The 72,089-nt window shown below is 45.7% G+C and overlaps 1 long non-coding RNA gene across 1 annotated transcript; it reads right to left on the bottom strand.

Moving 5' to 3' along the window:
• Nucleotides 1-25,517: 25,517 nt before the first annotated feature.
• LOC130361338 (uncharacterized) lies at nt 25,518-54,438 on the bottom strand. Its single transcript, XR_008890967.1, has 5 exons — nt 53,940-54,438; nt 47,592-47,667; nt 47,072-47,225; nt 26,382-26,558; nt 25,518-26,157 (listed from the first exon to the last, which is right to left on the bottom strand). It is a non-coding gene; the product is annotated as an uncharacterized LOC130361338 (long non-coding RNA).
• Nucleotides 54,439-72,089: the final 17,651 nt, after the last annotated feature.

Genomic DNA, 72,089 nt, shown 5'->3' with positions numbered 1-72,089 from the left:
AAATGATGACAGCGACGATCCAGGGCAGCGGTGACGGTCTGGAGCAGCGAGGACACCCCGGGGACATGATGACAGCGACGATCCAGGGTAGCGGTGACAGTCCTGAGCGGCGGGGACACCCCGGGGACATGTGAGTATTACTTTCTATACTGTACTTTATTACTATTGCACGGATCCCTCAACATACGATGGATTCAAGTAACGATGGTTCATTTGGAACGAATTACCATCGTATGTTGAGGGACCACTGTATAAATAATTTTGGTAATCCTAATTGACATAAAAAGGGTAAGGTTTATTCTAATTTCATGTCAGACATTGAGGAAAGCATTCATTATGTGTCTTTCTATAAAGCATATGTAAACTTCTGATTTCAACTGTAAGTCCAGATTCACACTGCTGCCATTTAGGTCATTAGACTCGCAGTCCATATGCGTCCATATTGTACTTATCTGATACTGGCCTGAGGCTGAAAATAGACACAGCGTTTTTGTAAGAAAAAAATTTAAAATAATACCCACATAAAGCCATACTTGCCACATGGCCTTTTTCCTGGACTACAAACGCTGCAGCCAGATGTTAGCTGGGAGCCAATAGGGAAATATAAAACACTATGCCCACGTAGTGTTTACCGTATTTTTCGTCATATAAGACGCTCCGGCATATAAGACGCAGCTAATTTTATAGGATAAAAATCTAGAAAATAAAGATTCTGAACCAAATACAATGTAAAGTATAGGACAGTGATCTTCAACCTGCGGACCTTAAGATGTAGCAAAACTACAACTCGCAGCATGGGAGTTGTAGTTTTGCAACATCTGGAGGTCCGCAGGTTGAAGACCACTGATATAGGAGGTAGTACTCACGTGTCCCCGCCGCTCCGGACCGTCACCGCTGCCCTGGATGTCGCCCTCCATTGCTGTCGCCGTGTCCCCGTAGCTCCGGAACGTCTCCTCGCTCTCCGTCGCCGCCATCACGTTGCTACGCACGCCGACGCACGTGCGCGACGACGTGATGACGAAGGCAATGCAGGGGATCCCGGCACGGAGCAGACACCGAGGAGGCAGGTAAGGTCCCTCCCGGTGTCCTGTAAGCTGTTCGGGACGCCGCAATTTCACCGCGGCGGTCCCGAACAGCCCGACTGAACAGCCGGGTTAGTGTTATTTTCGCTTCAGACGTGGCGGTCAGCTTTGATCGCCGCGTCTGAAGGGTTAATACAGGGCATCACCGCGATCGGTGATGTCCTGTATTAGCCGCAGGTCCCGGCTGTTGATAGCCGCAGGGACCGTCGCAATAGGACAGGTATTTGCCGTATAAGACGCACCAACTTCCCCCCTTATATGGCGAAAAATACGGTAGTTTTTTTCCCCTATTTAGTAGTTTCTTTAGTCTCAGTGCCAGTTATTCAAAATCAGAGCATGCTCTGGGTATTGCATTTTTTATTGTTATTATTCTTTTCTGGCAGTTTTCCACCTCCTTCTATAGGTGGGAAAAAACTGCAGAAAAAAAAGACGTGTGCATGTATGTTGGCATTTTTTTTTTACCCAATTTTCATTAGAAATCTTGATCGCATGATGAAAGAATCACATGACTGAAATAAATGCAAGACTAAGGCTAGGTTCACACTGTGGAATTTCTGGGCAGAATTTCTGCCGGAGACCAAGCCGGAGGCTCTAGGACCGCACAGACTGCATTGCCATCACCATAGATGTCAATAAATGTCTGAGCAGATCTCTCAAAAGATCCACCCAGGAATGCATTGCCTGCTATGGGGACAGCAATGCAGTCTGTGCGGTCCTAGTGCCGCTGGCTAAATCTCTGGCAGAAATTCCGCCCAGAGATTTTGCAGTGTGAACCTAGCCTAAAAGCCACTATTTTTTATTTGAATATCACAGAGGAGAAAAATGATAGGTGCAGTTTTAGTGACTTTTATTTTCAGGTCAAAAAACATCAAACAAAGGCTGTGTCTGTATCCCTAGGGTATGTTTAATCAGCAGATTTTTTACAGAACATCCACCGGAAAATGTGCAGTGTCCATTGCAAACACCCGGTGCAGGCAGAACATGCCAGCGATAGGACCTCTTGGAATTGTTCCATCTCCATTGATGGCAATGCATTTCTAAGCGGATTATTTTTTTTAACTAATGACAGGTACAATTTACATCTAGACCATTTACAAAATTGAATCTTAATTTAGGTGCATTAGGGCCATAAAAGCATTTTTTGGCAGTATAAGTGGATGTGGCCTTTAACACCACACTGACCTTTGATGTATATGACTTAAAAAGTGATCAAAAAGTCATTTAAACTCCCCCCATAGAAAACAAGCCCTCACACGATTCCATAGTGGAAAAATAAAAAAAGTTATTATTTGTTTTTAGGTTTGCAAAATTTAACAAAAGAAATAAAATATAACAAAAACTATTTAAATTTGGTACCGTTGTAGCTGTTTTGACCCACAGAATAAAGTCAACGTTTACTTCAGAGTAAGCGGAATAATTATGAAACCCAAAAAGGCAGATGGCAGAATTATTTTTTTTGTGATACATTTGCAGCAACATTTTGTTCCTAAACATCAAAGAACTAAAAGGGGAAAAAAAGTAAAAGAAAATTAATTTTGTTTTTAATTTATTCTACAAAGATACATAATGAAGCTCCTTTTGATCTAGAAAGAACCTGTAATGCTTCCAATGACATGCTTGTTTGGCCAAATATCCCTGAGTTTCTATAGAGGCAGGAGCTGGTGAACAGGTGTCAGACCCCTCCGATGCCTCTTATTTTGGGTGATAAATGAATAGAATTGGATAGGAAAATTCCAACCAGTCCAATTTCATTTTCCCTGAGAACTGGCAGCCAAGGAAGTCTGATAGCTTGCTCAAAATTCGACTGAAAATAATAAACCCTGAGCATGTTATATAACAAGGAATTCGGCTCCTCGCTGTTTTTAAAGCTTACAGGTTAAAAATCTTACATAACGTTATTCTTATATAAAATGGGATTGACCAATTTTTATGGAAAATAAAGCAAAGCACAACTCATTAGCTTATTTTTTTTTAAACTTTTTCTCATTATTTCAAAAAAGTATTTTAAAATGCACAGATATATAAGCACTTTTTGAATAAATGTTTCTATCCATATACTGCCATTGAATGCCAAACAATAATACTATACAAAACCGATAATTCTGTGGTCAATGTCATGAAGATGTCACGTAGGGTAGGGAAGAGTAAGCCCTGAGCTTATCCCAGAACCCCTTTCCCTCCCTACTTGCATAGCCACCTTAATAGGGACTCTACAACTAGGCACCAGTCCATATGCTGACTAAAGTCCTGGGCATCATGGTCATAATAGCAAAATGGAACTGTACGAGGTCGGGGACACAAGTCAGGATACATAATAACGGCATGAATACAAAGTAAGTCCAAACAGATATCAGGGAAACATGGCAGCAGGTATATAGCATATCGACAACAGCCTTAGAACATAAGCAAGATAAACAGCAAGATACAGGACTGAAAACAGGACAAGACTAAGGTTCACATAACATATACAAGCAGGACAGGCTAAAATCTACCAAGAACACACAGAATACCTAAGAACAGAGCAAGCTCAAAATCAAACAGGACAGAAAGCCATGGCTACCACGAAGTGTACACAAACACAGACAGAAGTGATATAGAGTCAAATCAGCAGCCAAGCTGTAAAGGCTAGGATCTGTAACTCTTAGCTGACCAGCGTGAAACATGCACAAACTGGCCAGATGCGGATATGTGACGATCCGTCTTGGGGATTAGCTCTGGGATCGTCCTGGAACACGCCACAAGATGCGTTTCTTCTCAATAAACCAGCAAACAAATGCTCATAATGCAAATCTGGCACCTTGCCAGTTTTATTAGACAGGTTGCAGGGAAAGAAATAAACAAAAAGCAGGAACAACCAAAATCCTAGACCGTCTGGTCACTGACTAAACAGATCAGCTTGTCCTGACTAACAACCGCTGAGCTTCCCTCAGTCGGTTAAACTTATGTCCCCTGCAACCTTCTACTCACAATTCATGGCAGTCTCTTTGAGCCCCTCATAGCTCGGGCTGTGTACTCCTCAGCAGGCTCTGTCTCTTCCCTACAGCCCACATGCTGTCTCCTAGGAAGAGCCTCAACTATTCTGTTCCTTTAGTTTTAAACACACACTTTCCCTTCCTGATACCTCAGTAATCAGGCCACAGGTGGAGCATTCTGCAGAGATAGCAAGGGAAATACACCCTTTCCTTGCCACACTGCCACAGGATATTACAGCCAAATTATATTGTCATACAATGGCAAATATAAATTTCCATGTAGTATTCAAATAAAACTGCTACCATACAGCTGTCAGCCATATCAGGCAGCTTCATCCGTTCAACCTTGAGCAAAAGTTCCCAGTTCACAAGTGTTTCACTAAAAGTGCAAGATATCCATTACCGTGTTTGACCCTGACGTCTTCTCTGCCTACTGTGGGGATTCTGCTGTATACTCATGGCCACTGACTACCAATCCTGTGCTGCCCGCCCTGACCTGTTGTCTGACCTGTGACAACAACCTCTGCCTGATGTGATGTTGGCCTCCACCGTACATGTTACTCCCTGAACCCTCAATGCTCTGCACTGGTGTCTCTGGGCCCGCAATACCAGCTGCCATCTACACTGGGACCACATCTAGAGGTAGTGACCTTGTGGCCACTTGTGAAATCTAGATCACTGTACAGGGGTTAAAAAGGGGAAATCAGGGGACTACTTACACAATGCCCTAAAGAGGCCCTAAATCAAACCTGTTAGGTGGCAAAGTAGCTCTTCAACCACTGATCCTTGTAAGTAGGGGGAAAAAAGGGAGGGGGTGCACCACAGCAGCACAGGGAAATCCAACGGGATGCCAGCATTTCATTATTGTTGGTCTTGAGGAAGGTGCTTGTGGGCTCCAAAACGCATTGTCCATTTCCCTTTTTTCTCAAATAAATCTATACGTCCTGTGCAACTGTGGTGGCCTAGCATTTGTGTGTACCCAGCAGCAGTACTCGTCCCGGACCCTAATTTTCCCTACTATAACTCTAAGTAGGGAAAAAAGGGACTGTGATTGCAGGACTACACAGGGTTTGCTTGTAGTCTGTTACTATGGAAAACATGTCAGCATAGGTGCTGTAGACATAATAGAATTTTTTGCTTCATTTTTCCTTAAGATAAAAAAGGAACAGTACAAATGGGTATGAAGGTGGGCACAGCTTTTAACCCTCAAAGAGATGAAAAAGCAGGAGCAGCTGTAGGAAAAAACACGTCTCAGCAATAAACCAGAAGAGTTCTCCGCACGGATACGTTTTCCTCACTCTATTACGGGCATGATGACTTTTGCTAATCAATTTGAGATACGGGCGCATTAATTCGCCTCCATTCACTCCTGTCAGTCACATTTGGTGGCTTTCATTACACATACACGCTCAGCTTAATTAACAGCCTAAATTTTCCCATTGACCCGCTGCACAAATTGAATCATATTCATTTCATGATGACACGGTGTCACTTTCCTATCATAGCAGAGCTCACTTTTAAAGAAAGAAATTACTTTGTTTTGATTCCTGCATTGAAACTCTTACAGCGAAACAAGATGAAACCTAATTGTCAATTTATGTGAAAAGTGTTTGTTACACACAATGTGACATAAAAAGTGGAGTCTATTATAACTAAGAAACACTTGCTTCCAAATCGTAAAATAAGTACAAAATCCAATCTCAACCTCATTCAGCGTAGAACATATCTGCAGTGGATAAATTATGTCACAAGAACTTTCTTTGCAGGAAGGGTTTGGGGCAATGCGAAGAAGACATGAACTCTTGATACAGATTAAGCTGAGGGCCAGCTGGGACTTGTAGTTCCAAACTTGGGTCAAGTAGGTGGATTGGGACTTCTTGCCCTGTGCACATTCCTAATGCACATACACAAACCTATGTTAATTAGGAGGGGGGGGGGGGCATATTAATTAGGAGGTTGACTTAGCATAGGAAAGTTACTGCACTCATGAATAAAGAACTGAAGTGTCCTATGGCAGGATGAAGTTCTAGTGACTTTTTAGCCACTAGTCGAGTCCAGGTCAAGGCCTGTTCTAGGAACCAGACAAGCAAAGAGGCATTTGTAAAGACTTCTTCCCTCTGATTAGACTCACTCCATCTTTCAGTTGTAAAATGTAGATCACTTCTCGGATGCAGAAAGACAGACTACTCTTTTCCCTCAGCAAGGACTGGATTAGTTTCTGGGGGAGTTAAAGGGGTACTCTGTTTTTTTTGGCTGTTTTTCTTTTATAAAGATGCTCAAACTGTCTGCTATACAAAAACAAACCTTTACTTACCTCCTGCGCACTACAGGTGCCTCTGGTATTACTGCTCCAGTCCCTGATGCAATCCCTTTCCTGGTGCCAGCGGTCGATGCGTCACAGTGCACCTCAGAAAACAGCTGGCCGCAACCATGTCCATGTGATGTTTTGGGCCCTGGGACCAGGAAGAAGACCAGGACCAGGACTCAATATGTCACCATAGTGCTCAGCCAAGCAGTCCTGAACTTTCTGCCTTTGAGATAGTACATAGCAGACTGACACACCGCAACTGGGAATTGTTGTACCAAATGTTTTATGCCAGGAAATTGAGAATACTGTGAGCCAAACAGATTCATTCCTGTGATAGAGAAACAGTACAAGAAAGGCTAGTGCTATTGAGAGACAGGGCCAATACAACTACAATTTATACCAACTAGGAAAGCCCTGAAGCTAAACCCTGTCTGGACCCTTGTAAAATACCTCTATCTTGGAAGTGTTACCACCTTTGCTAGAAAAGAAACTGTGAGTTATTTAGTGTCTTGGTTATTCCTAGTATGTAATTTATTTTAGCCATGTTTTATATTCAAACTTTCTCTATCTCCATCCCAGTTCTTCCAAGTGTAATGAAAACGTCATTTTGGCACAAAGCTTCATCCGAGTCTTTCACCAAAATAATTATCCAAGAGGAAATTAAATTGAGAATTCTGAATTTGTATCCAGTCATCACAGGATCCTCGCAATGTTCTGTATACAGGGCCACAGACAATTATAGACACAGCAAGAGAAAATTTAAAAGCTTTTTCAATTACACGGTTTGTGAAAATGACTTTTATTCATGAATGGTTGGTGCTGGATTCAATTTGTCAAACTACAGGAGGAAATATATAAAAACAGCAATGATAAGAGGGAAGGTCCACTCAGAAGGTCCACAGTAGACCGTAGGTATTGTTAGAGAATACAGACTCTGCTCCATGCAGACTTTTTGGGTGTTATGCAGGGATAGGCTACAGCTGAATGGGGGCGCCACAGTATGAGCCAAGGAGGATGCTTACTGGAAGCGCTGCACAAGGCATCATCCATCATAGGGATAGATTTGACTCCATGTAATGTTACTGTAGGAATTGCCTTCTTTAAAAAGTAATTTTAACTTCCATACAATTATCAGTGCAGTGGAAGATGCAGCTAAGAGAGAGAGGAAGACTAATAGCCTAGGAAAAAAGACAATGCTGGAAGCCTATCTAGCAAGAGGTTATTTTCTGATAGTCCAAATAAAGAGTATACAATCCACTGCATTCACCAACAGCATGCATCCTTATTAAAGGGGTACTCCACTGGCCAGAATTCTGAACATTTAGTTCCAAAATCTGTGTGCGCACTGCGGGGGTCGTGCCACGCCCCCTCAATGCAAGTCTATGGGAGGGAGTGTGGTGCCCGCTATGCCCTCTCCCATAGACTTGCTTTGAGGGGGCGTGGTCGACCCCCGCAGTGCGCGCAAACAGCGTTCGGAACAAAATGTTCCGAACGCTGGCCAATGGAGTACCCCTTTAATGCTTCATAGCAGGATACATGATGGAACAGGAAACGACAAGACACTGACCTACGCCGTGTCACATCATCAGATGCTTCCATCAACCACTTGTCTCTGCAGTACTGCAATTCCCTTCACTGGGGTGCGATACTAAATACCCCTCACTTCTTTTCAGTCCACTCACAGATTAGGACAATAAAGAAAAATGCCTTGAATGGAATATCTTAGCAGGAACAAGCACTATGTACAGCCCAGATAGTGTGATAACCCTGGGGCCAGTGGATGTGGCAGTATGCTGAGAATTGTTGTGTATGCTGTCACCCAGTCTATTATTACAATGGCAGGAATAGGACCTCTGGCCCTTGTACACTTTCTCGATTAACACAATAGTGAAGAAAAAGGGGTGCACATATTCTCTCCTTTGGCCTTGTGCTCATGTAGGAAAAACAGTCCTAAAATGCTCCTCTAAAGAGATATTCACTGGTTTGGTCCCAGTGAGTGAATTTTGTAGGAATGAATGGGGAAATTTATCAAAACCTGTGTGGAGGAAAAGATGACTAGTTGCCCATGGCAATCAGATTGCTTCTTTTACTTTTCAGAGGCCTTTTTAAAAAGGTAGGAAGCACAGGATTTGATAAATCTCCCTAAATATATTCACAATACTAAAGTAGCCAGCAAAGCAGACATTTTGAGGCATTCACCTATGCCCAGCATATAAAAGTTTACATAGGTAATAAAAGTGCAAGATAAATGTAAGGAAACATATTAACAGCACTGCAACCATACTACAACCAATATATTTTGGAAGGAGGATCTGTACCGGGATACTTCATAAGCATTAACCCATAGGTGGCTTAAAGGGGTATTCCGTAGAAAAACTTTTTTTTTTTTTTTTTTGTAAAATCAACTGGTGCCAGAAAGTTAAACAGATTTGTAAATTACTTCTTTAAAAAAAATCTTAATCCTTCCTGTACTTATTAGCTGCTGAATACTACAGCGGAAATTATTTTCTTTTTGAAACACAGAGCTGTCTGCTGGCATCACGAGCACAGTGCTCTCTGCTTACATCTCTGTCCATTTTATGAACTGTCCAGAATAGCATATGTTTGCTATGGGGATTTCCTTTTACTCTGGACAGTTCCTAAAATGGACAGAGATGTCAGCAGAGAGCACTGTGCTCATGATGTCAGCAGACAGCTCTGTGTTTCAAACGGAAAATAATTTCTACTGTAGTATTCAGCAGCTAATAAGTACAGGAAGGATTAAGATTTTTTAATAGAAGTAATTTACAAATCTGTTTAACTTTCTGGCACCAGTTGATTTAAAAAGAAAAAAGTTTTTCACCGGAGTACCCCTTTAAGTTTAAGTTTCTTAGCAAGAAATTTTACTTTTTGTTTTGCCCAACTGCACCTCTGAAGTCCTCCTCGGTCTGCCATGGCTCCAACGCCACTCTCCTACCCTTGACTGGACCACCGGGGAGATCAAGAGCTGGGGTGCTTCTTGCCACAAAAAATGCCTCACGTCTGCTCCCAGTCCCATCAGTCAAACCTCAGTGTCTCCTCCTCATAGCCCCCGTCCTGGTAACACTCTGCCCCGTGCCAAGCTTCACCCTCTGCCCCCCCCCCCCTCCATTCCCACTCCTTCTGAACTGCCTGCCGTTGATGAGTATACCCAGGACTTCTCTGTCTTCCAGAAGGAGACTCTACAATCGCTCCCAATGTCCTCGTCCCATGTGGAGCGACAACCGGACAAAAAGAGGGGGAGACCTAAGGGGGGGGGGGTACTGTTACGCCGAGGCATTCCTCTCTCTGCAGCGCCCCGGTCAGACCCACTGACCGGGAGCACTGCACTGACACTGCCGGCGGGGATGCGATTCGCATAGCGGGACGCGCCCGCTCGCGAATCGCATCCCAAGTCACTCACCTGTCCCGGTCCCCGGCTGTCACGTCCTGGCGCGCGCGGCTCCGCTCCTTAGGGCGCGCGGGTGCCAGTTCTCTAAGATTTAAAGGGCCAGTGCACCAATGATTGGTGCCTGGCCCAATCAGTCTGATTAGCGTCCACCTGTGCACCTGCCTATATAACTTCACTTCCCCTTCCCTTCCTTGCCGGATCTTGTTGCCCTTGTGCCTTGTGAAAGCGTTTACAGTGTTTGCCTTACCAGTGTTCCTGACCTCTTGCTATCTCCATTGACTACGAACCTTGCCACCTGCCCCGACCTTCTGCTACGTCTGACCTTGCCTCTGTCTAGTCCTTCTGTCCCACGCCTTCTCAGCAGTCAGCGAGGTTGAGCCGTTGCCGGTGGATATGACCTGGTTGCTACCGCTGCAGCAAGACAACCACGCTTTGCGGCGGGCTCTTGTGAATACCAGTAGCAACCTAGAACCGGTCCACGCCAATCCCTCGCTGACACAGAGGATCCACATCCAGCCTGCCGAATACTAACATTAGTCCAGAACTCGTTGGATTCTGAGTCGCTGGCAGCAGTGGTGGAGAGACTGGTGACAGGGTACTCACTCTAGAGACAGGGGTATAAGCTGGAGCCAACGGTCACAAGACTGGGAATGTAAGATCTTTGACGGGGACAACAACCCATTTAGAGTAGTGATCCACCATGGTGAGACCATAGGTGTACCTGGACCGGGTAGGAGACAATTTGACATGGTCTAGCGCGACCAATTGGTTAGGCCTTTCACCCTGGATGGAATGGAGGGGTGCTCTTGCATTCTTGCGCACGTTCTTGGTGACATTACAGACAGCACATTCACCGCACCATTTCCACAGACATTTCAGCTCGTAGTCACAATGGGCCCGACATAGATGGTTTGGTACCTTTTTCGCCAGAAGGTAGTCCAACAGATCCCCCATGATTCGACTTTCATCCTGAAGAGTCTTCCAGGAGTGTATGTCTTCTTTAACCTGGGTTCACTGTCCATGAGGGAGGTCACAACATTCTGGTTCACGAACTGTTGATAGAATGGGGGCATCTCCACGTCTTCCCACATGTCTTTGACAGTGGGTTCTTCGCCAGGGGTCATCCTAGACCGTACATCGGCATTGACATTCAACTTGCCGCTTCTGTCCTTGATGGTGAAACTGTAATTGGCAAGTCTTGAAGCCCAACACTGCTCGATGGCACCCAACTTGGCAGTGTTCAGGTGGGCCAACGGGTTATTATCCATGTAGACAGTAAATGGCGTGGCAGTCAAACAGTCTTTGAATTTTTCGGTCACGGCCCACACCAGGGCGAAAAGTTACAACTTGAATGAGCTGTAATTCACATCGTTCTTCTCTGCTCCTCGCAGGTTACGACTGGTATAGGCACTTTACTCGCTCTTGCCCTTCCTGGATTTGGGACAAGTCAGCTCCGAGACCTTCAAAACTGGCATAAGTATACAGCCGGAATGGCTGACTTAAGCTTGGATATGCCAAGATGGGTGGTTCTGTCAGCAGACTTTTGAGAGCTCGAAACGTGGTCTCATGCTCTTCGGCCCATTCAACAGGTAGTCTTCCATTGTAGTTCTCCTTAGCCGTACCCCGTAAGAGAGCTGTGAGGGGTTCTGCAATCTGGGCGACGTAATGAAACAACGGTAGTAGCCGGCAAATCCCAGTAAGCTTCTGACATCTTCCACCGTGCGCAGGGTTGGCCAGTTCTTGACAACTTCCACCTTTTCAGGATTTGGCTGGACTCCCTAGCTGACAGCATAACCCAAGTAGTGGACCTGAGGTTTGAGCAAGTGACACTTTGATGGTTTGATCTTCAGTCCATGCTTGAACAGGACTTGGAAGACATCTGACATGTGTCTAAGGTGTTCCTGGTAGGACTTGGAATACACAACAACATCGTTCAAGTACAATAGTACTTTGAAAATTCAGATGGCCCAGGTACCTTTCCATCAGATGCTGGAATGTAGCAGGGGCATTGCACAGCCCAAACGGCATACTTTTAAACTCGAACAGTCCCATGGGTGTCACGAAAGCGGTCTTCTCCCGATCCTCCATGGCCATGGGCACTTGCCAATATCCACTGGTTAAGTCCTGGGTGGAGAAGTAAGCAGCCGACCCGAGGGCGGCGAGTGACTCCTCGATCCTTGGCAATGGATAAGCGTCCTTATGTGTGACATTGTTCAATTTCCTGTAGTCAAGACAGAAGCGGATGTTTCAGTCCTTTTTCTTGACTAGGACAAGTGGCGCCGACCAGGGGCTCTGACTTTCCTGGATTGCGTCTGCCTCTTTCATGTCGGCCAGCATCTTCTTGACAGTCTCATATATGCCGGGCAAGACCGGACAGTTTCTTTCCTTGATATGTAGGCTGTCACCTGTGAGGATTCGGTGCTGACTCATTGAAGTCTGCCCGAAGTCTGTGGGTACTTGCTGAAAGCCTCATGGTACCTTTTGGCAACATTGATGATTCCATTGACTTGGTCCCTAGGGATAGTGTCATCTCCACCCTGGAGTTGCGCCCACCAGGGTTCTGGAGGGCTCACACTGGATCATTTGGCCACTTGAGCTGCACGTTGTCGGGCCACAAGATGTTCTGTCACAACGTCTTTCGACTCTAGGAGGTACAGCTGACCTACAGGAGTTTATTAGGGCAAGACAGTAGCAGAATCAGACAGGTTTACTAACCGCACCGGGACTCTCCCGTTGGTGACAGTGACAAGGCTTCTCGCAGCTCGAACAAAGGGGTTGATCTTCCAATTGCATAGGTCCAAGTAGGGCTTGATAGTCCCTATTCTTGACTCCGGGACGTGCACAACACCAGATGATGGTCTACGTGTTGGGTTGTAAGGTCACCGACCTGATGTCTTGAATTCGTACTCTGCAGGTTTCACCTTGCTTGTTGGCAAACTTTTGCTCTGCCTTTCAAGTGGTGCTCTGCAGCCCACTGTCCTGAATGGGATATATGGGAAAGAGAGGCATGCAAGGCATCTAACACTTCAGTGAAACAATTTAAGACCCCTTATCTGTCATATTAGTTACAATCACTCCCTACTCAGTAAGTACATGCTTTCCCAACTGATTGGTTGGCTCCCAGTATCCATGTCTGTGGACTGGTTGCCCATTACCCGCAACTTCTCGGAAGTTAACATCATCAAGCTCACACAATAAACTAGCATCCCAATGCTGATAGAAAACACTTTTAGGTATAGTAGACACTTGTGACCCTGTATCTATCAATGCCTCTAATGGTACACCTTCTACAATATCTTTTACATAGGGGCAGGAGGTGACATAAAGTGAGAGTCCTGACTTAGGTCCTTCAGGGATTGGACCTGATGACGGTTTTCCTGAGGGCTGGTCCGCGACCTCAGGGGAAATCCGTTTAAATCCCAGCATTGCATTTTCCAATGTCCTGATTTGTTACAGTAAGTGCAAAAGGGTCTTTGAGTCCCTGAGGGTCTATTGGACGGAGGATTTCGGTAATTGAAATTGCGGGGAGCAGGGGCAGGTTTTCTAGGCAAGGGTGGTTCACAGTCAGGTGGGGCGGCCCGGGTGGCCAGCTCCTTCACAACCTTAGTCAGTTGTTCAATGTCCTGCCTAACACTCTGTAAATCTGAGGCTGCAGTGACTGGCAAAGTAGAGGATACTGGGGCGGGGGCTGGTGACGGAGGTGGTATAGATCTGGCTACCGCTCCTAGTGGCTCTGGAACAGGTGTAATGGGTGCATAAGCTTCCTCTAACTCAGTCTCGGACTAAATCACTTGGATAGCCAGTCTTTTAAAAGCGGGGAAGGACAAGTTGGGGTTTTGGACCTCTAACATTCTGACCTGGGCTTTGTCCCACTTATTATGAGCCCCATCAATAAATTTGTCCAGTAACACCTTATTGCCCTGCTCGGGAGTTATACCATCTAGTTTTTGGACAGTCTCTAGGGCATTCTGTAGGGCTACGGCATATGCTCTCAAGGTCTCTCCTGGCTTTTTTCGCCTTTCATACAGCCAGAGATGTACCTCTGATGGAGAATGTGACTCAAATACCTGATACAGTCCTTCAAAGATCTGCTCTACAGTCACCTTCTCGGAGGCTGGCCAGGTGCGGACTTCCTCTAGTGCTGGTCCCTGGAGTTATCCTGTGAGCAATTGCACCTGTTGGTTAGGAGGGAAAGAATAAAAGACAAACAAACTCTGGATTCTCTATTTGAAATCCCTCAGGGTGAAGGGGTCTCCATTGTAGGTAGGGAGGACAGGGTTCCCCATGAATACCGGTGCAGACACTGGAACATTAAGACTGTTGATGCTGACTGAAGGTAGAGCTGGCAAGATCCTGGCTGCTGGGGCTTGTATGACCTCGCTGCTGGAGGTGAAGGTGGGTTGTCGCCTGGTTGATGTGGAGAGCTGGGTTCTGACATCTTGTTTAGTTATGAGTGTGCTGTTGCTTTAAGAAGAATAAAGTAAAGTGCTTTCTCCTTTAAGATGATTGCTTAAGTGCTGCAGCAGCTTGGACTTGACTGATGGAGGTACTGTAATGGATGCTCCCCCTCTATATTGCAGGCACCCGGTTGTAATACGTCTTGCGACCAGACTTGCAGGTACTAATGGGTTAATGCTAGCAGCTACTGATACCGGAGACTCTATACTGAAAATCGTTTATGTTTGCAGAGTCTGCACTGCAGCGGGTACTTATCGGATAGCGGCAGAGCCAGACGCAGCAGCCGGAACCTCCAATATGGCTGCGCCTGTTTTGGTCCGGTCGGTAAAATCTTCCCCTGTGCAGCACAGTGCGACTCTTTGGTTCCTCCTCGCTTGAATGAAGAGGCATCACTGCTGGGGACTGACGGGGCAGAGCTGCGACAGCTCATGCGTGCGAGAAACACCGGACCAACATAACCCTTTCAGGTACTACCTCTGTACAGTTCACAGTAGCAGATAACAGTCTTTTCTTCACCTCCCCATCTATTTCACAAGCGCCACAAGTAAACCACTTTTCATTTGCAAAGTCCCATACACTTTCTGGTGCAGACTTAAATCGCATCGACATGTGGTTTTTGAAGACAATATTGGACACAGTTCAGACTAGGGGAGGACTTGTGCCATAAGGCACATCCTGTTCGTGATGCCAAAAGTTGTGGTAGCGGGGTGTGAGGAGGGCATATGTTGTTACCCTAGGGGCAGATGGCATTAACCCCTTTTATTCGTGACGTCAGGGCGTGGTTTAGCCTAAAAGCACCCGAAGGTATACCGCTGGATCCTGGGCTAGGCACAGGGTCAATAAAGACAACAACGGTTACAGACAACGGTAGCTTTACTGAGGGTAGACAGTTGGTAAAATCTATACGATTCAGCCAGGGCCCAAGGAGGAGACCAGTGATGCAGAGACCTTAAGGGCTTGCTGAAACTTGTAATAGGACTGGACAATTGAATGTAGACAACACTGACTTGACAGATGACAGGGACTGACTTGACTTGACTCATAAAGCTGTGACTTTAGCTTACTTGAATTGATGGTGGCTGCAGGACTGGACTTTGAGGTCTCCAACACTCTGGACACACACACTAGACGACTGCACTGGACCTCAGCAGGAAGAGAGAGAGAGAAGAGAGAAGCTCCACCCAGGGATTATAAGGGAGAGACTAGCAGGGAGCCCATAGGTCACTCTTGGGATCACCTGGTCACTGGTACCTCCTGGGTAACAATCACATGACTTAACTCTTAAAGATACAACATATTTTATAATACAATACACTGCAGAACATATGTACAGGGGGGGAAACAGGTGCAAAAGGCCCTGGAGACACTGAAGGAGGCTGCCTGACAGGACAGCAAGGGTACGGGGTAACATCTCCCATACTGGGCCATTACACTTTCCTTAGCTATCCTCCTCTGACAAAACCCATTACATGGTGAGAGGCTGCATCTCTTGCATCTCTTTTTCTCTTTGAAAAGAGAGACTGCTGTCTGGTTGAACAGAAAGCTTAGCTAGAGCTGCTTACTCCATACTGAATTGCTTTATACTGAACTTACTGATTAAAGTGTATATGGGAAGACTAATATAGGACATTGCACTGAAAATCATTGAATTTTTAATATGGCCCTCTGGTGTGTCATTTCTATGGAATGTCTATTATATTCATATGCGAATTATGCCGTATTAAAGATACCATAATCCTCAGTGTGATGTCCCCTATTAGCCTCTATTAGTGGGTTAGGATGCCCTAACCTGCAGACAGATTCCCTTTAAGAGATACACAGCTGTCTATACTCCACCTCCTTCTGGTAAGATCCTGCAGTGTTGTGTGTGTTAGCTTGTTGATGCTCATCATAGCCATGCCTGGTACATTACAGATTTAACCATACAAACTGTATAAAACATTTTAAAACAGTGTAAAACATAACTGATATCAAAAGCACATATTAAATAGGACATTTGCATATGACACCCAACCACAAGCCTTGCTGGGATCCCAGTTGGATACTGCACGTGTCCTAAACCCCTGAAAATAGTGACTATGCTGCTATAATAAATTGCCTATACCCTGCAGTAGAGAATGAATGAAGCCACTGATGCCTGGTGCCTTTAATCCTGCCATCCATAATCCAATTTCATTGTTACATTTAAATTCATCCTCTGTACAAGTTAGACCGGTTATAAAACAAGCAGATGTGACTGGGAAGCACTTCTGTAAATGAAAGATTATGTATTGTTGTGTTATCCATTAATTTAACACATGGTGCAGAGCCACCAAATCAAATTACATCAGAAAGCAGGAAAACAATCTAGAAATGCGCGCGCGGTCCAACTGTGTTCATTGTAAAATACCTGCTCATCCACAATGCTTGACAGCTCACGAGGTGCAGTAAAAGCTTCTCTGTCTTTGTTCTTGCAATAATGGCTTTGTTACCTATGAGAACAGCTCACTTATCATTCTGGTTACCAGTAAAGGAAGAATTGGTAGTCAGTGCCATCCAGCAGCAATAGCCAAACTAATTTTAGGGTACATAGTAAGAGAGGTAAAACATGGGATATGTTGCCTCACCATAAATCTGGTTTAAGTCTTCTTCTAGAGAATATGGGGTTCTGTTTTGGGCCTCACAGGATATAGGAAGGCTGAAGAAGACTGCATCTAACCTCCTGGCCTCCTTGTAGTGGGTACCCATCTGCCCTCCCAGGTGACACCAACAACCATTAAAGGGGTATTCCGGCTTTATACATCTTATCCCCATATCCAAAGGACAGGGGATAAGATGTATGATCGAAGGGACCCGCCGCTGGGGACCCCCGCGATCTTGGTGAAGCCACCGGTATTCTGTGCAAGGCGCTGCCTCCGAGATGGGGACGTTACGTCACGTCACGGCCATGCCCCCTAGTGGCGCGGCGCCACGCCCCTCCATTCATGTCTATGTAAGGGGGCATGACGGCCATCACACCCCCTCCCATAGACATGAATGGAGGGGGTGTGGAGTGAGCATTTAGTTAAAGGGGTACTCCGGTGAAAACCTTTTTTTTTTTTTTAAATCAACAAGTGCCAGAAAGTTAAACAGATTTGTAAATTACTTCTATTAAAAAATCTTAATCCTTCCTGTACTTATTAGCTGCTGAATACTACAGTGGAAATTCTTTTCCGTTTGAAACACAGAGCTGTCTGCTGACATCATGAGCACAGTGCTCTATGCTGACATCTCTGTCCATTTTAGGAACTGTCCAGAGTAAAAGGAAATCCCCATAGCAAACATATGCTATTCTGGACAGTTCCTAAAATGGACAGAGATGTCAGCAGAGAGCACTGTGCTCGTGATGTCAGCAGACAGCTCTGTGTTTCAAAAAGAAAAGAATTTCCGCTGTAGTATTCAGCAGCTAATAAGAACAGGAAGGACTAAGATTTTTTAATAGAGGTAATTTAAAAATCTGTTTAACTTTCTGGCACAAGTTGATTTAAAAAAAAAAAAAAGGTTTTCACCGGAGTACCCCTTTAACTAATCAAAATCCAATAAAACTGGAATACACACATTAAAGATCAAATCTCTGTACACTTAGATAAAATTAGGCAAAGCGAAATGCCAGCCGCCGTCCACATTCTACAGGCAAGTCCATCTTTACCTCCATTCCTTTTTAATCGTCCATCTCCACCACCAGCTGTGACTTACAATAAAACTACAAAAGAAACAGAAGCAGAAGACCATTGGGAAAACCATGCAACGACCATCCCGAAACCCTCACCAATAAATAGCTGAGACCCGCAGGAATTATAACCACCAGCCAAACCATAGCAAAGATAGGCATTAGTAAGGAAGCACAAAATCATGTGTGGAAAAAACATACATTTTTTTTTGTAACATACATAATTTTTAAAATATTTTTTTTATATTTCTTTTTTTTTTCTTTACAGGAAAGAAAAAAATGTAACAAGATATGCGCATACAGACAATTGGAGCAAGCTGTCCTCTCCAGGGTTGGTCAACCTAAAAGTACGAGAAAGCAGCAGGGGAGAGGAGGTTGTAATAGCAGGCTGACCCCTTGAACCTAAAACCCACTCCTCCCTGCACCGCCCCCCCACCCCAGGCTGACCCCTTGAACCTAAGACCCACTCCTCCCTGCACCCCCCCCCCATCAATCCTATGCCTACAACTCATCCACATTGGCAGGACAAGACTCACAGCTCAGACAAAAATTAAGATAACCCCTACCTCTGCCAACCCCTACCACCTCACTTCCATACAGTCTGCCTTACCCTATGTGGGTCGGTAAGGCGCAGGTTCAAAGGCTGGCTACTAAAACAGAGTACAAGGTTTCACTTACAGTCAGGCAATAAAATTGGGCTGGCTTAGCTTAAAAAAGAGACCTTAGTGGTGGTGCTAAAGTGTCATCACAAAATTACGGATAGTTTAAATGGGCACTGTGATTTTAACAAACTTTACATATATCTGTATTACAAGCGATTATAGTAAACTTTATTTTATATTTTATTATGCAAAAATGCTTCTTTATCCTGTTATTAAACTGTACCTGTCATGATCTTGATAATTGTTTTAATCCTACCAGTTTACTCCTCAATCATAATAAACAACCACCTGACTTTATTTTTAGTTTGCTACCTTGATATTGTGCTATATATTCTGCTCAGTCTTAGTCAGTGTCAGGGTCCGGACTAGCGGCTGGAGGTGGATCCTCTGTGCCAGAGAGGCGATGCCGTGGGTCGTACTGGGGAATCGGTTCTAAGCAGTTACTGGTGTTCACCAGAGCCCGCCGCAAAGCGGGATGGACTTGCTGCGGCAGTAACTACCAGGTCGTGTTCCTCAGTAGCGACTCGATCTCTCAGGCAGCTGAGACTGGCGCGGTACACAAGGACTAGACAGAGGTGAGGTCAGACGTAGCAGAAGGTCAGGGCAGGCAGCGAGGTTCGTAGTCAGGGGCAAGAGCAGAAGGTCTGGGTACACAGGCTTGAGAACACACTATAACGCTTTCTCAGGGCACAAGGCAACAAAGGGGAAGTGTGTATTTATGTGTAGGGAGGTGATTGAGCTAATTGGGCCAGGCACCAATAAGCGGGGCGCTGGCCCTTTAAAACTTAGAACATCGGCGCGCGCACGCCCTAGGGAGCGGGGCCGCGCGCGCCGGGACGAGACAGCCACAGGAGGAGGAGGAGGGTGAGTAGAACAGGGCGCTATCCGTGAACAGGTCTGACCCGCCACGCAAGAAAGGATGCAAGTTACCAAAAAATGTTACCACTATGTTAAAGTAGAATATGTCACGAAAAAACAATCTCGGAATCAGAATGATAACTAAAAGCATTCCAGAGTTATTAATGTTTAAAGTGACAGTGGTCAGATGTGCAAAAAATGGCCGGGTCCTAAGGTGTAAAATGGCTGGGTCCTTAAGGGGTTAAAAGCACCTCATCACCTGAAGGGACAACCCCCCACCTGGGTGCTCTCCCACTACCTGTCAGCCTTCCCCCTTTGGCCCTCACAGACTTGACTGTACCTACCTTGCCACCTGATTTACTGAAAGGTGACCCCACTAGGACCCTTGCATTGCCCCTCAGCGCTTCTTTTGAGCCTCAGAGGACTATCTCTTCCCTTAAACATACTGTGGGAGCCCCCAGGGCAGTGCCTTTGCAGAACCCCTCTTCCACCTCGAGGTCCTTAGGAGCTGTAACTATGCTGGATGTGGATTCTCTGACCTGTGTGGCAGATGACGCGGGCCGTATTGGGTAGCAAAGTCTAAGGTGTCACTGGTCTTCACCAGAGCCTGCCACAATGCAGGATGGGCTTGCTGTGGAAGGCGACACCCAGGTCGCTACCCCCGATACGACTCGACCACACAGTTAGCTGGGCAAAGCCGTGGTACAGAAGGATGAGGCGTAGTCGGACTTAGCAGAAGGTCAAGGCAGGCGGCAAAGATGCGTAGTCAAGTAACATAGTGGAAGGGTCAATATACACGGGTAAGGCAACAGACAGTAAGGTACGCTTAATCTCAGGCTAGGGGCACTGAATATTCGGCAGGGAAGAGTGGGAGGTGCAGGAACTTGTAGAAAAGCCTCAGGTGTAACACATTTTGGGCGTACTGCCCCTTTAAATTTCAGAGCTCCGGCACGTGCGTGCCCTAGGAGAAAGGGACACACACACTGGAGCTGAGAAGCAGTGGAGGAGGCAGCAGAGGAGCATGGTAAGTGACGGGCTGGGATTTGCATGCAGGCGCAACCTGCAGTGCGAATCCCAGTCCCGCCGGCAGCAGGGGAGAGAGGGACAATGCGCTCGCGGCCAGTGCATGCGGCCAGAGCGCAAGGTGTTACAGGAGCCCCTTGCTCTGTGGCTGAGCGACATTTCTGGGATACCGGAATGGACTTCTACACCGCTCCCTCTGGATTTAAGCCAATTGCTTTCTCAAATTCCCACCAAGGACGACTTTAAGGCCCTTATTACGGAGGTCAAAGATGCCTACCGGGCGGAAATTTCTGTGCTCCACCAGGACCTTCACACTGTCCTATATTGCTCAGCTTTAAAATACCATTGCACACAATCAGATTTTCTCAGTGATCTGCATTCCTATGTGGAAGACCTGGATAACAGGGGCAGGAGTAATAACATTAGAGTCAGTGGACTCTCCGAGGCCACGCAAGCTGAGGACTTACATGCCACGTTGGAAGCTATATTCAACATGATTTTGGGCAAACCCCCGTCTCATAGGATCAAGTTGGATCGTGCTCATAGGGCTCTACGTCCTTGCAATTGAAGGAGAGGATAATGGCTAAATCCCGCTCTCTCAGGAACTTTGACTTTGACAGGGCTCCTATCCAATTGTTCCAGGACCTTTCTTGGATCACCTGGTGTAAACTGTAGATGCTGCAGCCTCTCCTGTCTACCTTACACTCTGCCCATGTCCCCTGCAGATGGTCTTTCCCGTTTGCTTTACAGGCCCGTCGTGATGGACGCTCTGCTGTGTTGCGGTCCTTTGCTGGTCTGCAAGGGTTCTGTGCTGCTCTAGACCTGCAGGTCCCACAACTCATGGAATGGGGCCTTGCTCCTCCACCTCCACCTCTGCCCCCAGTGTGGCAACCTGTCCGGGGGAAACGTCACAGAGCTGGCTGGGTTCTGTCCTCTCTGGGCTCCCCAACCACTTGTCCTTACCCCCTTGAAGATCTCCTCTAGGACTTTTGCTATGGGTCCATTGCTGGTCTCTGGAACTTCATGATCATTACTCTTCATTGCTGTTACCTGAATGCTTAGCTTACTTACTGTTTTACATGTTTGAATATTGATACAGGGCTACCCTTTTAGCTGGCTTCTGGGCGGGACCCGTGCTTGACTTGGGTCGTCCCTTCTGGAGCGTACTTCCACTTCCCCCTCTGAGGCCATGGCAAAGGCTGAAATGTTAATATTATTTTTGATAATTTTGTTCTATTCCATGTACATGGTCTCCTCTCTGGCTTTTGAGCCATTGGTTAATTTACAGTTGTGGTCCATTTTTGTGCCCTTCCTTGTGTTCTTGTCTGTCCGTCTTCTTGTCTTTTGTTCCGCTGGTTTTCTCTTCCATTTGTCTTTCCTGCTGGTTTCCCTTTCTCTCATGTCCGGATGGCTCCCCTGGCAACTCTCTCATCCCCTGACTTCTCAAGGCACCCTCGTTGGTCGGAGTGAGTACCCTGGCACATTTGCATTTTTTCCCTTTCCTACCCCCTCATGGCTGTGTCTCCTTGAATGTAAAGGGCCTTAACTCTCCAACTAAGCGGCATCTGCTGCAGAGAGAGTTGGTTGTCCTGAAGGCTGATATTGTTTATCTCCAGGAGACGCACTTTGACGGGCACTTTCCACTTTCTTCACCACCTCTACCCCCAAGTATTTTCAGCCTCTATAGATAGGAAAGTAGCAGGGGTGACTATCTTAATTTCTAGATCCTGTCCTCTACAAATCTTTTCTTCCTATGCAGATCCGCTGGGACGGTTTGTTATTGTTGAAGGCTCCTTAGGGGGGTAAGCAGTTACTTCTTTGCAATGTGTATGCTCCCAATACCTCTCAGGTCCCCTTTTTGCGTTGGGTCTTGTCTTGCTTACACAAGTACCTCTCCTCTGAGTGGCTCTTGGGAGGTGATTTTTAACTTAGTCTTCTCCCCCTCTGTAGATCGCCACTCTAGGGTTGGTACACTGCCGTCCCCTTCCCAGCTGCGCTTGTCCATGCTTTTCCGGTGGTTGATATGATCAGCAGCGCTTTATGACCTCTGGCACATTAACCACCCCTCTGATCGTTCCTTTACCTTTTACTCTCATCCTCACAAACTCCATACCCGTAAAGACTATTTTTTTTTTATGGTCCGTATGCTCTCCTCTGCATCTCTGGAACCCTGGATCTCCTGGTCTGATCATAGCCCTGTCCTCCGTTCTTTTTCCTCTTCCTTACGCCGCTGTCATTGGCACCTCAATGATTCTATGCATAAATTCCCCCCTTTCTGGGACTCAATTGATGCAAGCATAGTTGAGTATTTCGCCGGCAATGAAGGCTCTGTGTCTTCTCCGGCGTTGTTATGGGATGCCCATAAAGCGATGGTTAGAGGTATCGTATAATTTACACGCGAGGAAGATAAAGTGATAAACGTAATCTCTCAAAAATAAAAAATATGAGGACTGCGGATAATAAATACCTCTATTATTTGTTAATATTTGGAAGATAGGAATATCGTTGCACAAATAAGACCTCAACAATAAAATATGCAAAAATAGATATATAATTTATTAATTAAAATATTGAAATATAAAATACGATAAAATATTCAGATCAATATGATGTCATTATACCATACTAAGTCACAGTAATACCTAAATTTGCCCACTAGATGGGAGTATACTGCCCTAGTTCACAATGGTATTCAAAATTGACCACAAGATGGCAGCATTGATATCAATGGTATATAGCATTATAGCATATATGCAGTTGGTATACATAAGAAATAAGTATATTAAATACAAGATATGTTAATACATGCAACAGTGATTTTCCAGCTTAGAGATATTATGAATGAAACTTTGTCTTAATAAATGATAACATATAAATTATTGATGGCTATGCAGAGGGGAATTTCCCTTACTAATTCTATAATTTGGGACTATTTCTTTTTGAAATTATGAATCATTCTGTCCAGATAGATGGCAGTGTCTGCAGATTCAATAAAGTTTTACCCAGACAGAAATCTATACATTCATCCACAAGTTATGGGTAGGAAGATATAAATTACCTTAAGTACAAACTCTCCCTGCTATAGAAAAGCCAACAATAATCAAAAGATATTAAAGTTCTTTTATAGTTACCACAAAGTAGAAATGCCAGTGGGTCAAGCAAATTTGATGGGTTCAGCCTGTTCACTTAGCAGTCACAGAAAGATAAAACCGGGATGCTCTCCAAATAAGGAACAAAGGATCATGATTCCCCTCACCACTACAGTTTAAAACCTTATCTTGATCAGATAAGAAATTAACCAATCACGTCTCTAGAACAAAACGTGCTAGGCCTTTGTCTCGCCCAGATTTAACTATTTCACTGACCAGAGAGGGCACTCTTGTCCATGAGTTGCTAAAATATTTTCTTAAAAATTAGCAGCCATTACCTAAGATATAGATATATCATGTCAAGGTATCTCTCCAACTAATGGCCAATAAATATAGTTAGCTGGATTAGATTTCGACACCTAGTATACACACACAGCAGACATCTCTGGGTTTTCCCAAGTCTTCAATCTGAATCTGACATTAATGGTCCCTCCCAAGTTTAACTAATGAATAGATTCTCAGTTCTGTCTATTCTTACAGTTATAAATCTATCAGATAAGGCATAACTGTAGACTCTATTCATGGGGACGAAATCAGACCACCAGATTACATACATACATACTAACTTATAGATGCAGGAAATCTAAATTGGTTATAACATCAGAAAAGCATTTGAAAAACACCATCCCAATATTTTGTCCATGTGGAAACCGTGGGACAGATTCTCCGATAGGCAGCCTCCGTGATGTTCTTCCCTCTTACCCCATTTCCTTCTGGGCCTCTTGTCTTCTCTTTTCTACCTCTCTCTTCCCCTTTTCTGATGTTTCTTCCCTGTTGTCTCCTTTCTTGATTTTGTTGGTCTGCCCTTTTGTTTCCTTTCCCCCTCACGCCCCCTCCCCTCTCTTTGTGGTCTCCTTCCTAGATGTACATTCGATTGGAAGTACTCTTAGGCTAGGTTTCCACTTGTTTTTTTTCTTAACACCTAAAAAAACTGCCACAGCTTTTTCCTGCATTTTGGCAGTTTTTCTGGTGTTTTTTCTGGCGTTTTTCCTGGTGTGTGGAAACAGCCAAATTTGTACCCTGTGGCAGGGTCTTCAGGGTACCACTCTGTGGGTCAGATGCTGAGTGCCCGGTCCACAGAGTGTAAGGAGATGAGGAGTGATGTATAGCATCACTGCTCACATGTATACAGGGGTGCATAGTGTACCAGTGTATACGATACAGGGTCCGGGAATCCCATCACCAGACTGACAAGACTCCCTGCTCCTATAACCTGTTTGGGCAGCATACAGTATATGCAGCTATCTATAGATAGCTGTATATAGTGTATACAGTAGCCATCGTCCACTTACCTCCCTTGCTCCTGTCCTGGCTGGGTCCGTGTAGCTCCGGCCCCTAGTTATGACATCATTAGGGGCGGAGCTACAGATGGGAGCCAGGCTGGTAAGGGTGTGAGGCTCTGTTCACATTGTCCGTTTTGTATAATGTGAACAGACCCTTCTGGCAGTGTCCTCCCAGAGAGGGAGACTCCAGCTATTGCTAAACTACCACTCCGAGCATGCCAAGACATCCATAGGCTGTCTGGACATGCTGGGAGTTGTACTTTTGCAACAATTGTAGGCTCTCTGTTTGGGAAGACATTGCATTGTGAGCGCTCTCCCCAGCGGACAGCACCAAAAATTTCCTAAATTATTTTTTGTTTCTTTTTTCTTCTAATTTCAGATCTGATGTGAACCCACTGATGTGTACCCACGGATGTGAACCCACTGATGTGAACCCACTGATGTGTACCCACTGATGTGTATTCACTAATGTGTACCCACAGATGTGAACCCACTAATGTGTACCCACTGATGTGAACCCACTGATGTGAACCCACTGATGTGAACCCACTGATGTGAACCCACTGATGTGTACCCACTAATGTAAACACACTGATGTGAACCCACTGATGTGAACCCACTGATGTGTACCCACTGATGTGTACCCACTAATGTGTACCCACGGATGTGAATCCACTGATGTGTATCCACTAATGTGTACCCACAGATGTGAACCCACTAATGTGTACCCACTGATGTAAACCCACTGATGTGAACCCACTGATGTGAACCCACTGATGTGTACCCACTAATGTAAACCCACTGATGTGAACCCACTGATGTGTACCCACTGATGTGAATCCACTGATGTGAATCCACTGATGTGTGCCCACTGATATAAGTGAGGTTGTGTCTGGTAAAACGAGTACGTTTTTGTGACCAATGAGGTTCCTTGTTGTCAAGCAAGCACCAGCCAATGTGTCATCTTACACAATCACAACAATTTACTCCTGTTTGTCATGTTTAGATGCAGTTTTGTGAGCATTGATGGACATTTTAGTAGATTGTAAGATACAAATACACAATGAGGATGTTCAGAAAAACAAGTTGAGAGTTAATAATTTGCCTGCATGATGCTTGGAGAAGCAGTCTACGTAAAATGACATCCTTGAGTTGGAGTTCCATGCTTTTTTAGAATGTGTATGTGATGCCATGAAGTTCCTATGGCATGCTTCTACCCTAAGAAGAACACATTGGTACTGACAATCATTTTCCTTTTTCACAACCTGGGAAGAATTGCCAGAGGGCAACCATCAGTTAAAGCGTACCTGTCACATCACAGAAAAAAATAATGCTTCTATATGTTCTTTGCTATGTTATGCAGATTCTTTACATGTGTTTTATATGTTTCTAGCTTCGGTATTTGGCTCACAAATCCCTCTATTCTGCCTGACATCCACTGCTCAGGAAGGGGTGTGCCCAAGACAAGCAATGAGCCTCCCTCACTCACCATACATTCACTTCCTCCCTGACTCTGCTGTGCTGGGTCTCTTCATCCAATCACTGCAGGCTGCTCTGTATTCCCCTTCTTTTTGTTTTCATACTGCAGTCTGATAGACAGTCCAAGGAAAAAGGGCAGATATCCGGCTCCCAGTGCAGCATAAAATCCAAACTTTAATGAAAAATTCTAAAAAAAAACATGCAGGTTAGGAGTATAGCAAAAACAAACAAAAAGTAAAAGCGCAAAATGAAATGCCAACCCGTTTTGACTTGTTAACAAGTCTTACTCATGGCACATTACTGGGATACAACATCAGATTTATATGTGATAGCATCAAGCACGTGACCAACTGTCAGAAAATAGACGCCCCTTAAACGTCACACCTTGGGCGGAGATACACCTTGGGCGGAGATCCAACCTAACTTAAAGGGGTACTCCGCCCCTAGACATCTTATCCCCTATCCAAAGGAAAGGGGATAAGATGTCAGATCGCCGGGGTCCTGCTGCTGGGGACCCCGGGGATCGCTGCTGCAGCACCCCGCTATCATTACTGTGCAGAGCGAGATCGCTCTGCATGTAATGACGGGCAATACAGGGGCCGGAGCATCGTTACGTCATGGCTCCGCCCCTCGTGACATCACGGCTCGCCCCCGTCAATACAAGTCTATGGGAGGGGGCGTGGCGGTCGTCACGCCCCCTGCCATAGACTTGCATTAAGGGGACGGGCCGTGATGTCATGAGGGGCGGAGCCATGATGTCACGCTGCTCCGGCCCCTGTATCGCTCGTCATTACGCACAGAGCGAACTCGGTCTGTGCAGTAATGATGGCGGGGTGCCGCAGCGGCGATCCCCGGGGTCCCCAGCAGCGGGACCGCGGCGATCTAACATCTTATCTCCTTTGGATAGGGAATAAGATGCCAGGGCCGGAGTACCCCTTTAATGGATCTGGCATAGGAGATATACAGGTATACCATTGCTGATAGTAAATAATATTGAGGATATATAATACACAGAGAATGAACCACAATATCGGGTAACATTTTTAGGCTCAAGGGCACTAGGAGCTGACTAATATATATAAGATAGATCATTTCTATAATTTAGGCCAGGTCTGAACACTTGTTTGATCCAATCACCTCCTCTATGGGGAGGGCGTACCCTTTCTATGCTGGACACACTGCATCTTGCAATAGAGCCGGAGTGTGGTTCTATGACATGTTTCCTAAATCCTGACAATGATCTTGTGGTGCCTCTGTTAATGTCAGGTATGTGCATGTGTTCCTGTATACTCGGTTTTCATTTCCTAGTTGTGCAGCCTATGTATTGTAAGTTGCAGTCCTCACAAACAATAGTGTATATATATGAGAAGACTGGCAATTGATAAATGTCTTGATGTTATACTGTTGTCCTGTTTATAGTTCTTCATATATTTACATGTCCCACATCTTGGGCGACCACATTTATAATTACTTCTACTTGTCAACCAAGTGTCTTTATTACTTTCACTGTGAAATTCACTTGGTGACAATTGGTTCTGTAAAGATCGTGCTCTACGGGGAATAAAATCGTGCTCTACGGGGAATAATTCTAATGCCCCATCTAAAATCTGGTAAATGTTTATGAATTATGCTACGAATGTTATTAAACAGTTTTGAATATGGTGTGGAGAATGTGGGTATGTATCGTTTATTATTGTCCCTGTTTTGTTTATGTTGGAGATAGTATCCCTTAGGTTTGGAATTAACGATCCCCTCTGCTCTTGCCACCAAATGGGAGTTGTAGCCCCTCTTATATAATCTGTTTCCAATTTCTCTACATGTGTTATGATAAACGGCCTCATCGGAGCATGCTCTTCTGGCACAAACAAACTCACCAATAGGTAAATTCTGAACCACATGGTTCGGGTGGCAACTTTCAGCATGGAGCAAACTATTCCCCGCACAGGGTTTTCGATAGATTTTAGTAATCACATTTTCACTGTCAACACATCCGATTAAAGTAACATCCCAAAAAATCAATGATGCTATTACTTAAAGTCATGGTAAAAGATAAAGAAAAATCTATATTATTCAAAAACAAAACAAATTCCTGTGCCTGAATTTGGGTACCTTTCCACACCAGGAGGAGGTCGTCTGTGTAACGCCCATACCAGCCAATCAGTTGGAAAAATGGATTGGCTGGCGAACACAAGACGACCTCCTCCCAGTATGCCATATACAAGTTTGCTAACAACGGGGAAAATTTAGACCCCATGGGGCAACCAGTTGTCTGCAAATAATATTCATTATCAAAAGAAAAAAATGTATTCTGTAACAAAAAAAATATAACACTTGCAGTATGTAACCTTTCAAATCTGCACCATATACACTGTATGTGTCCAGATGGTGAGCAATGGCTGTGATAGCATGATTATGTATAAATGTATAAAGAGCGATCGAAAAGTCCCATCAAAACAAAAATGGTACCAATAAAAACTTTACGGCGCAAAAAAAAATTGGCTCTCATATCACCTCATATACAGAAAAATAAAAAAGTTAAAGGGGTCAGAAGAAAATAAAATAAAACCTATATTATTGGGTATCCTTGTAACCGTATGGATCTATATAATAAAGATATGGTGTCATTTTTACAGAAAAGTGCACTGCATAGAATCGGAAGCCCCCAAAGTTTACAAAATAGCATTTTTTTACAATTTTACCCTACAAATATTTTTTCTATGGTTTCGCCGTAAATTTTGTAATGAAATGATTGATGTAATTACAGAGTAAAATTGGTGGCGCAAAAAAACAAGCCCACATATGGGTCTGTAGGTACAAAATTGAAAACCTGTGGTCCTTAAGGGGTTAATCATTGCATGCACTTTAGTAATACTCTCTCGCTACAGGACTTGTACACTCACTTTATTTTTCTTTCAGATGTATGGGAGCGATAGAAAACTGTGTTTCAAGGAGATGGTAGCCATTAAGGTACACTGACCCAGTAAAGTTGTTAATATTATATCTTAACCATTATAAATTAGACATAATTCTTGCTGTTTCTTTCATTGTGGATTTGAGAATTTCAGGTTAGTGTCTATCCAACCATATGAGTTGTGTTGTTAATCGGATTAGTGTTCTCCATGAGTATATACAATGCATTGCCTTTCAGTTTCGCACCTTGTAATTCTCTTTTCGCACATGGCTGGTCTAGTGCAGCAGAATGACAGCAGAAAGCCCCTGTGTATTGTCACCGTGACACAGGTCAAGGGCAATCTATTAATATCTCTGCTGCATTTGTCAAAGTGCATCATGTGACTTTACCCCAACTGGCTGCCCGATTGTCAGAATCCTTATGACTCGCCGGCATTGTATACAGTATTACAGAATCATGTGATAGAGAGCACAAATGTGGTAGAGGGTGTTGTAAGGGCAGATGTTGTTACCCTTTAGGACAGATGGTATTAACCCTTAGAGTTTGTGATGTCAGGGCGTGGTTATCCTCTACACCACCTGGGGTATGGCCGCTGGTTCCTGGGCCAGGCACGGGGCAAATAATCACTCCGATTCAAGGTTATGGAACAATGGCAGCTTTACTGAGGCAGGCAGGTGTTAAAGTCTTTACAGCTCAGTTTAAGCCCAAGGAGATGACCAGTGAACTTCAGGAGGCTTGTTGGCTTGCTGGGACTTGTAGTGGACTTGGACTCAACTATGCAACCCACACTGACTTTAGACTTGATAGACTGGACTATGCTGACTAGACTTCTCCCCTGTATTTGTGCTTACCAGGCTTTGACTTTCACCTGCAGGGGTTACTGACGGTGGCTGCGTGGCTGCGTGGGCTTGGTCTTCCTCAGAACACCAGACAACTCTCAAGTCTTCACTTGACTGTACCTCAGCTAAGACTAGACTAGACTAGCTCCTCCCTGCTATATAAGGGAGCAATTTGGAGGGGTCCCATTGGTCACCAACGAGTCAACTGGTCATTTACACCTTTATTGGTTACATAGGGCTTAACAACAGGATTTAAAGATACATTAACACATAATGCAATACATTAACTCTATAGGGTCAATGAGAGTTCTGAGAAGTCTGAGTCCACCTGATAGGACCAACAGTGTACAGAAGGGCCACTTCTGTACAGATATACTGTGCCGGAATTGGGAAAAGGATGACTTTTCATGTGTCAGTGCGCACATGCTGTAACTTTAAATACCTGATAATTCACAGTACGCATAGGTCAACCATTGATAGCTGCTTTATATAGAATCTTCATGTACAGAAGACCTTTAGTCAATTAAAAGAAAACATTCATATAAGTTGTACATGTTGTAACTTTGCAGCCCTGGTGCCCTGATTCCGATGCTGTTTTTATTTTTCTGTTACACCCATCTGTAGGGATTTCTGCTACAACCCTCTTATGGGAATTTAATTTTTTGGTTAACTATGTGAACTTTTTATTCATTTATTTTTTTACTGAAAAGCTATTTGTATTTTTATAATGGGGAGAGTTTTTATATTTTCAAAAACTTTATTTTTACTTTTTCCCACACTTTATTAGACATCGCTTATCTAGATTTTAGTAAGGCTTTTGACACTGTCCTACATAGAAGACTTATCAATAAACTGCAATCTTTGAGCTTGGACTCCAATATTGTAGAATGGATTAGGCAGCGGCTGAGGAACAGACAACAGAGGGTTGTAGTCAATGGAGAATATTCAGAGCAAGGTCTTGTTACCAGTGGGGACCTTAGGGATCTGTACTGGGACCAATTTTGCTTAACCTCTTCAGGATGCAGGGTGTATGCATACACCCTGCATCCTGTGTCCTTAACCCCTTAACAACCAAGGACGTATATTTACATCCTTGGTCGGCTCCCGCGATATAACGCGGGGTCACGCGGTGTCCTATCGGGTTCTAACCGGGGCTAATAGCGCGCGGCAGCAATCGCGGTGCCGCGCGCTGTCAACCCTTTAGACGCGGCGTTCAAAGTTGAACGCCGCATCTAAAACGAAAGTGAAAGCTGTCCGGCTGCTCAGTGGGGCTGATCGGGACCACCGCAGTGAAAATGTGGTGTCCCGATCAGCTGGGACACGAGCGGAGGTCCTCTTACCTGCCTCCGGCGTGTCCCTTCGGCAATTGATTGCTCCAAGCCTGAGATGCAGGCTTGAGCAATCGACCGCCGATAACGCTGATCACTGCAAAGCTATGGCTTTGCAGTGAACAGGGTATAAGATCAGTGTGTGCAGTGTTATAGGTCCCTATGGGAGCTATAACCCTGCAAAAAAAAGTGTAAAAAAAAGTTAATAAATGTGATTTAACCCTTTCCTTAATAAAAGTTCAAATTACCCCCCTTTTCCCATAAAAAAAACACCATGTAAATAAAAATAAATATAAGCATATGTGGTATCGCCGCGTGCGTAAATGTCCGAACTATAAAAATATATCATTAATTAAACCGTGCGGTCAATGGCGTACATCAGTGGGTGTCCGGGGGTCCGTAGCACCTTTAGCTGCATGACCTCGGCCCTTCTGGGTCGCTGCGGTCTGTCGCCAGCATTTTTTTTTTTTGCGGCGTGCCTCACCGCTGTCAGTGATTTATCACTGATCAGCGTTTTTTTTGTGGTAAAGGCACTTTTTTCGGTTAACACGTTTTTTTTTTTTGCACCCATAGGTGGTCCGTGCCACCAGTAGCAGGCGTGTACTGTGTGGACGGACTGTACCTGTGTGTGCAGCCTGTCCCACCGCTGTCAGTGATTTATCACTGATCAGCGTTTTTCTGGGGTTCAGGTGGGTGCATTTTTTCGGGGTAAAGCGTTTTTTTATTTTATTTTTCGTTTTTTTTTTGTGTTGGGGTCTGTGTACAAGCCACCAGCCACTGTTCTGGGCTGAGTGGCCGGACCCCCCACTGACTTCTGCGCCCCCTGCCGCCACAAGCTTTAATCAGTGCGCACACCACTGATTAGATAAACGCTTTTTTTTGGCGCAGGGCTTTTTTGGCGCTAGAAGTCCCCTTTTTAAAAAAAAAAAAAAGTCCCCTTTTTATTTTATATTTTTTTCTGTTAGGGCGGGTTAGTTTAGTTAGGTTAGGTTAGGGCGGGTTAGGGAGGTAGTCTCGCACCACACCACACACAGCACATACACAAATAAAATCCCCCCCCCCACACACACACACCCGTATCCCCATTAGAGTAGAGAAATGGCCCGCAGAGCGTTTTCGGCAGAGGAGCATATGCCATAATTGCCTCCGACACCGAGAACGGCTCAGAGGACGATGAAGACCCCACCTTCCTTATTTCATGGTCCTCCTCATCATCTAGTTCTGATGATGAGCCACCAAGGCGGCACAGAAGCCGCTGTGCGGCGCCGCAAACCTCCTCTGTCCTTGACCCTGTTACGCCGAGCGCTCCGGGTCCTTGCTCCTCCCCGGAGTGCTCGTGGCGTTCTCCTCTCTGCAGCGCCCCGGTCAGACCCGCTGACCGGGAGCGCTGCACTGACACTGCCGACGGGGATGCGATTCGCATAGCGGGACGCGCCCGCTCTCGAATCGCATCCCAAGCTACTTGCCTGTCCCGGTCCCCGGCTGTCACGTTCTGGCACGCGCGGCTCCGCTCTGTAGGGCGCGCGCGCACCAGCTCTCTAATATTTAAAGGGCCAGTGCACCAATGATTGGTGCCTGGCCCAATCAATCTGTAATTAGCTCCCACCTGCTCCACGCCTATATAACCTCACTTCCCCTTCCCAGTATTGCCGGATCTTGTTGCCTTGTGCCAGAGAAAGCGTTTTGTGTATGTTCCAAGTCTGTGTTCTAGACCTTCTGCTGTTGCCCCTGACTACGACCCTTGCTGCCTGCCCTGACCTTCTGCTACGTCGGACCTTGCTCTTGCCTTGTCCTTCTGTACCGCGCCTGTCTCAGCAGTCAGAGAGGTTGAGCCATTACCGGTGGATACGACCTGGTTGCTACCGCCGCTGCAAGACTATCCCACTTTGCGGCGGGCTCTGGTGAATACCAGTAGCAACTTAGAACCGGTCCACCGGTACGGTCCACGCCAATCCCTCTCTGACACAGAGGATCCACCTCCAGCCTGCCGAATCATAACAGACCCTGTGCACCATGCTAGTATGAATCCCCCTGGTGCCCCCCAGCCAAGATCACTGGTACATCGTACCGGAGAACTTGTCTGGACTCAGCCAACGGACCACGAGCCCGTGATTTCTGAGTTTGTTGGCGACTCAGGAATCAAAATTAACATCGCCGGGTTCACTGAAAAGGACTTTTTCGGTCATTTTTTCAGTGACGACTTTGTTAATTTTATGGTTACACAGACGAATCTGTATGCCCAACAGTTCGTCGCTGCTAACCCGGGCTCACTTTTAGCTAGACCCGGCGGCTGGACTCCAGTCGATGCAGCCGAAATGAGGACCTTTTGGGGCCTCGTGCTGCATATGGGTATAGTTAAAAAACCCAGTGTCAGGCAATATTGGAGTGGGGACATCTTTTACCAGGCACCCCTCTACAGTATGGCAATGGCACGTTCCCGGTTCGAGGCCTTTCGGAGATGTTTGCATTATGCTGATAATGTGGCATGTCCCCCCCGAACTGATCCTTCGTATGACTGCCTGTATAAAATCAGGCCGGTCATCAATCACTTTGGGGCCAGATTTTGGGAGGCCTATGTCCCGGGGCAGGAGGTCTCTATTAATGAGTCTCTCATCAGCTTTAAGGGGAGACTCAGCTTACGGCAATACATCCCTACCAAGCGAGCGCGGTATGGCGTGAAGATGTATAAACTTTGTGAGAGTACCTCCGGGTACACTTGAAAGTTTATAGTGTATGAGGGACGAGATTCCCGTTTTGAACCCCCAGAATGTCCCCCCACTCTGGGTGTTAGCAGGAAAATGGTTTGGGGCCTTTTGCACCCATTGATAGATAAAGGTTACCACCTTTACGTGGATAACTTTTATACTAGTATCCCTCTCTTCACATCCCTCGCCGCCAGATCCACGGTCGCTTGTGGGACAGTCCGGAAGAATCAAAGAGGCCTTCCGCCCCATCCCCTACATGCTCCTATCCCCCGGGGTGAGTCCCGTGCCTTTTCCCATGAGAACCTGTTGTTGGTCCGGTATAAGGACAAGAGGGATGTCCTTATGCTCACCACAATTCATGGGAACTGCAGCACCCCTGTCCCTGTGTGAGGTACCGCGGGACCGGTCCTCAAGCCCGATTGTATTCTGGACTACAATCGGTATATGGGGGGAGTTGATCTTTCTGATCAAGTCCTGAAACTATATAATGCCATGCGGAAAACACGCGTATGGTATAAAAAGTTTGCGGTCTACATGGTACAGGTTGCCATGTACAACTTTTTTATACTGTACAAGAACGCTGGCAACACAGGGACATTCCTGGAGTTTCAATAGGTAGTTCTAAAGGCCCTCATCTATGGTGACCGCCAAAGAGCGGGTCAGAGCACCTCTGGAACTTCAGGTCCCCGGATCGTCCCCAGCCAACACTTTCCAGGTGTGATCCCCAACACTGGAAGGACGGGACGAACCCAGAAGAAATGCAGAGTGTGTCACAGAAAGGGGAGACAGAAGGACACCACGTACCAATGTGACACTTGCCCCGATCATCCGGGCCTCTGCATAGGCTGCTTCAGGGAGTATAACACTTCCATGGAGTACTAAATTTTACATCCTTTGCCCTAATTTTCATTCCCCAGAATTCGGCTCCAATGTACCAGTCCAGGGTACATTGACTTCCAAATTTTAAACCAAACCCCCCCGCCCCCCCCCCCAAAAAAAAAACCAAAACCTTTTTACCAATACCCCAATATCTTTTTTTTTCTTCCCCCTAAAAAATGGGTCATGGGACACAGAGTTAACAGCATTGGAGGTTTGCGGTTGCCTCAAAGGCGCAGCGCTCTCTCTCTCCACCTGAGCGGGTTGCGCATTTGAGGTAACAGAATAGGGTCGGCCCCACACATCCCCTTCCCAGAATGATGATTCAGAGTATGGGGTTTGGGGCAGGCATCATTTTTACTTTTGGCTGTACTCTGGGTCATCATTCTGGGAAAATAATTGGCATATCAGTACTAACATTGCAATTTTCTTCCCCCCCCCATAGTACACTTCATCCATTCCTGGAAAATAAATGAAGGGAACACCCGTCTGTTCCAAATCTCCACTTCACCCTATACACCTTCCCTAGGGGGTGTACTGTTTGTAATAATCTCACATGTGGGTGTTCCTTTCTTGTATTTTCCTCTGAATGTATGTAACTGTTAGGTCCATAACAAACATCCACCGCAAATGCGAAGAGTTCTCGCTGAGCTCTGTCGTATTTCACATGTTAGTTGTTCCCAGAAAAATGAAGCAGAGCATAGGTTGAAAATTGCAATTTTCAAAAAGCTACCCTTTATCCATTCCTGGAAAATACATTTAGGAAACACCTGTGTGTTCAAAATATCCTATTTACCCCTATACCCATTCCTCAGGGTGGGTACTTTCTGTAATGGTGTCACATGTGGGTGTTTCATTTTTGTATTTTCCTCAGAATGTATGTAACCGTCAGCTACTGCTATGCCATAGGCCACAAATACAAACTGACCTCTATGACTTCTGAGCCTTGTTGTGCTCCCGTCCAGCATGTTACCCCATATGTGGATGTATTTTCATAGTCAGGGGAAAAAGCCCTCTAAAATTTGTAACCCAATTCCTCATATAACCCCATGTGAAAATGTTAAAAATTGGGTAACCCCAGCATTTTAGTGTAAAAAAATCTAAATTTTCAATTTATGGCCCACTTTTCAAAAAACCTGTGAGGTGTTATTTCCCACTGTACCCCTTGTTACGTTCATTGAGGGGTGTAGTTTCTAAAATGGTGTCACATGTGTTGTTTTTTTTTTTTTGCTGTTGGGGGCTTTATAAATGCACATGAACCCCGACTTCAATTTCAACAAAATCTCCTTCCATTCTGAGCATTGCAGTGCGTCCACATAGCAATTTACATCCACATATGGGGTATTTTTTTTTCTCAGACAAAATTGTTCTACAAATTTTGGGGGCCTTTTGCGCTATTACCCAATGTGAAAATGAAACATTTGGGGTAACACTATCAATATAGTGCAAAAAAAATAAAATTTTTCACTTTTACGTCCCACTGTTCAAAAAACCTGTGAGGTGTAAGTACTCACTGTAACACTGTTACGTTCCTGGAGGGGTCTAGATTCCAAAATGTAATGCCATGTGGGTTTTTATTTGCTGTCCTGGCACCATAGGGGCTTCCTAAATGTGGCATGCCCCAAGAGCAAAATTTGATTCCAAACAGCCAAAATGTGACTCCTTCTCTTCTGAGACCTGTAGTGCGCCAGCAGAGCACTTTTCACCCCCATATGGGATGTTTTCTGAATCGGGAGAAATTGGGATTCAAATTTTGGGGGGTAATTTCTGCTTTAACCCTTTGTAAAAATGTAAAATTTTTGGGAAACCAAGCATTTTAGGTAAATTTTTTTTTTTTTTTACATATGCAAAAGTCATGAAACCCCTGTGGGGTGTTAAGGTTCACTTTACCCCTTGTTACATTCCACAAGGGGTCTAGTTTCCAAAATGGTATGTCATGTGGGTTTTTTTTTTTTTGCTGTCCTGGCACCATAGGGGCTTCCTAAATGCGACATGCCCCCAGAGCAATATTTGCTTCCAAAAAGCCAAATGTGACTACTCCTCTTCTGAGACCTGTGGTGCGCCAGCAGAGCACTTTTGACCCCCATATGGGGTGTTTTCTAAATCGGGAGAAATTGGGCTTCAAATTTTTTTTTTCTGCTTTAACCCTTTGTAAAAATGTAAAATTTTTGGGAAACCAAGCATTTTAGGTAAAATGCATCATTTTTTTTTTACATATGCCAAAGTCGTGAAACCCCTATGGGGTATTAAGGTTCACTTTACCCCTTGTTACGTTCCCCAAAGGGTCTAGTTTCCAAAATATAATGCCATGTGTTTTTTTTTTGCTGTCCTAGCACCATAGGGGCTTCCTAAATGCGGCATGCCCCCAGAGCAAAATTAGCTTAAAAAAAGCCAAGTGTGACTCCTTCTCTTCTGAGACCTGTAGTGCGCCAGCAGAGCACTTTTCACCCCCATATGGGGTGTTTTCTGAATAGGGAGAAATTGGGCTTCAAATTTTGGGGGGTATTTTCTGCTATTACCCTTTTTAAAAATGTAACATTTTTGGGAAAACAAGCATTTTAGGTGAAAAAAAAAATTCTCTACATTTGCAAAAGTCATGAAACACCTGTGGGGTATTAAGGCTCACTTAATTCCTTGTTACGTTCCTCAAGGGGTCTAGTTTCCAAAATGGTATGCCATGTGTTTTTTTTTTTTTTTGCTGTTTTGGCGCCCTAGGGTCTTCCTAAAGGTGACATGCCGCCCAAAAACCATTTCAGAAAAATGTTCTCTCCAAAATCCCCTTGTCGCTCCTTCGCTTCTGAGCCCTCTACTGCGTCCGCCGAACACTTTAAATAGACATATGAGGTATGTGCTCACTCGAGAGAAATTGGGCTACAAATACAAGTAAAAATTTTCTCCTGTTACCCCTTGCAAAAATTCAAAAATTGGGTCTACAAGAACATGCGAGTGTAAAAAATTAAGATTTAGAATTTTCTCCTTCACTTTGCTGCTATTCCTGTGAAACACCTAAAGGGTGAACACACTTACTGAATGTCATTTTGAATACTATGGGGGGTGTAGTTTTTATAATGGGGTCATTTATGGGGTATTTCTAATATGAAGACCCTTCAAATCCACTTCAAAACTGAACTGGTCCCTGAAAAAGTTTTGAAAAGTTAGAAAATGTTGTGAAAATTTGGAAAATTGCTGCTGAACTTTGAAGCCCTCTGGTGTCTTCCAAAAGTAAAAACACGTCAATTTTATGATGCAAACATAAAGTAGACATATTGTATATGTGAACCAAAAAAATGTATTTTGAATATCCATTTTCCTTACAGGCTGAGAGCTTCAAAGTTAGAAAAATCAAATCAAATTTTGGGATTTTTCACCAAGAAAGGATGCAAGTTACCATAAAATTTTACAAGTTTGTTAAAGTAGAATATGTCACGAGAAAACAATCTCGGAATCAGAATGATAACTAAAAGCATCCCAGAGTTATTAATGTTTAAAGTGACAGTGGTCAGATGTTCAAAAAATGCTCTGGTCCTTAAGGTGTAAAATGGCCTGGTCCTTAAGGGGTTAAGCATGCATGGGATAAGCATAAGGCTATCCTTCATATAAGATAGGGATAGGTATAAGGCTATGCTTCATATAAGATAGAGATAGGTATAAGACTATCCTTCATATAAGATAGAGATAGGTATAAGACTATCCTTCATATAAGATAGAGACAGGTATAAGGCTATCCTTCATATAAGATATAGATAGGTATAAGGTTATCCTTCATATAAGATAGAGATAGGTATAAGGCTATCTTTCATATAAGATAGAGATAGGTATAAGGCTATCTTTCATATAAGATAGAGATAGGTATAAGGCTATCCTTCATAAAAGATAGAGATAGGCATAAGGCTATCCTTCATATAAGATAGGGATAGGTATAAGGCTATCCTTCATATAAGATAGAGATACGTATAAGGCTATCCTTCATATAAGATAGTGATAGGTATAAGGCTATCCTCCATATAAGATAGAGATAGGTATAAGGTTATCCTTCATATAAGATAGGGATAGGTATAAGGTTATCCTTCATACAAGATAGAGATAGGTATAAGACTATCCTCCATATAAGATAGAGATAGGTATAAGGCTATCCTTGATATAAGATAGGGATAGGTATAAGGCTATCCTTCATATAAGATAGAGATAGGTATAAGGTTATCCTTCATATAAGATAGGGATAGGTATAAGGTTATCCTTTATATAAGATAGAGATAGGTATAAGGCTATCCTTCATATAAAATAGAGATAGGTATAAGGCTATCCTTCATATAAGATAGAGATAGGCATAAGGCTATCCTTCATATAAGATAGGGATAGGTATAAGGCTATCCTTCATATAAGATATGGACAAGGACTATTGATAGTATTCAGAATATTGGGAAGACTACATGTCAAAACATTTTTTGTGACCATAAGTACACTTTATTTATTCATAACTTTTCAGGAAGAATGACAGAGGAACAGCACAGTACAGATCTGTAATAAAAGATTCTCCAGAATTGATATTTTATGGGGAAAATAAGTGCATACTAATAGCCTTTCAAGATAAAATACCCTCTCGTGAATATGGTACCGTGTTTACCCCCAAGACAGAAGTGACGGGTGTTTCCAAGACCCTTGGGCCAGACAAAAGAGTTCTTTGGGAGGAGAGCACAGGACTAGTAGTAAAGAGGATCAGACCATGAAGGACTGGGCCTGCTCCTGCCAAAGACACCATAACAGGCACATAGCCGGCCTCTATGATAAAAGCTCCTGATAGAAGCAGAAAACAATGGCACTGTATGAGCTTGGTGAATTATAATAAGATTCTAGTGGAATAGAACTCCTATGAATTCAAAACAGATTATGGGCCGGTTCACACTACATTTGTAGTGAACGGGAACCGGATATGGCTGGGGGGTGGGGGGGGCGGGGTCAAAAATCGGGCACTCTCGTATCCCAGCCAGATCCAGCCCATATGTAATGCATTTCAAAGAGCTGATCGGAGTCAAACTCTGACTCCGGTTGGCTCATTTTTGCCCCGTATACGGTTCTTTAACCGGGCCTAAAACCGAGGTATAGCACAGTTTTAGGTCTGGTCAGAAAACCGTATACGGGGCAAAAATGAGCCGACCAGAGTCAGTGTTTGACTCCGATCAGCTCATTGAAATAAATAGGGAAAGGCTGGATCCGGCTGGGATATCCGGTTCCCGTACACTACAAACGCAGTGTGAACCCACCCTAAGACATGAAGAGGTAGAGGCAGAGGAAAATAACCCATTGAATGGCGCTGCTGTTCCAATAAGAAGTGATGTCCAGACCAGAAATATTTTCAAACTACTTGAATGGTTTATTGAAGTAAAAAAATAAAACATCATCTTTTATTGTACATTGTTTTTTTTTAATTTTTTTTACTTCAATAAACCACTCCAGTAGTTTGAAAATATTTCTGGTCTGGACATCACTTCTTATTGGAACAGCAGCGCCATTCAAAGGGTTATTTTCCCCTGCCTCTACGTACTCTCTTCAGGATTGGATCATGCTTCTCCTGCAACCCTGGGCACAGCAGCAGTTCCTGGCTGTCACGATTCGGCTGGCAGGAGGTGGATCCTCTGTGCCAGAGAGGGATTGGCGTGGACCGTGCTAGTGGACCGGTTCTAAGCTGCTACTGGTTTTCACCAGAGCCCGCCGCAAAGCGGGATGGTCTTGCAGCGGCGGTAGCAACCAGGTCGTATCCACTAGCAACGGCTCAACCTCTCTGACTGCTGAAGATAGGCGCGGTACAAGGGAGTAGACAAGAGCAAGGTCGGACGTAGCAGAAGGTCGGGGCAGGCAGCAAGGATCGTAGTCAGGGGCAACGGCAGGAGGTCTGGAACACAGGCTAGGAACACACTGGGAAACGCTTTCACTGGCACAATGGCAACAAGATCCGGCAAGGAAGAGAAGGGGAAGTGAGGTTATATAGGGAAGTGCACAGGTGAATACACTAATTAAGCCAACTGCGCCAATCAGTGGCGCAGTGGCCCTTTAAATCGTAGAGACCCGGCGCGCGCGCGCCCTAAGGAGCGGGGCCACGCGCGCCGGGACAGGACCGACGGAGAGCGAGTCAGGTACGGGAGCCGGGGTGCGCATCGCGAGCGGGCGCCACCCGCATCGCGAATCGCATCCCGGCTGGGAGAGGTATCGCAGCGCACCCGGTCAGCAGGTCTGACCGGGGCGCTGCGATTGCGAGGATGTTGCGAGCGCTCCAGGGAGGAGCGGGGACCCGGAGCGCTCGGCGTAACACTGGCTTCTCCAGTTACCCACTTGGTTGGGTTATATGCAAATTTTATATTCGCTCCAGGAGCGCTCGGCGTAACAGTACCCCCCCCTTGGGTCTCCCCCTCTTCTTGGAGCCTGAGAACCTGAGGACCAGACTTTTGTCTAGGATGTTGTCCTCAGGTTCCCAGGATCACTCTTCAGGACCACAGCCCTCCCAATCTACCAAAAAAAATCTTTTTCCTCTGACCGTCTTGGAGGCCAGTATCTCCTTTACGGAGAAGATGTCAGAAGAACCGGAAACAGGAGTGGGAGAAACAAGTTTGGGAGAGAAACGGTTGATGATGAGTGGTTTAAGGAGAGAGACATGGAAGGCATTGGGAATACGAAGAGAAGGAGGAAGAAGGAGTTTGTAAGAGACAGGATTAATCTGGCACAAGACTTTGAAAGGACCAAGATAGCGTGGTCCCAGTTTGTAACTGGGGACACGAAAGCGGACATATTTAGCGGAGAGCCATACCTTGTCTCCGGGAGCAAAAATGGGGGGGGTTCTTCTTTTCCTATCGGCAAACCTTTTCATGCGGGATGAAGCCTGTAAAAGAGAATTTTGGGTCTCTTTCCATATGGTGGAAAGATCACGAGTCACTTCATCCACAGCGGGCAAACCAGAGGGCAAGGGAGTAGGGAGGGGGGGAAGAGGGTGACGGCCGTACACCACGAAAAATGGGGACTTAGCAGAAGATTCAGAGACTCTGAAGTTGTATGAGAATTCGGCCCATGGTAGAAGATCTGCCCAGTCATCCTGGTGGGAGGAAACAAAATGCCGTAAATAGTCACCCAGGACCTGGTTAATTCTTTCTACTTGGCCATTGGATTGGGGATGATAAGAAGAAGAGAAGTTTAATTTAATCTTGAGCTGTTTACAGAGGGCCCTCCAGAATTTAGAGACGAATTGGACGCCTCTATCCGAGACGATCTGCGTGGGCAAACCGTGAAGACGAAAAATGTGTACAAAAAATTGTTTTGCCAACTGAGGCGCTGAAGGAAGACCAGGAAGAGGAATAAAATGTGCCATCTTGGAAAATCGATCAACGACCACCCAAACAACAGTGTTGCCACGGGATGGGGGTAAGTCTGTAATAAAGTCCATACCAATCAGTGACCAAGGCTGTTCGGGGACAGGCAGAGGATGAAGGAGACCAGCAGGCTTCTGGCGAGGAGTCTTGTCCCGGGCACAGACAGTACAGGCCCGCACAAAATCAACAACATCCGTCTCCAGAGTCGGCCACCAATAGAAACGAGAGATGAGTTGCAAGGACTTTTTGATGCCCGCATGGCCTGCGAGGTGGGAGGAGTGACCCCATCTGAGAATCCCGAGACGTTGGCGTGAAGAAACGAAGGTCTTCCCTGGAGGAGTTTGCTTGATGGAGGCTGGAGAAGTGGAGATCAGACAGTCAGGAGGAATGATGTGTTGCGGAGAGACCTCTACTTCCGAGGCATCCGAGGAACGAGAGAGGGCATCGGCCCTAATGTTCTTGTCGGCAGAGCGAAAATGAATTTCAAAGTTAAAACGGGCAAAGAACAACGACCACCTGGCCTGGCGAGGGTTCAGCCGTTGGGCAGACTGGAGATAGGAGAGATTCTTGTGATCAGTGTAAATGATAACTGGAAATTTTGATCCCTCCAGCAGATGCCTCCATTCCTCAAGTGCCAATTTAATGGCCAGTAGTTCTCGATCCCCGATGGAGTAGTTTCTCTCCGCCGGAGAGAAGGTCCTAGAAAAAAAACCACAAGTAACAGCATGCCCGGAAGAATTTTTTTGTAGAAGAACCGCTCCAGCTCCCACTGAGGAGGCATCTACCTCCAATAGGAAGGGTTTAGATGGGTCAGGTCTGGAGAGCACGGGAGCAGAAGAAAAGGCAGACTTGAGCCGTTTAAATGCGTCTTCCGCTTGGGGAGACCAGGACTTGGGATTGGCATTTTTCTTGGTTAAAGCCCCGATAGGAGCCACAATGGTGGAAAAGTGTGGAATAAATTGTCTGTAATAATTGGCGAACCCCAAAAAACTTTGGATAGCACGGAGTCCGGAGGGGCGTGGCCAATCTAAGACGGCAGAGAGTTTATCCGGGTCCATTTGTAATCCCTGGCCAGAGACCAAGTATCCTAGGAAAGGAAGAGATTGACATTCAAACAGACATTTCTCCATTTTGGCATAAAGTTGATTGTCTCGAAGTCTCTGAAGAACCATGCAGACATGCTGGCGGTGTTCTTCTAAGTTGGCAGAAAAAATCAGAATATCGTCCAGATACACAACAACACAGGAATATAAGAGATCACGAAAAATTTCATTAACAAAGTCTTGGAAGACGGCAGGGGCGTTGCACAGGCCAAAGGGCATGACCAGATACTCAAAGTGTCCATCTCTGGTGTTAAATGCAGTCTTCCATTCGTCCCCCTCCCTGATGCGGATGAGATTATAAGCACCTCTTAAGTCCAGTTTGGTAAAGATGTGGGCACCTTGAAGGCGATCAAAGAGTTCTGAGATAAGAGGTAGGGGGTAGCGGTTCTTTACCGTGATTTTATTAAGTCCGCGGTAATCAATGCAAGGACGTAGAGAGCCATCTTTTTTGGACACAAAAAAAAATCCAGCTCCGGCAGGAGAGGAGGATTTGCGGATAAACCCCTTTTTTAAATTTTCCTGGATGTATTCAGACATAGCAAGAGTCTCTGGAGCGGACAGAGGATAAATTCTGCCCCGGGGTGGAGTAGTGCCCGGGAGGAGGTCAATAGGACAGTCATAAGGCCTGTGAGGAGGTAAAGTCTCAGCTTGCTTTTTGCAAAACACGTCAGCATAGTCCATATAAGCCTTAGGGAGACCGGTTACAGGGGGAACCACAGGGTCACGGCAGGGAGTACTGGGAACCGGTTTAAGACAGTCCTTGAAACAAGAAGTACCCCAGCTCTTGATTTCTCCTGTGGACCAATCAAGGGTTGGGGAATGGCGTTGAAGCCACGGTAATCCAAGGAGAATTTCGGAAGTGCAATTGGAGAGGACCAAAAACTCAATTTTTTCGTGATGAGGTCCGATGCACATTAGGAGGGGTTCCGTGCGGTAACGCACGGTACAGTCCAATCTTTCATTGTTAACACAATTGATGTAGAGGGGTCTGGCGAGACTGGTCACCGGGATGTTGAACCTGTTGATGAGAGAGGCCAAAATAAAATTTCCTGCAGATCCAGAATCCAAGAAGGCCATAGTAGAGAAGGAGAAGGTGGAGGAAGATATCCGCGCAGGCACAGTAAGGCGTGGAGAAGCAGAGTTGACATCAAGACCTGTCTCACCTTTGTGCGGAGTCAGCGTACGTCTTTCCAGGCGGGGAGGACGGATAGGACAATCCTTCAGGAAGTGTTCGGTACCGGCACAGTACAGGCACAGATTCTCCATGCGGCGTCGTGTCCTCTCTTGAGGTGTCAAGCGAGACCGGTCAACTTGCATAGCCTCCACGGCGGGAGGCACAGGAACGGATTGCAGAGGACCAGAGGAGAGAGGAGCCGGGGAGAAAAAACGCCTCGTGCGAACAAAGTCCATATCCTGGCGGAGCTCCTGACACCTTTCGGAAAAACGCATGTCAATGCGAGTGGCTAGATGAATAAGTTCATGCAAGTTAGCAGGAATTTCTCGTGCGGCCAGAACATCTTTAATGTTGCTGGATAGGCCTTTTTTAAAGGTCGCGCAGAGGGCCTCATTATTCCAGGATAATTCGGAAGCAAGAGTACGGAATTGGATGGCGTACTCGCCAACGGAAGAATTACCCTGGACCAGGTTCAGCAGGGCAGTCTCAGCAGAAGAGGCTCGGGCAGGTTCCTCAAAGACACTTCGAATCTCCCTGAAGAAGGAGTGTACAGAGGCAGTGACGGGGTCATTGCGGTCCCAGAGCGGTGTGGCCCATGACAGAGCTTTCCCGGACAGAAGGCTGACTACGAAAGCCACCTTAGACCTTTCAGTAGGAAACTGGTCCGACATCATCTCCAAGTGAAGGGAACATTGTGAAAGAAAGCCACGGCAAAACTTAGAGTCCCCATCAAATTTATCCGGCAAGGATAGTCGTAGGCCGGAAGCGGCCACTCGCTGCGGAGGAGGTGCAGGAGCTGGCGGAGGAGATGATTGCTGAAGCTGTGGTAGTAGCTGCTGTAGCATCACGGTCAGTTGAGACAGCTGGTGGCCTTGTTGCGCTATCTGTTGCGACTGCTGGGCGACCACCGTGGTGAGGTCGGCGACAACTGGCAGTGGAACTTCAGCGGGATCCATGGCCGGATCTACTGTCACGATTCGGCTGGCAGGAGGTGGATCCTCTGTGCCAGAGAGGGATTGGCGTGGACCGTGCTAGTGGACTGGTTCTAAGCTGCTACTGGTTTTCACCAGAGCCCGCCGCAAAGCGGGATGGTCTTGCAGCGGCGGTAGCAACCAGGTCGTATCCACTAGCAACGGCTCAACCTCTCTGACTGCTGAAGATAGGCGCGGTACAAGGGAGTAGACAAGAGCAAGGTCGGACGTAGCAGAAGGTCGGGGCAGGCAGCAAGGATCGTAGTCAGGGGCAACGGCAGGAGGTCTGGAACACAGGCTAGGAACACACTGGGAAACGCTTTCACTGGCACAATGGCAACAAGATCCGGCAAGGAAGGGAAGGGGAAGTGAGGTTATATAGGGAAGTGCACAGGTGAATACACTAATTAAGCCAACTGCGCCAATCAGTGGCGCAGTGGCCCTTTAAATCGTAGAGACCCGGCGCGCGCGCGCCCTAAGGAGCGGGGCCGCGCGCGCCGGGACAGGACCGACGGAGAGCAAGTCAGGTACGGGAGCCGGGGTGCGCATCGCGAGCGGGCGCCACCCGCATCGCGAATCGCATCCCGGCTGGGAGAGGTATCGCAGCGCACCCGGTCAGCAGGTCTGACCGGGGCGCTGCGATTGCGAGGATGTTGCGAGCGCTCCGGGGAGGAGCGGGGACCCGGAGCGCTCGGCGTAACACTGGCTTCTCCAGTTACCCACTTGGTTGGGTTATATGCAAATTTTATATTCGCTCCAGGTGAGCGGCCATTACCTAAGGACAAATATAGCCCATCCTTCTACCCTATTCCCCACAGGTCTTTCTTTTTTCTCTTTTTCTACAGGTAAGACATGAAGAGAGAATGATGGATCCTACATGCAGTTTACCATCAAAACTAAAATCAGCGACAATAAGAAGAATAAGGGCTGTGTTCATAAATGCTCTTAACCTGAATTCATTCCTATTTTCTGATGGCATTTTCATAAATGTCACCCACTATGTAGGATTCACGACTACTTATTAATGACTCAGAGTCATCGTCATCTTGTCATCTTTTCTATCAATAACACCAAGTCCCAAGTGAGGCGAAGACCCACAGACTAAACATCAACACGTGATCAATCCACATTTTATGATTAACAGAATGAGAAAACCATTGATTATACAATAAAGGAAATAAAATTGCCATGGATTTCTCTATTAACAGAACGAGACAAGTATTGACCTACTGCTGGTGAGAGGGAAACTGTTATCAATGGTATCGATTATATTTCCTGCTGGATAATAGGGAAAAACAAAAGACCCTTCATTATTTACACCTACATCTTTTTTATCTATTTATAGAAATGAGGGGGTGAGGAAAACATCAACTATAACTAACATTATTATCATTGAGCAATAAACTATAGAATAGGGGAATTTATCATTGGTTTTTACCATGTTTTCGTGATGTTGATTTTGCTGCATGATTTGTTGCAGTTGCTGTTTAGAGACTTTTCATTGTGACTTTTGCTTTGGAAGCCAATGGTGTAGCTATGCCATAGTCTGGTCGGTCATGAATTTATCACGTGCGACTTCCACCAGCCCAGACCTGGGTTACAAAACTGGCCATGAACAACATTTGTAAAAACGTGCACATTTTTACAGGTGGCACAAATACAGCGTCAACACAGGTGAGTCAGTGGAGTGCACAAGGGTTAGGCAGAGGCAATGTCAATTAAATAGGTACAGGTAAGATACTGTATAGCAGATCAATAGCAAGAATCTTCACTATGGCAAAATCTCACTACTGCTCTAGCACTGGTGATTGGGCAGATATAAATAGACAATGCCAGGCAGGGCTAGGTGGAGGACATAGTAGAGACATGTGCACTAGCCCTTTAAGTTGCAACTAGAGCATGTGCATAGCCCCTATGGGTAAAGCCACACACTGGTGCCACGGGGGTACAAGGAATACCTGATCACTGTGACACCAGGGCACCGTTAGCCTATACACAGTCCGAGGTTGAAGACAGCTTCTCCTGGGCCAGGCACTGGGAGTAAAGAAACACACAGACGTCGGGTTACGGATAACTGCATTTTACTGAGCAGGGTGCAGATGTTATTACACGCCAACAATATAGTAGAGAGTATGCAGGGTAAGCCCTTGGGAGCCCTGTGGCCTTGCTGGGACTTATGGTGCTTTTAACCCAATTGATCAATACTGACTTAATATGAGACTGAAAATTGGTCCAGGTCACTAGGGTTCTGACAAGGTCCTGTGACTTTCTCTGCCAGGCTTAAATTTCTTCTATGCGGGGGGTCCTTGCAGAATGACTGGATAAGACTTGAGATTAGATTTGTCCTGGAGCTTCTCCACATACAGCTCACACCTTTACCACACTTAACTCAGCTCTCTACTAACTCTGAACATGGGGCAACTCCCCCCCCCCCACACTCTATATAGCTAGCAATTTAGGGGTTCCCATTGGCAGGCAGGGTCACATGGGCTTGCACTGCTCCACACTCTTAAAGGTACAACACATATACATAACAGATAACACAGTACTTATGAAAAATATATTAACCATTTGATAAAGTGCTTTAACATAATAACTATAGCAACCAGTCCTTTAGTGGGCCCAACACCTGTGCTGCACGTCTGCCAGAGGAAGTCTGAAGCCCACAGGACAGCCTTTTGTGCTGGGACACCACAACTGCATCTATGGAGGAGGAAGCAAGAGGAGATAACCCAAATCATCAGATGGTGGTGAGGCAGAGGAGTCATGGCAGAGCAGCGGTGGTGAGTGCGGTGACAACTTTTGGTAGGTGCTGACCACTGGAATTACAATATGTGTCCTTGCATGCGTGTGTGCTTTTTATGGCACTATTATTTAAGCTGGTTACATCAGAATGGCATCGGCACTGGGTGGGAGGCAGGTGAGTACAGTATTTAATTTCTCACACCACCCTGAGGTTTTCTAAGAATAACATTAAAGGGGTTACCCAGCCGATAAATTGTGTATTACCGGAGCTCCCATTGACAGCACATAGAGTGTGTGTCACCTGACGTTCCGTGCATATAATAAGCAGGGACCTCATAAGGCTAAGTTTGTACTTGTTTTTTTGTGCTGCATTTTTTGGATAGAAAAAAACGCATGTTAAAACACCTGAAAAAACACCAGTACAATTTCCTGCGTTTTTTCTGGCGTTTTTTTCTTGCATTTTTTCATTTGTGTGGAAATTGCACCTTGGCAGTTTTTTTTGGTACTCAAAATTTGTTGTATACCAAAAAAAATTAATAAATAAAGGATGCGGCAGTGATGGAAAAAAATGTATTAAACGAAATGTATATATTTTATAAAAAAATGTTTTATTATTTTTTAATAAAGTGTGTGTGTTTCAATTTTTTTCTCAAATTTTTTTAATTTTTTTTTAGGTAGTACTACTACTCCCAGCATGGAACAGACTGTTCCATGATGGGAGGAGTAGTACCTATACTATAGACATTTGCCCCGGGTGTCAGTCCTGACACCCGATGCGATCGTCCATAATATAGCAGAAATGCGGCTCTATACAGCGCTCACATCTCTGCTCTGTACTCCCGCCAGTGATGTGAATAGAACATCACTCATTCATATTTTCTGCCCAGAGCTGTGATTGGCCGGATGGTTGCAGCCAATCACAGCTCTGAGGGAAATATGAATGAATGGCCAAGTATAGTGCAGAGATGCGAGCGCTGTATACAGCCGCTCTGCATCTCTGCTATAGACAAGACGATCACAGCGGATGTCAGTAGTGATACCCGCTGTCATCTTTCCTTAACTGCAAGTACTACTACTCCCAACATGGAGCACACTCTGCTCCATGCTGGGAGCTGTAGTACCTGCATTAACAGACAGATCTCAGCGAGGGTAACTTCTGACACCCGCTGCGATCTGTCTATTAATGCAGGTACTACAGCTCCCAACATGAAGCAGAGTGTGCTCCATATTGGGAGTAGTAGTACCTGGAGTTAAGGAAAGAGCACAGTGGATGTCACTACTGACACCCGCTGTGATCCTCCTGTATAATGTATAGATGCAGCGGCCGCTCTTCTATGGTCCCCTGCACTGACGTATATATACACCTAGTCATATTTCCCACAGAAAGTTGGTATTGGCTGGAACCATCTGGCCAATCACAGCTCTCTGTGGGAAATATGAATATGTGTATATATACGGCAGTGCAGGGGGCCATAGAAGAGCGGCCACATCTATACATTATACAGGAGGATCACAATGGGCGATCTGTCAATTTGTATAGGTACTACTACTTCCATCATGGAACAGTGTGTTCCATGCTGGGAGTAGCAGTACTACCTAAAAAATGTAAAAAATAAAGAAAAAAGTGAAAAACATACATACACTACATTTTTATTATTGTCGGCTACATTTTTAGGTCCCCGCTCACCCACATGAATTGATCCTTGTTTAACCCGATAACAACCACGGACGAGTATAGACGTCCAGGTTGGCGGGCGTTCCCGCACCTGGACGTCTATACTCGTCCATTATTCTCGTGGGTGCTGCCCAGTGCACCCACGAGATCGCGGCAGGGACTCGGCTGTATCACACAGCCGGGACCCTGCTGCACTGCCAGGACCGAAGTAAACTTCGGTCCCGGCAGTTTTAACCCTTACAGCCGCGGTCGGAAGTGACCGCGGGCTGTAAGTGTTATGACAGAGGGAGGGAGCTCCCTCTGTCTCCTCTGCAGCACCCCGTATCGCGATCGCGGGGTGCTGTGTGTGGCCGCGGCTGGCCGGGGCCTGCCGCACTGCCGGGAGTGAAGTTCACTTCACTCCCGGCAGTTTAACTCTTACAGGTGCGGTCAGAAGTGACCGCGCGCTGTAAGGAGTTCTGACAGAGAGAGGGGGCTCCCTCTGTCTCTCCTGCAGCACCCCGCAGCGCGATCGCGGGGTGCTGTGTGTGGCCGCACTGTCGGGAGTGAAGTTCACTTCACTCCTGACAGTTTAACCCCTACAGCCGCGGTCAGAAGTGAGCTCCCTCTGTCTCTCCTGCAGCACCCCGGAGCATCGCGGGGTGCTGCTCCATACCTGGGCAGCCGGGGGTCCTACAAAGACCCCCAGGTCTGCCCTGGGTATTGCCTGCTAGTGAAATATGCTGCCTGCTAGTGAAAACTGGCAGGCAGCATATAACTGCAATGCTTTGTAATACTAAGTATTCCAAAGCATTAAAAAGTGTAAAAATAAATAAATAAATAAAATAAAAGTGTAAAAATAAATAAAAATGTAATAAAAGTGTAAAATATATATATATATATATATATATATATATATTAAAAATACATTTATTAAATGAATCTAATAAAAAAAAAGCATAATGTGTAGGATCGCATTGGCGGACATCTGCAGCATGTAATATGCTGCGGATGTCCGCCACGTGATCCTACACATTATGCAGCAGTCACGGTAATGAGCTCACTGCTGCGGCTGGGTAGCTTTGTGCGTCCACTCATAGCGGCGGATTTTCCGTCAGCAGTCATGAGCGGACACACTGAGCTACCCAGACGCAGCAGTAATGGATATATTCGCCATGAGCGGGTGCTTATTCCCACAACATGGCGGATATATCCATCAGGAGCCTTAACTGTCACAGACAGACACGTTATACTGCCAGCCGACCAGCCAATAACTTGTAGGGGTGCGGTATATAAATGGAGTCACTTGTGGGGGTGGGGGTACTGTTCTGCCCTGAAAGCCAAATGGCGCTCCTCTCCTTCTGAGTCCTACCACGCGGCCAAGGAACCATATATGGCCAAAGCGGGGGTATTTCCGAACATGGGACAAGCAGCTAAATAAAATATAGGGTGCATTTCTTTCAATATCAGAAGTGATGTACAAAAAATATGCCCCCCAAATGATGCATTTGTGAAAAATTGCAATTTTCTAATTTTTAACACTGACTTTGTAATAATTCCTGCCAAAAAACTATGGTGTTAAAATACTCACTGTACCCCCTAGCGAATACCTTGAGGGGTCTAGTTTTTAAAATGGGGTCATTTGGGGGGGTGTTCCTATGTTCTACTACCTTTTAATTTCTGCAAACCTTGCATAGCACATAAAAAAAGATGTACTTTTCAAATTTTCTAAATTTCAAGTTAAATTGTTAGGCTTCTAACTAATTTAAAATGTTAATTAAAAACTAAAAAATGACATCAAAATAAAGTAGATATCTGAAAGTATAAGTTTCATAAACTATTTGGTCAGTAAGTATAAATATATGCACCCTATTAGTGTTAAAATAGCAAAAAATCTTAATTTTTTGTAAAAATTTCATGATTTTTTGCATTGTAAATAAAAATTACAAATTATATCGGCTTACTTTTACTATGTACATGAAGGACGACTTGTGACAAAAAAACAATGTCAGAATTATCGTGATTGGCAAAACGTTACCAGAGTTATTCTCTAATAAAGACAGACATCCCCGATTTGAAAAAACAGGCCTGGTCTTTCAGGGGGGTACAGGTTTATTTGCATTGGTCCTTAAGGGGTTAAAAGTAATATAAATGTTGTTATAAAAAAGATACATTTCGTTAGATACAATTTTTTTATTCACTACTGTATCTTTTTTTTTTTTTTTTTTAATGGTACCCCACAAAATGTTATGAAAAAAAGGTATCTCCATCACTTTTTTAGATCGCTAAAGTCCAAAAAAGAATAAAAACCTCCAGCAAAAACGCCAAAGTTAAAACCCACATATTGTTTTTCTTGGTGTTTTTTCACTCCCATAGCTACGATTTTGACTAAAAAAATCGCCAGTGGCTCAACATGCTGCGATTACCAAAGATCTGAAAAACGCCAAAAAAGGGTGAAAAAACGCCAAAAGGATTTAAAAAAAACGCCAAAGTGAAAAACGCCAAGTGGAATAAGAATTTAGCGATTTCTCATTGATTTACAGCTAACATCTGGCCACAGCGTTTTTTTGGCTCAAAAAAAAAAAAAAAAAAACGCCATGCGGCAAAATTGCCGTTTTTCTTGGCGTTTCTCCCCCCCCAAAAAAACAAGTGGAATTCCAGCCTTATGGAGATTGCTGGGGGGGGGGGGGGTCCCTGTGGTTGAACCCCCCGCCGCGATTAGTCACTTATCCCCTATCCTTTGGAAAGGGTATATGTTTTTTTTTTTTGACTGGCTAACCCAAAATCCAAAATACAATTTAATATTTCCAAATGCATTTTTATGCTACATAAAAAACACTCAACTCCAGGGTAGGAGACCACTACACATTAATAAAACCATTTTCAAAAGAATCATTTTAGAATGCTATTAGAGTGACTGGAAGCCAGGACAATTAGGACAGCAAATAATAGCTCTAAATATCTATTGTAAAATTCTGACACAAAAAGCCCGAGCCCCACACTGTGCAACTAATAGCAGGTCACAGGCTGAACTTCAGAATGAGAGAGATGGAAAAATCCAACCAGACGCTGAATACAAGCCCCAAACCTATTCAAGGCCAGATCCCTCCACACTATACCGCCGAAATGCCAGCCGCCGCAGGAGGGATGACACAGACAATAAGGTAGAGCCACTACTCTGAAAGGAGAATGTAGAAAATATCCAGCCAGCGAAGCATTGCCTCCGAATACACTCTACTTACTTCAGATCTTTTAATGTGAATGTTTTCTACTGGTTTTATCCTCGGCTCTAATCAAAAGCCAGACTTTTACATTATTACGACGCATAAAGAACTACAGTGGTCCCTCAACATACGATGGTAATCCGTTCCAAATGGACCATCGTTTGTTGATCCGTGCAATGTAAAGTATAGGACAGTGGTCTACAACCTGCGGACCTCCATTTGTTGCAAAACTACAACACCCAGCATGCCCGGACAGCCGTTGGCTGTCCGGGCATGCTGGGAGTTGTAGTTTTGAGCAAGTGAAGAAAAGGTAGTCCAGCAGTCCCTTAAAAACGTAGATCCTTTATTGAACTTTTTCTTAAAAATGCAGAGCACACACCATGGTGGTGATCAAGACCGCGCGTTCGAAACGCGTCCATAGGAGTCGTTTGCTGACCAGGTGAAGGTGCATGGTGTGTGCTCTGCATTTTTAAGAAAAAGTTCAATAAAGGATCTATGTTTTTAAGGGACTGCTGGACTACCTTTTCTTCATTTGCTGACGAGTATCAAGCCTGGCCGGGCTCGAGTCCTTGCAGACCGTGGAGGAGGTGAGCTGAGAGAACTTTATTTCTTACTGAGTTGTAGTTTTGCAACATCTGGAGGTCCGCAGGTTGAAGACCACTGGTATTGGAGGTTATACTCACGTGTCCCCGCCGCTCCGGACCCATCACCGCTTGTCACCGCTGCCCTGGATGTCGCCTTCCATCGCTGTCGCCGCGTTCCCGAGGTGTCCCCGACGCTCCGGCAAGGCCTCTGCTTCCCTGGCATCCTCGCTCTCCGTCGCCGTCATCACGTCGTTACGCACACGCCGCTCCTATTGGATGACGGGACGATGTGCGCAGCGACGTGATGACGACGACGGAGAGCGCCGCGATGCAGCGGATCCCGAAGAGGACGCGCCGGAGCCCCGAGGACAGGTAAGTGATCCTCACCGGACCACACGGGGCACCGTAAACGGCTATCCGGTGGCAGCTGAAGCAGTCTGCGCTGCCGGATAGCCGTTTATGCGATGGCCCCGACATACAAAAGCATGTTGAAATTATCATATGTCGGGGCCATCGTAGGTCGGGGGGGGTCACTGTACTAACAAATGAGGAAAGTAACAGAATATATTGGGGGAGATTTATCAAAACCTGTCCAGAGGAAAAGTTGCCCAGTTGCCCATAGCAACCAATCAGCTCACTTCTTTCATTTTTAACAAGGCCTCTGCAAACTGAAAGAAGCGATCTGATTGGTTGCTATGGGCAACTGGGCAACTTTTCCTTTGCACAGGTTTTGATAACTCTCCCACATTGTGTTGTGGGAAATAGGTTATGCCACTGTTAATGGGGATATATGTCTATAAAAATGTTGGTATAAAATAAGATATTTTTCAGCTATTTCTCCATCTCCAGCTGTCACATTTTTTCCCGCACTCAGAAGCACTGTACCCTGCCCGCTTGCTCACAATTCCTCGTGTCCTGGGTAAGTTTTTCATGTTCTAACAGCCTCCATACTGTGATCAGTCATACGAAAAGGTCTATTGAGCACCCTGTCCCATAGACATAGCAGCAGAATGGTTAGGACATTATAACTTGTATACAGAGAAAGTCACCCCACATGTATGACCCATAGCCGCATCGCTTTCAGTGAGTCCAGTGTATCTGAATAGATACAGACAGCCAGATATACCGTTAGGCTACGTTCACACGGAGTAAATCAAGAGTAATTCACGTCGAAACATTTTCGGGGCAGAAAAAATAATTTTATTTTCGCTCGCAATTCGCGTGGAATTGCACACTGAATTGCGCGCAGAAATGGGGTAGAAAGAAGTGAAGGGTTTTTCAGCCATTTCTGCGCGGAATTTGTCGGGCGGAATTTTTTTTTCACCATTGACTTCTATTGATTTCTGCTAGCGGATAATGTGTCCTCTTTACTCAGGGTCTGATGTCCGTAACCTACCCCTCACAAGGCCATAAATGACTGGCACAGGCAATCATTTCGCTGGACTGGGAGGACGGTCGCAGCTTTTATTATAATATATAACCCTTCAAAACTTGTTAAAAAGACCGCTTAGAGGTTAAAGGGGTACTCTGCCCCTAGACATCTGTCTGATCGCGGAGACCCCTGCGATCTCTGCTGCAGCACCCCAGATATCCGGTGCACGGAGCAAACTTCACTCCGTGCCGGATACAGTAACTGGCAATGCGGGGCGGAGGCTTGTGACGTCACAGTCACGCCCCTTCATTTGCAAGTCTATGGGAGAGCGTGTGACGGTTGTCACGCCCCCTCCCATAGACTTACATTGAGGGTGCGTGGCCGTGACTTCACAAGCTGGGTGCGGCCGTGACGCCTTGAGCCTCTGGCGATGCACCCGACACTCTAAACGAACGCCGGGTGCCGCATGGAGATCACAGAGTTAACCAGCGGCGGGGACCCCGCGATCAGACATCTTATCCCCTATCATTTGGATAGGGGATAAGATGTCTAGGGGTGGAGTACCCCTTTAAGTCTTTTAACTTTCACCACTTTTATGACCAAAGTAGTGGGCCAGTCACTGGCATTAATAGCAGGCATGTCCAACTTCAGCCTCCCGTATGGTTTTGGTACCACTCTCCTCCGCCAGCTTTGACTTCCAAAAGAAGCGCGTATCACTCTACACAATAAAACAACACAGCTGAGTGATAAACACACCAACGTCCAAAAGATGCAGTACGTCTGATAATATAAAATATAATTATTATTTTTTTATAATAATAATTTGCAAGATCCCTGGATAGATAAAGTGAGTATTTTTTCTTTGGCTAGCTGGAATTCTATCTATGTTGCTTGATTCAACATTGCTGTGGTCATACAGCTACAGATTCGTGCTGGCATATTAAAGGGGTACTCCCCTGGAAAACAATTTGTTTTTTAAATCAACTGGTACCAGAAAATGTAGCAGATTAGTAAATGACTTTATTTAAAAATCTTAATCCTTCCAGAACTTATCAGCTGCTATATGCTCCACAGGAAGTTATGTTCTTTTTGAATTTCCTTTCTGTCTGACCACAGTGCTCTCTGCTGAGACCTCTGTCCATTTTAGGAACTGTCCGCAGCAGGATAGGTTTGCTATGGGGATTTGCTCCTACTCTGGACAGTTCCTAAAATGGACAGAGGTGTCAGCAGAGAGCACTGTGGTCAGACAGAAAGGAAATTCAAAAAGAAAAGAACTCCCTCTGTAGTATATAGCAGCTGATAAGTACTGGAAGGATTAAGATTTTTAAATAGAAATAATTTGCAAATCTGTTTAACTTTCTGGCACCAGTTGAATTAAAAAAAAAAGTTTTCCAGTGGAGTACCCCTTTAAGCCAGTGGAACCCTGAGGTGAGCAGAACTTTTGCTCGATGTGTGGTGTCCCAGTACCAAAGGCTGTCCTCTGGCTTTGGACTTCCTTAGGCAGACCTGCAGCATAGGTGTTGGGACCACTGAGGGACTTATTGCTGTTGGTTATGTCCCAGCACTTTGCTAAAGTTAATATATTTTTATAATGCTCATGGTATGTTATTTCTATAAATGTTATTTATGTGTGTTATGGTACCTTTAAGAGAGGAGCAGGTCACCCCATGTGACCCTGCCTGCCAATGGGAAAACCTAAATTCTTTAGTGTATAGTGTATTAGGGAAGGAGTTGCCCCAGTTCAGCCTAGAGGTGTGAGCAGAGCTCCAGTGTGGTAAAGGTGTCAGTTTTGTGGAGAAGCTCTAAGGGAAGGCCCTGATGAAATCTATCTTTTGCACGGTGGAAGTTCATGCCCTGGCGGAGAAAGATAAGAGACCTTGACAGAACCTTAGCTACCATGATCAATCTTCAAGTCAGTATCTTCATTCTCTCAAGTCAGTATGAATTGATTGGGTGAAAGCACCACAAGTCTCAGCAAAACAACAGGGCTCTCAAGGGGTTACGCTGCATTCTCTCACTCTGCAACATACTGTCTGTGTATTACCATCTGCACCCTGCTCAGTAAAGACAGTTATCATTAACCTGACATTGGTGTGTTCCTTTACTCCCCGTGTCTGGCCCAGGAGAAGCTGTCTCCAACCGTGAATAGGCTAACGGTGCCCTGGTGTCACGAAATGACAAGGTATTTCCTAGCACCCCAGTGGTTACACAGATGCATGTTCTATTAGTCATGAATAAAGGACACTTGAGTCTGAAACATATTGGTCCCATTTGTAAGGAGGGGGATATCTTTGTTGTGCTACAAAAATTTAACTCTGGATAAAAAAAAGTGAGTATTTTTTATTTGACAAGTTGTATTTCTATCTACTGTATGTAAGCTTCTTGTATGTTGATACCATGGTTCCTCTGAGGGGCCTCACAACCGGCAGGCTACTACCCTTCTCAGGAATACCCACAGTGAGAACATACAGTGTTTGTATCACCCACCCTTGAATTTGAGTGGTCTCTGGCTAAGCATGGTCAATACAGTTTGAGTCCAAAGTCTATCTAGTATGCCTCTCTTTAGAGTGGCACTTTACCTTTAGCTCACAGAACAGCACACATATCAACTTGACCAGGAATCCTCTATACACATGTGGTGAGCTTGTGGGGATGTAGGGTAGGAAGGGTGTAGCTGTGCAGTGATGAAAGGGTGTTGGATTAACCTTGAACTGTCGTGACGCCAGGGTGCGGGTTCTTCCTCTATATATATATATATATATATATATATATATATATATATATTTATCCTACCGCCACCCGTCCCAGGAACGATAGGGAGGAATAAAGGATTGTCCCCAACTGGAGGTTTAGTAAATTGTAAATAACTTTACTGCAACTTTTATGCAGGTTAACAGTAGTAACAGTCTTTACAGATGACCGGACTTTAAGTTCCTCACAGTTGGTTGGGACCTTGTATGGAATAAGCTCTGAGGCTTGCTTTACGCTGTTCCACTGAATTTAGGGTTTGGTTTTAGGTTCAGTAGTCCCGTAGGATTAGGATTGAGTTAGATTGAGATCATGGTTTTGTATTCGTTTGAAGTTAGCAGGCTTCAGGCCTAGATTTGTCTTGAAGGTATACACAGAGCTCCGCTCGTTGTCATATCCCAAGGGAAAGAGAGGGAAAGAGAGCGATGATTCGGTAACAGCGCCCTTATATGGCAAGGGGCAGACTCATAGCTTATTGGTTCCCACCAACTGTCAGTCCTTTCACTAAGCATTGTGGTACATCATGTGACCCACTCACGTGACCTGAAAGGTCCTTAACCCCTTAAGGACTCAGCCCATTTTGGCCTTAAGGACTCAGACAATTTAATTTTTACGTTTTCATTTTTTCCTCCTCGCCTTCTAAAAATCATAACTCTTTTATATTTTCATCCACAGACTAGTATGAGGGCTTTTTTTTTTGCGCGTCCAGTTGTCCTTTGTAATGACATCACTCATTATATCATAAAATGTATGGCGCAACAAAAAAACACTATTTTTGTGGGGAAATTAAAACGAAAAACGCAATTTTGCTAATTTTGGAAGGTTTTGTTTTCACGCCGTACAATTTATGGTAAAAATGACATGTGTTCTTTATTCTGAGGGTCAATACGATTAAAATGATACCCATTATTATATACTTTTATATTATTGTTGCGCTTAAAAAAAATCACAAACTTTTTAACCAAATTAGTACTGTCACGATGCCGGCTGGCAGGTAGTGGATCCTCTGTGCCAGAGAGGGATTGGCGTGGACCGTGCTAGAGGATCGGTTCTAAGTCACTACTGGTTTTCACCAGAGCCCGCCGCAAAGCGGGATGGTCTTGCTGCGGCGGTAGTGACCAGGTCGTATCCCCTAGCAACGGCTCAACCTCTCTGGCTGCTGAAGATAGGCGCGGTACAAGGGAGTAGACAGAAGCAAGGTCGGACGTAGCAGAAGGTCGGGGCAGGCAGCAAGGATCGTAGTCAGGGGCAACGGCAGGAGGTCTGGAACACAGGCTAGGAACACACAAGGAAACGCTTTCACTGGCACTAAGGCAACAAGATCCGGCGAGGGAGTGAAGGGGAAGTGAGGTGATATAGGGAAGTGCACAGGTGTAAACACTAATTGGAACCACTGCGCCAATCAGCGGCGCAGTGGCCCTTTAAATCGCAAAGACCCGGCGCGCGCGCGCCCTAGGGAGCGGGGCCGCGCGCGCCGGGACAGAACTGACGGAGAGCGAGTCAGGTACGGGAGCCGGGGTGCGCATCGCGAGCGGGCGCTACCCGCATCGCGAATCGCATCCCGGCCAGAGGCGGTATCGCAGCGCCCCGGGTCCGTGGAACCGACCGGAGCGCTGCAGTGAGAGGAGTGTAGCGAGCGCTCCGGGGAGGAGCGGGGACCCGGAGCGCTCGGCGTAACAGTACCCCCCCCCTTGGGTCTCCCCCTCTTCTTGGAGCCTGAGAACCTGAGGACCAGACTTTTGTCCAGGATATTGTCCTCAGGTTCCCAGGACCTCTCTTCTGGACCACAACCCTCCCAATCCACTAAAAAGAAGGTTTTCCCTCTGACCTTTTTAGATGCTAAAATTTCTTTGACGGAGAAGATGTCCGAGGAGCCGGAGACAGGAGTGGGGGGAACGGATTTGGGAGAGAAACGGTTAATGATAAGTGGTTTAAGAAGAGAAACATGAAAGGCATTAGGAATACGAAGAGAAGGAGGAAGAAGAAGTTTGTAAGAGACAGGATTAATCTGGCGCAAAATCTTGAAAGGACCAAGATAGCGTGGTCCCAACTTATAGCTAGGGACACGGAAGCGGACATATTTGGCGGAGAGCCATACCTTGTCTCCAGGGGAAAAAATGGGAGGAGCTCTTCTTTTCTTATCCGCGAATCTCTTCATGCGTGAAGAAGCCTGTAAGAGAGAATTTTGGGTCTCTCTCCATATGATGGAAAGATCACGAGAAATTTCATCCACAGCGGGCAGACCAGAGGGCAAGGGGGTAGGGAGGGGGGGAAGAGGGTGACGGCCGTACACCACGAAAAACGGGGATTTGGAGGAAGATTCAGAGATTCTGAAATTATACGAGAATTCGGCCCAAGGTAGAAGATCTGCCCAGTCATCCTGGCGGGAGGAAACAAAATGTCGTAAATAGTCACCCAAGATCTGGTTAATTCTTTCTACTTGTCCATTGGATTGAGGATGGTATGCAGAAGAAAAATTTAATTTAATCTTGAGTTGTTTACAGAGAGCCCTCCAGAATTTAGACACAAATTGGACGCCTCTATCCGAGACGATCTGCGTAGGCAACCCGTGAAGACGAAAAATGTGTACAAAAAATTGTTTAGCCAACTGAGGCGCTGAAGGAAGACCAGGAAGAGGGATGAAATGTGCCATTTTGGAGAATCGATCAACGACCACCCAAATAACAGTGTTGCCATGGGATGGGGGTAAGTCAGTAATAAAATCCATACCAATCAGAGACCAAGGTTGTTCGGGAACAGGCAGAGGAAGAAGAAAACCAGCGGGCTTCTGGCGAGGAGTCTTATCCCGGGCACAGATAGTGCAGGCTCGCACAAAGTCCACCACATCAGTCTCTAGAGTCGGCCACCAATAGAAGCGAGAGATGAGTTGCACAGATTTCTTGATGCCCGCATGACCTGCGAGATGGGAGGAGTGACCCCATTTGAGGATTCCGAGGCGTTGGCGTGGAGAAACAAAGGTCTTTCCTGGAGGAGTTTGCCTGATGGAGGCTGGAGAAGTGGAAATCAGGCAGTCAGGAGGAATGATGTGTTGAGGAGAGAGTTCAATTTCAGAAGCATCTGAGGAACGAGAGAGAGCATCGGCCCTAATGTTCTTATCAGCAGGCCGAAAGTGAATTTCAAAATTAAATCGGGCAAAGAACAGAGACCACCTGGCCTGACGAGGATTCAGCCGTTGGGCAGACTCGAGGTATGAGAGGTTCTTGTGATCGGTGTAAATAATAACTGGAAATCTTGATCCCTCCAGCAGATGCCTCCATTCCTCAAGTGCTAATTTAATGGCTAGAAGCTCTCGATCCCCGATGGAGTAGTTCCTCTCCGCCGGAGAGAAGGTCCTAGAAAAAAACCCACAAGTAACAGCATGCCCGGAAGAGTTTTTTTGTAGAAGGACAGCTCCAGCTCCCACTGAGGAGGCATCAACCTCCAATAGGAAGGGTTTAGATGGGTCAGGTCTGGAGAGCACGGGAGCCGAAGAGAAGGCAGACTTGAGTCGTTTAAAGGCGTCTTCCGCTTGAGGAGGCCAAGACTTGGGATCGGCATTTTTTTTGGTTAAAGCCACAATAGGAGCCACAATGGTAGAAAAATGTGGAATAAATTGCCTGTAATAATTGGCGAACCCCAAAAAACGTTGGATGGCACGGAGTCCGGAGGGGCGTGGCCAATCTAAGACGGCAGAGAGTTTATCTGGATCCATTTGTAGTCCCTGGCCAGAGACCAAGTATCCTAGAAAAGGAAGAGATTGGCATTCAAACAGACATTTCTCAATTTTAGCATAGAGTTGATTGTCACGAAGTCTCTGAAGAACCATACGGACATGCTGGCGGTGTTCTTCTAGATTGGCCGAAAAAATTAGGATATCATCAAGATATACAACAACACAGGAGTATAACAGATCACGAAAAATTTCATTAACAAAGTCTTGGAAGACAGCAGGGGCGTTGCACAGGCCAAAGGGCATGACCAGATACTCAAAGTGTCCATCTCTGGTGTTAAATGCTGTTTTCCACTCATCCCCCTCTCTGATGCGGATGAGGTTATAGGCGCCTCTTAAGTCCAATTTAGTAAAGATGTGGGCACCTTGGAGGCGATCAAAGAGTTCAGAGATGAGGGGTAAGGGGTAGCGGTTCTTAACCGTGATTTTATTAAGTCCGCGGTAGTCAATGCAAGGACGTAGAGAGCCATCTTTTTTGGACACAAAGAAAAATCCGGCTCCGGCAGGAGAGGAGGATTTACGGATAAAGCCCTTTTTTAGATTCTCCTGGACGTATTCAGACATGGCAAGAGTCTCTGGGGCAGAGAGAGGATAAATTCTGCCCCGGGGTGGAGTAGTGCCCGGGAGGAGGTCGATAGGACAATCATAAGGCCTGTGAGGAGGTAGAGTCTCCGCTTGTTTTTTGCAGAAAACATCCGCGAAGTCCATATAGGCCTTAGGGAGACCGGTTACTGGAGGAAGCACAGAGTTACGGCAAGGGTTACTGGGAACCGGTTTTAGACAGTCCTTGGAACAAGAGGGCCCCCAACTCTTGATCTCCCCAGTGGACCAATCCAGGGTTGGGGAATGAAGTTGAAGCCAGGGAAGTCCAAGGAGAATTTCCGAGGTGCAATTGGGGAGGACCAAAAGTTCAATCCTCTCGTGATGAGATCCGATGCTCATTAGAAGGGGCTCCGTGCGGAAACGTATGGAACAGTCCAATCTTTCATTGTTTATACAATTGATGTAAAGGGGTCTGGTGAGACTGGTCACTGGGATGTTGAACCTGTTGACGAGAGAGGCCAAAATAAAATTTCCTGCAGATCCAGAGTCCAAGAAGGCCACAGAAGAGAAGGAGAAGGCAGAGGCAGACATCCGCACAGGCACAGTAAGACGTGGAGAAGCAGAGTGGACATCAAGGATTGTCTCACCTTTGTGCGGAGTCAGGGTACGTCTTTCCAGGCGGGGAGGGCGGATAGGACAATCCCTCAGGAAGTGTTCGGTACTAGCACAGTACAGGCAGAGGTTCTCCATGCGGCGTCGTGTCCTCTCTTGAGATGTCAGGCGAGACCGGTCGACCTGCATAGCCTCCACGGCGGGAGGCACAGGAACAGATTGCAGGGAACCAGAGGAGAGAGGAGCCGAGGAGAAGAAACGCCTCGTGCGAACAGAGTCCATATCTTGGCGGAGCTCCTGAAGCCTTTCGGAAAAACGCATGTCAATGCGAGTGGCTAGGTGAATAAGTTCATGAAGATTAGCAGGCATTTCTCGTGCGGCCAGAACATCTTTAATGTTGCTGGATAGGCCTTTTTTAAAGGTCGCGCAGAGGGCCTCATTGTTCCAGGATAATTCAGAAGCAAGAGTACGGAATTGTACGGCATACTCGCCAACGGAAGAATTACCCTGGACCAGGTTCAACAGGGCAGTCTCAGCAGAAGAGGCTCGGGCAGGTTCCTCAAAGACACTTCGAATTTCCGAGAAGAAGGAGTGTACAGAGGCAGTGACGGGGTCATTGCGGTCCCAGAGCGGTGTGGCCCAAGCCAGGGCTTTTCCAGACAGCAGGCTGACTACGAAAGCCACCTTAGACCTTTCAGTGGGGAACTGGTCCGACATCATCTCCAAGTGTAATGAACATTGGGAAAGGAAGCCACGGCAAAGCTTAGAGTCCCCATCAAATTTATCCGGCAAGGATAGTCGTAGTCCAGAAGCGGCCACTCGCTGCGGAGGAGGTACAGGAGCTGGCGGAGGAGATGGTTGCTGGAGCTGTGGTAGTAACTGTTGTAGCATAACAGTCAGTTGAGACAGCTGTTGGCCTTGTTGCGCAATCTGTTGTGACTGCTGGGCGACCACCGTGGTGAGGTCAGCGACAACTGGCGGAACTTCAGCGGGATCCATGGCCGGATCTACTGTCACGATGCCGGCTGGCAGGTAGTGGATCCTCTGTGCCAGAGAGGGATTGGCGTGGACCGTGCTAGAGGATCGGTTCTAAGTCACTACTGGTTTTCACCAGAGCCCGCCGCAAAGCGGGATGGTCTTGCTGCGGCGGTAGTGACCAGGTCGTATCCCCTGGCAACGGCTCAACCTCTCTGGCTGCTGAAGATAGGCGCGGTACAAGGGAGTAGACAGAAGCAAGGTCGGACGTAGCAGAAGGTCGGGGCAGGCAGCAAGGATCGTAGTCAGGGGCAACGGCAGGAGGTCTGGAACACAGGCTAGGAACACACAAGGAAACGCTTTCACTGGCACTAAGGCAACAAGATCCGGCGAGGGAGTGAAGGGGAAGTGAGGTGATATAGGGAAGTGCACAGGTGTAAACACTAATTGGAACCACTGCGCCAATCAGCGGCGCAGTGGCCCTTTAAATCGCAAAGACCCGGCGCGCGCGCGCCCTAGGGAGCGGGGCCGCGCGCGCCGGGACAGAACTGACGGAGAGCGAGTCAGGTACGGGAGCCGGGGTGCGCATCGCGAGCGGGCGCTACCCGCATCGCGAATCGCATCCCGGCCAGAGGCGGTATCGCAGCGCCCCGGGTCCGTGGAACCGACCGGAGCGCTGCAGTGAGAGGAGTGTAGTGAGCGCTCCGGGGAGGAGCGGGGACCCGGAGCGCTCGGCGTAACAAGTACGTTTATAATCCCTTTATTTTGATGACCTCTAACTTTTTTATTTTTCCGTATAAGTGGCAGTATGGGGGCTCATTTTTTGCGACATGATCTGTACTTTTTTTTGATACCACATTTGCATATAAAAAACTTTTAATACATTTTTTATAATTTTTTTTTTAATAAAATGTATTAAAAAAGTAGGAATTTTGGACTTTTTTATTTTTTTTCGTTCACGCCGTTCACCGTACGGGATCATTAACATTTTATTTTAATAGTTCGGACATTTACGCACGCGGCGATACCAAATATGTCTATAAAAAATGTTTTTTACGCTTTTTGGGGGTAAAATAGGAAAAAACGGACGTTTTATTTTTTTATTGGGGGAGGGGATTTTTCACTTTTTTTTTACTTTTACTTATACATTTTTTTACATTTTTTTTTACACTTGAATAGTCCCCATAGGGGACTATTCATAGCAATACCATGATTGCTAATACTGATCTGTTCTATGTATAGGACATAGAACAGATCAGTATTATCGGTCATCTTCTGCTCTGGTCTGCTCGATCACAGACCAGAGCAGGAGACGCCGGGAGCCGCACGGAGGAAGGTGAGGGGACCTCCATGCAGCGTTATGAATGATCGGATCCCCGCAGCAGTGCTGCGGGCGATCCGATCGTTCATTTAAATCGCGAACTGCCGCAGATGCCGGGATCTGTATTGATCCCGGCACCTGAGGGGTTAGTGGCGGACGCCCGCGAGATCGCGGGCGTCGGCCATTGCCGGCGGGTCCCTGGCTGCGATCAGCAGCCGGGATCAGCCGCGCATGACACGGGCATCGCTCCGATGCCCGCGGTTATGCTTAGGACGTAAATGTACGTCCTGGTGCGTTAAGTACCACCTCACCAGGACGTACATTTACGTCCTGCGTCCTTAAGGGGTTAAGCTTAACCTAACAGTAGGCTTAGTAGTCATGTGACCTGAGGTCCTGGAAGTATACATATATGAATTATATGCAAATTATATACACCAAACACAAAATTAAAGAAAGAAGAGGTGAACAGGGGTTATCCCACTAGGAGGATCCTACCGGTATGCAGGAACTCGGACTTACCACACAAGGTACGGTACAAAGTATGGTACCGGGACACCACACACATTTTTTGTTTCTCTATCCACTGGGGCTTTTACTTGCAGGAGAAGGGTTACTATAGACTTTGCTTTGCTTTACAGTGTCCCACTTATATCACCATTCTTAAATGTTTATCCAACCTCAGCACGCTCTCTCTCTCTGACTTTTAGGGCCCCATTGTTGGCCAAACAAGCCAATACTGCCCTGTGTAATAAGCAAATGCTTTTGAGGGTTCCAATCTCCACCATCTTCATACAATAGTTGCTTGGGTCTCACTTTATCGCAGGTGTAGTAGCCCTTGGGGGGAATATAATACAGTGGGGGTGTTGCTGAGGTATATGAGGGGTTAATTTAACCCCTGTCACTCGTGACGCCAGGGTGAGGGTTAATACGCTGAGGTAAATCTTCGGCCTATCGCCACCCTGCCCAGAAACGATAGGTGCGTGACTAAATGAATGAAGGTCCACAATAGGGATGAACTTGAACTTGTATAAACTTTACTGAAGTACTTGCAGTACATCCAATTAACAGCAACAGTCTCAGTAATACAGTCTCTATACAGCTCAGCAATGATTGACAGATGCTGCGGACCGTTAACTTATCCAAGGGTTAATAGAATTAGGAGTTGTGCAGAGATCCGTCCAGATTTAGGGGTCTATTTAGGTCCGGTGATCCCGCGAAGTTAACAGGGATTAAGATAACTCACAGTTCTGTATGGATGGCCGTTGCCACAAGGCTCTGGTCACTGCTGAAGATAGCTGCACAGATCCTCCTCTATCAGCAGCCCACGAGGAAAGAGAGAGCCTAATGGCATGGTGGGAGAACACGTCACTGGGACCTCCTAAGGTCCTAAAGCAAAACCATAGAGTTTTCCCGATCACATGACCCGCAGGTCCTGTTACGCTACAAACAGGTAGATAATTCACTATTTACACTTTTTATACTTATAACTATATAAGTATCAGATAGAACTATTATATATCTAGTGGCTAAGTGAGAGGTGAAAAGGGGAAGACTAGAAAAGAGGGACCCCGACATCCTAGGGACTCTGACTATGGGGACCTCTACACAGGTAACGTATAGGATACGGTACCAGGACACCACACAGGCTTCTGTCACACTATCTATGTGGTGGCTAATGGTGTGTTGTAGTGTACTGTTGGGTGCAGCTACAGACAGTAAATAGTTTGTGACGCCAGTAGTGTAACTCACAACACTTCCAGATAAAGCGGTTCTCCTGGGTCAGGCCCTGGGCAATAAGACACCAGATTAAGTTCACGGAAAACCAATAAAAACTTGACTGAAGAAAGTTGTTGGTAGATGTTCTAACCAAAGCAATACAGTCTTCCATCAGCAGGGCAGAACAGAGAGTTGCAGAGGTAGTCAATGGTGAAATGGCTGGGCACGCTGTGACTTGTAGTATTCTCCACTTTCTTACAACTTGACTTGACTTTCGACATAAGACAGGTTTCAGAGACAACTGACACAGACTTGCACTACAGTGCATCCACGGAATTAGCTCTCGGGTCAGAGCTGCCTGAGGCTTTCCACTCTGGTTCCTGACTAGTGCTACGGGGCCCTTGTTGGCTCTTTTGCTACTTCTTTCCGCAACTAAAGACTTTGACTTGGCATGTGCGTGAAACGCCTGTAGGTAGTGTTGTTGCTCACTTATAGAACTTTGACTCCCCCACGACTCCTCTCCTTACTCTGGACTGCATTCCTCTTTCCCTCCACTGAATTGAACTCCTGTCTCTATTAAAGGAAGGGGAAGGGTACAGCAGATATGCTTCTCCCTGCTCTGACAGGACTTCACTCACTTACTAGGAAAACTCTTCCTGTCTAGCCAGACTGAGGGATGACTCTAATTGGCCACAGCTGTTCACGTGACTCCTCTGCAGATCTCTCTTAAAGGAACAGAACCCCTATTAATAACACATTATTGGTACAAAGACATAAATAACATTAATTAATAAACAATCTATATAGTAGCACAAAACATCTTCCATGGAGATATGGGCCAAAACGGACACACCTGAAGCAACATCTGCCGGACAGGATGGGCAGTGTAATGTGTTCCGTACTGGGACATCTAGACCTGTGACTCTGGCCTCTATCTCTCATGTACATGCTGTTACACACAGAAGGCACTTAAATACTCCTGCTGCAGGCAACGTTGGGGCTTTTGACACCATATCGTCCAGTGTTGGGTCAGAGTAGGGCTGCAGAACAATGGCTTCTGCTGATCAGTCTTGGTGTTGTCTACCAACAGAAAAAAACAGAACCATTAAGTTATTGGTTTACTACACACACTAGGCTGTGCCCTTTTTGGGAATTAACTGTCTAACAGGGCAATCCAGTAATAAGTAGTGCGGCCTCATCACATACGGTGTACAGCAACAATAATAAAACAGGGCTTCTCAATGCAAACAAGACATTTTAATGTATTTAACCCCTTAAGGACCGGGGTTTTTTCCGTTTTTGCATTTTCGTTTTTTGCTCCTTGCCTTTAAAAAATCATAACTCTTTCAATTTTGCACCTAAAAATCCATATGATGGCTTATTTTTGCGCCACCAATTCTACTTTGTAATGACTTCAGTCATTTTGCCCAAAAATCTACGGTGAAACAGAAAAAAAAATCATTGTGCGACAAAATTGAAAAAAACGCAGTTTTGTAACTTTTGGGGGCTTCCGTTTCTACGTAGTACATTTTTCGGTAAAAATTACACCTTATCTTTATTCTGTAGGTCCATACGATTAAAATGATACCCTACTTTATATAGGTTTGATTTTGTCGGACTTCTGGAAAAAATCATAACTACATGCAGGAAAATTAATAAGTTTAAAATTGTCATCTTCTGACCCCTATAACTTGGAGGGGCAAGCTGTGCATAACTAGCTTGCCCCCTGACTGGTGAGCAGTTAAGGGGTTAAGAAATATACAGGCAAGGTTTTTAGCCCCCTCCCCCGCCTGTAAAAACTTGTTGGTAACTATAGGGGTATGTCCCATGGGTGGGGGGGAAGGAGCGTACCAATCAGGGGTTTAATAGTTTCCCGGGCTTTCAGGGGCCCTCCCCTGGGTATTTATAGCTGTGGTGCCTCCCTTCCCCCCTCAATCTGCCCAGGACCCGGAGTTTTGGCTGCTGGCTGGTATGTGTCTTCCTTTTATTTTTGGCCTGGATGGAGCAGGAGGGTGAGGGCTGGCATGCTCCCTTATGGCTGAGCTGGCCTCCCCTGCTGTTGCACCCAAAGCGGGTTCGGGAGGCTGGCGGACCTCTCACAGTCCCGCTCTCCTACCCACCATGGCCCCTGTGAGCCCTGTCCCGCCTGTTCCTTTTGCCCCCTTCCCTGCCCGTGGCCAAAGCCCTCTCCCCTGCCTGTGCCTGTATCCCTCCCTCCGGGCGTGCTCCTTATGAGCATGCTCTGCTGTTTTCCTTGTCCTTGTCCCCCCCCTGTCCCCCTCCTTGTCCCCTCCATTTCTTTTTCCTCTTTGCGGTCCCCATCTTCCCCCCCCCCCCCGTTCCCCTCCGTCTCTTCCCCCCCCCCCCCCTGTTCCCCCCCTGGCTTGGAGGCAGCGGCCCCTGGGGGCTGCTGCTGTTTTAACTCCCTATGCGCAAATGGACGCTTATTAACGTCCATTTGCGCTCCTTCAGATATAATGCGCATTATATCCGTGGGTCCCGGTTGCTCTTAGCAACCAGGACCCATGCTACGCCGGACATCGCCGATCGGGCAGATGTCCGGCATTACATCTTCAGATGCGGCGATCTAAGTTCATCGCCTCGTCTGAAGGTGTACTTTCAATCATCCCGGCTGCTCAGTTGGGCTGACCGGGACAATCGCGTTCTAATCGCGTTGTCCCAATCAGCTGGGACGCAGCAGGAGGGTCACTTACCTGCCTCCTGCGCGTCCGCCCGTTGATTGATTGCTCCAAGCCTGAAATCCAGGCTTGAGCAATCAATCGTTGATGGCACCGATCATTGCCATGTTGACACATGGCAAGTGATAGGTGTTAGGAGCAGTGTGTGCAAGGTTATGGCTCCTATGAAGCTATAACATTGCAAAAAAAAAAAGTATATATATAAATAAATAGAAATAAAAAATAAAAATAAATAAATAAATATATATATATATATAAATAAAAAAATAAATAAAAAATAAATAAAATAAAATAAAAAATAAATCAATAAATAAAAAAATTAATAAATAAATAAATAAAAGTGTGTATATGTGTATGTATATATATGTATAAATAAAAAAAAAAAAAAAAAAAAAAAGATAGAGGTCATTTAACCCTTCAATAATAAAAGTTTGGTTTCCCCCCTTTTCCCCATCCAAAAAAAAAAAAAAAAAGTATATATATATATATATATATATATATATATATATATATATATATAAATAAATATAAAAAATTAAATATATATATAGATATAAATAAATAAAAAAACATTTAAATTAAAATAAAATAAAAAATAAATCAATAAATAAAAAATAAATAAATCAATAAATAAAAGTGTGTATATGTGTATGTATGTATATATATGTATAACTAAAAAAAAAAAATTTATTATGTGTGTTGCAGACATGCACGTATATGGTATCTCCGCATGCGTGCATGTCTGGGGTATAACAATATGTCGTCGTTTGAAGTGTTCCGTCTATGGCGTGCATGCAAATATAAATGAATAAATCAAATAAAATAATTTTAAAATAAAATAAATAAATAAATAAAAAATTTCACTATACATGTGAAATACATAATGAATAATATTGGTAATTAATACACATATGACATTTCTGTTTAGCTTATTCGATCAATTTTTCTACCATATGTATTAATAAACGACGTTCACAAAAAAAAAAAAAAAACAATCCTAGAAAATGGCAAGGGTACTGCGGGCTCTTTCGGGTTACGGCGCAATCTATTTGAGCTCTCAGATCGTCCCCTCTCATTTACCCAGCTTCTCACCCCGACCACGCTGGCACCTCTCCCCTTACCCCCCTGCCCATTGCGTCTGCCCCCCCATCACCTCTCCGCCCCATGTTCTCAAACCCCCCCCCTGCTGCCGCTGCTGTCCTTCTTCCTCCTGCCTCTCCAATGTCCCCCGTGGAGGGGTAGTGAGTGTGGTGGCGGAGTACCCGCGACCCGGCGGTCTCCGGCGTGCCTTGTCCCACGCCTGCGGCGGAGGTGAAGTGGTTCTTCCAGCGGTTGGCTTCTCCATCTTCTGGACTTGGTGAGTGTTCTGATGCGGGGCTTGGCCCCTTCCCCAGTTAGTGTGCTTATGGCTGCGTTCTGAGCAGTGTTCGTCCTTTTGTTTCTGTGTGTATGTTGAGTTTGGTCTCTGGTTGGGAGTTGGGTACGTCTCTTCTTGGCAGGGTGCTTTGGTAGGGTATCGTTTTCTGCGGTGCGTGCTTGGGTGAGTGCTCTTTTGGCCTTATGCTCTGGGTGGCCGGGGTTTGGCGGACTTGGCTCCTGAGGCTTGTTCCTTATCCTGATTCGGTGAGTGCCGCCCAGTTACGGTTTTGTTTCTTTTGGTTTTCTCCCCCTTTGTTTGGTTTATCTCTCTGTATTTTCCCAATCTCTGGTAGGCATGGGACTTCTGTATGTCGTTTTGGGTGCTTTAGCTGATGTGTTCGGTGGTCGCTTGAGTCTCCGGGGGTAGGTTCGCATGGGTCTCTGTTTGCCTTGCCTTGTGAGTTCTTCTGTTCGTGGTGGTATTCCGGAGGGTGATTCTCCTGTTCTCTGTGCTTGTGGGGGTGTGGTTTGTTTGTTGCAAAGCTGACACTCAAATTGTGAAGCGTTCCATATTTGGTGCTCGCTTCGGCAGCACATATGTTAAAATTGGAACAATACTGAGTAGATTAGCATGGGTTCCGCATGCCGCATTGGCGTTGGTCTGCTGCTTTCCTGTGGTCGGGGTGTGATTGCGTTTTCTCTGTTTTGGTTTCTTTGGGGCTCGCTAGGTGCCCTGGTTATGGTCCTTGCTGGTTTCCTGATTGTTCCACGTGGAATATGGTTCCAGGCGGAGTTTTTTCCTCCAGGTTGTCTCTGGCCACCGAGGGTGTGTGGTATCTGTGCCCCTGCATATGTGGTGCGCTAAGGGCTGACGTTTCGGCTGGTTGGGGTTTTTCATGTGTCGTGCAGTGGACAGGCCTGCTTTCTGTCCCCCGTTGCAGCTCACGGGAAGCTCGGTCTGTTTCCGGATGTGGCCGGTTTGGTTTGTTGTTGGTGTGGTTTGGTTTCCCAGTGGTGCTGCTGGGTGGTTTAGCCCTGGGTCTTGGTAGTCAGTGGGTTTCTGCCATGCTTGGGTTTTGTTTGCGCTTTTGCCTTAGTATTGGTTGTGGGACTTTGGGTGCTTGCTGCGGCAGCTCATGTTCTGGACTTGTAACGATACTGTGTGGGTTGGCTT

The sequence above is a fragment of the Hyla sarda genome, chromosome 3, assembly GCF_029499605.1.
Source record: "Hyla sarda isolate aHylSar1 chromosome 3, aHylSar1.hap1, whole genome shotgun sequence".
Classification (NCBI taxonomy): Eukaryota; Metazoa; Chordata; class Amphibia; order Anura; family Hylidae; genus Hyla; species Hyla sarda.
Note: the sequence above shows the minus strand (reverse complement) of the source record. Positions and strands in the feature narration are given on the sequence as shown.